General features: G+C 46.7%; 3 protein-coding genes across 3 annotated transcripts; 2 read left to right on the top strand and 1 right to left on the bottom strand.

The window, feature by feature from the left end:
• Window positions 1-12,753: 12,753 nt before the first annotated feature.
• Window positions 12,754-14,409, bottom strand: LOC128057758 (elongation factor 1-alpha 1-like). The gene has a single exon (XM_052650257.1). It carries the CDS (start codon window positions 14,407-14,409, stop codon window positions 13,021-13,023), a length of 1,389 nt encoding a protein of 462 aa, XP_052506217.1. The 3' UTR covers window positions 12,754-13,020.
• Window positions 14,410-24,904: 10,495 nt separating this feature from the next.
• On the top strand, window positions 24,905-26,147 carry LOC128054958 (C-C chemokine receptor type 1-like). Its single transcript, XM_052647424.1, is given in 2 exon segments — window positions 24,905-25,235; window positions 25,238-26,147. Coding segments are annotated over 2 exon segments (1,128 nt in total). The 3' UTR covers window positions 26,035-26,147.
• Window positions 26,148-46,301: 20,154 nt separating this feature from the next.
• On the top strand, window positions 46,302-50,891 carry LOC128051420 (C-C chemokine receptor type 1). The gene is made up of 2 exons (XM_052643994.1): window positions 46,302-46,336; window positions 49,759-50,891. Exon 2 carries the CDS (start codon window positions 49,824-49,826, stop codon window positions 50,889-50,891), a length of 1,068 nt encoding a protein of 355 aa, XP_052499954.1. The 5' UTR covers window positions 46,302-46,336; window positions 49,759-49,823.
• The last annotated feature ends 20,453 nt before the right edge of the window (window positions 50,892-71,344 follow it).

The raw sequence follows: 71,344 nt of genomic DNA, 5'->3' as shown, positions 1-71,344 counted from the left end.
ACCTAGACAGCATACTAAAAAGCAAAGATATTACTTTGCCAACAAAGGTCCATCTAATCAAAGCTATGGTTTTTCTATGAGTCATGTGTGGATATGAGAGTTGGACTATAAGGAAAGCTGAGCACAGAAGAATTGCTGCTTTTGAACTGTGGTGGTGGAGAAGACTCTTGAGAGTCCCTTGGACTGCAAGGAGATCCAACCAGTCCATCCTAAAGGAAATCAGTCCTGAATATTTATTGGAAGGACTGATGTTGAAGCTGAAACTCCAATACTTTGGCCACTTGATGTGAAGAGCTGACTCATTTGAAAAGACCCTGATGCTGGGAAAGATTGAGGGCAGGAGGAGAAGGGGATGACAGAGGATGAGATGGCTGGATGGCATCACCAACTCAATGGACATGGGTTTGGGTAAACTCTGGGCGTTGGTGATGGTCAGGGAGGCCTGGCATGCTGCAGTCCTTGGGATCACAAAGAGTCGGACATGACTGACCAACTGAACTGAACTTAAGGGGCAAGGCAGGGTCATGTTCCTTTCTGTGTACAAAGCCATGCTTGTTATTAAGGAACCGGTAAAGATGAAAGAGAGTTCCTATCCTCAAGGTGCTTTCAAAATAGCAGAAGTGAACAGATGCACAGTCAGTGAGCAGGGAGGCGCCAGTTAATAAGGAAAAGCAAGCGCTGCAAGAAATGGTGCTGAAGGCAAGGGAAGCACATCAGAGGGAGAAATCACTTCTGCCTCTCCATGGGGGTGGGGGAGGGTCAGGTGCTGATTTATCATAAGATTAGACTTTAATTTATATATCTAAGGGAGATTATGATTTTTAATAAGCAAAGATATGAATTCTGGGTGCAGGGAGCATCAGTAAGCATCGCTGTACAGAGTGATGATAAAACTTGGAGTTTGTGCAGGACTCAACCAGCAGGTTGGTGCGGTGGAGCACAAGCCCTGGTGACTCAGAGTGTCCCCTCCGGACCTGCTCCGTCCCTGTTAGCAGGGAGCCCCTAGAAACGCAGGCTGTCAGGTCCCACTCCAGATGGCTTGCAGTCTGCGCAGGTGATTCACGGGCAGAAGGAATAAAGGGAAAAGTAACGCAGAAAGGTAGCTTCTGATCAGATTCATAGAAACTGCAGGATGGACCGATTAGATGAGACCTTGGCATACGACCCAGCAATCCACTGCTGGGCATACACACTGAGGAAACCAGGATTGAAAGAGATACGTGTACCGCCATGTTCATTGCAGCTGCTGCTGCTGCTGCTAAGTCGCTTCAGTCGTGTCCGACTCTGTGCGACCCCATAGATGGCAGCCCACCAGGCTCCCCTGTCCCTGGGATTCTCCAGGCAAGAACACTGGAGTGGGTTGCCATTTCCTTCTCCAATGCATGAAAGTGAAAAGTGAAAGTGAAGTCGCTCAGTCATGTCCGATTCCTAGTGACCCCATGGACTGCAACCTACCAGGGTCTTCCATCCATGGGATTTTCCAGGCAAGAGTACTGGAGTGGGTGCCATTGTCTTCTCCAGTTCACTGTAGCACTTTTTACAATAGCTAGGACATGGAAACAACCTAGATGTCTATTGGCAGATGAATGGATAAGAAAGTAGTGATACATGTACACAATGGAATATTACTCAGCTATTAAAAAGAACACATTTCAATCAGTTCTAATGAGGTGGATGAAACTGGAGCCCATTATACAGAGTGAAGTAATTTAGAAAGAAAAACACCAACACAGTACATTAACACATATATATGGAATATAGAAAGATGGTAATGACGACCCTATATGCGAGACAGCAAAAGAGACACAGATATAAAGAACAGACTTCTGGACTCTGTGGGAGAAGGTGAGGGTGGGATGTCTTGAGAGAAGAGCATTGAAACATGTATATTACCGTATGCGAAATAGATGACCAGTCCCAGTTTGATGGATGACACAGGGCACTCAAAGCCGGTCCACTGGGAAAACCCAGGGGGGTGGGACGGGGAGGGAGGTGGAGGGGGGGTGCGGGATGGGGAACACATGTGCACCCATGGCTGGTTCCTGTCAATGTATGGCGAAAACCAGCACAATATTGTAAAGTAAGTAGCCTCCAATTAAAATGAATAAATTAATTTAAACAAAAGATGAGGCCTTGGAGTGAGACAGGGACTCCCTGTCTGCTCTGCCTTCAGCTCCATCACTTTCCAGCTGTGGGGCCTCCAGCAAAGTTACTTCAACTATATCTAAGTTACCTGTGGTCTCATAAGATTTTTTTTTTTAATGTACTTTATTTTTTTAGATCCGTTTCCAGTTCACAGCAAAACCCAGGGGAAAGGACCGAGAGTTCCCGTTCACCCACTGCCCCACACACCTTTAGCATCCTCCATTACTGACATCCCCAACTGGAGTGGGGCTGTGTTGTAGCTGATGAACCTACATTGACTCATCATCACCCAAAGTCCATGGTTTGCAGTAGGGTTCACCCTTGGTGTAGTCCAGTCTAATGCGTTTAGATAAGTGTGTAGCAATAGATATCCATCACTATGGTATCACCTTCACAACCCAAAAAATCACCTAAAAATGTGTTGTGCCTTTTCATCTTTTCTCCCGAATCCCTGGCAACTGCTGACCTTTCACTGTCTCTGGAATTCACCTTTTTACAGAAAGTATTATAGTTGGAATCATACAATATATACCCTTGTCAGATTGGCTTATTTCACTTAGTAATATGCATTTTTTAAAACTTCTTTGCATGGCTTGATAGCTCATTTCTTTTCAATGCTGAATAATATGCTTTTAAATTGTGATTCTGGAGAAGACTCTTGAGAGTCCCTTGGACAGCAAGGAGATCAAACCCATGACTCCTAAAGGAAATCAACCCTGAATATTCACTGGAAGGACTGATGCTAAGGCTGAAGCTCCAAACTTTGGCCACCTGATGTGAAGAGCTGCCTCATTGGAAAACACCCTGATACTGGGAAAGATTGAAGGCAAAAGGAGAAGGGGGTGGCAGAGGATGAGATGGTTGGATGGCATCACTGACTCAATGGACATGGATTTGAACAAACTCCAGGAGATAGTGAAGTGCAGAGGAGCCTGGCGTGCTGCAGTCCATGGGGCCACAAAGAGTCGGACAGGACTTAGTGACTAACCAACAGCAATATTCCATTGTCTAGATGTATCACAGTCTGTTTATCCATTCACACCCTGGAGGGTATCTTGGTTACTTCTAGGTTGCTCCAGATATCCAGGTGCCAGTTTTTCCTTAATATGTTTTTTTAGTTTTAATATTTTTTCTTGAAGTATAGTTGATTTACAGTGCCATAGTAATTTCTGCTATACAGCAAAGTGATTCAGTTATACATATTCTTTTTAAAAAAAAATATTCATTTCCAAATATTCAATATGGCTTATCACAGAACATTGAGTAGAGTCCTCTATGCTACAAAGTAGGACCTTGTTTGTCCACTCTGTGTATAAAAGTTTATAGATGCTAACTCCAACCTTCTGCTCTGTCACTCCTCCAAACCCCTCCCCCTCGGCAACTGCCAGTCTATTTTCTATCCATAGTTCTGTTTCTGTGTCATAGATAGGCTCATTGGTGTTGTATTTTAGATTCCACATATAAGTGTTATAATACTTGTCTTTCTCTTTCTGACTTAACTTCGCTTAGTGTGGTAATCCCTAGGTCTGTCCATGTTGCCACAAATGGCATCATTTTGTTCTTATTATGGCTCCGTAATATTCCACTGAATATGTGTAACACATCTTCTTTATCCATTCATCAAAACTAGTGGTAATCTGGACTCAGGCCGATCGAAGAGAATTATATGGAATTAGATGAACTGCTAAGTGTTGTCATAATCTGTGGCTCGTCTCGCGTGTTCCTGGCTCCCTCATTTACTTGTTTTTCACGGCGCTGGGTCTCTGCTGCCGCCTCTGGACTGTCTCTAGCTGCAGTGCACAGGCTTCTCAGTGCGGCTCGCGTCTCTGGTTGCAGAGCGCCGGCTCTAGGGCACGTGGGCTTCAGTAGTTGCAGCGCACTGGCTCAGCAGTGATGCATGGGCTTACTTGCTCTGCAACATGTGAAATCTTCCTGGACCAGGGATTGAACTCTTGCCTTCTGCATTGGCAGGCCGTTTCTTAACCACTTTACCACCAGAGGAATCCGTGGCTGGCTTCTGATCTGTCTTTAAGATATAGAAAAGCCCTCTTCCTCACACTACTCATGGTTTACAACAATTTGGTAATTTACACCTGTGGGTAAAATTAAAATATTTTTCTTTTTCTTCTGTTTGGTTCCTCCAGAAATTGGAGACCCTCGAGTTCTAAACAACCTTATCAGGTGAATGGGAAAGGCTATTGCTTGGCATGTGCAGGAATCTATTAACAGATATTTTGTTGTTATTGTTCAGTCACTAAGTCACGTCCAACTCTTTGAGACCCCATGGACTGCAGTACGCCAGGCTCCTCTGTCCTTCACTGTCTCCTGGAGTTTGCTCATATTCATGTCCACTGAGTCGTGATGCTGTCTAACCCCCCATCCTCTGCCACCCCCTTCTCTTTTTCCCGTCAGTCTTTCCCAGCACCAAGGTCTTTTCCAGTGAGTCAGCTCTTTACATCAGGTGGCCAAAGGATTGGAGCTTCAGCATCAGTCCTTTCAATGAATGTTCAGGGTTGATTTCCTTTAGGATTGACTGGTTTGATCTCCAAGGGACTCCCAAGAGTCTTCTGCAGCACCACAATTTGAAAGCATCAGTTCTTCAGCGCTCAATCTTCTTTGTGGTCTCTCACTACTGGAGAAACTGTCTCTTTGACTGTATGGACTTTTGTCCGCAAAGTGATGCCTCTGCTTTTAGTAAGCTGTCCAGATTTGTCACAGCTTTCCTTGCCAGGACCAAGCGTCTTTCATTTGCATGGCTGCAGTCACCGTCCACAGTGAGTTTAGAGGCCGAGAAAATAAAGTCTGTCACTGCTTCCACTTTTTCCCTTTCTCTTTGCCATGAAGTGATGGGACTAGATGCCATGAATCTTTGTTTTTTGAATGTTGAGTTTCAAGCTAGCTTTTTCACTCTCCCCTTTCACTTTGATCAAGAGGCTCTTTAGTTCCTCTTTACTTTCTGCCATAAGGATAGTGTCATCTGCATATCTGAGGTTGTTGATATTTCTCCCAGCAATCATGATTCCAGCTTGTGATTCATCCAGCCCGGCATTTTACATGATGTACTCTGCATAGAGGTTAAATAAGCAGGGTGACAATATAGAGCCTTGGTGTACTCCTTTCCCTATTTTGAACCAGTCTAGTGTTGCATGTCCAGTTCTAACTGTTGCTTCTTGACCCTCATACAGATTTCTCAGGAGACAGGTAAGGTGGTCTGGCATTCCCATCTCTTGTAAGAATTTTCCACGGTTTATTTTGATCTAGACAGTCAAAGGCTTTAGGGTATTCAGTGAAGCAGAAGTGGATGTTTTTCTGGAATGAAATTATCTAGATTTTTTTTTGCAGGGGGGAGCGGAGACCTGAAGAAGAGATAAATTTACCCAATCTATAGATATCCCAGGCAGAATCTGAAGGCAAGGCAAGCCATTGGCATGGCTTTACTGGCCTTGAGAGATCTTTAAAAAGTTCAATCTGAGATTCCTAGTAAAAAGTTTCCGTGTAGTAAGTTTGGTTGGGCATTAGTCTGATGTGGCCTGCTTTGCCTGGTAAAGCAATAAAAGCTACTCTTTTCTGCTTCACCCAAAACCCTGTCTCTGTATTCGCATTCAGCACCAGTGAAGAGAGGATGAGTTTTGGCGTCACCACCCCAGTCCTCTGCCTGTTTCTCTGATAGACTCCTGCTCATGGTCTGTATCAGATTAAGTCTCTGCAAATGCGATGTCTCTGCAAAACAGTCTGGACCCCGCCTACTTTCCTGAGTGCATCTCTTGAACCCAACCAGATATCTATCCTAACCAGACTGTGACTTTGTAGACAAGAGTGTCTCACACTGTAATGTGTGAAGAAATCCCTGGGGAGAGTGGTAAAAAAAATGCAGATTCTGTAGTTTGCAGTGGGGTGAAAGTCTGCGTTTCTGATAAGCACTCAGGTCTTACCATCACACTTTAAGAGCAAGGATCCAGCACTGATTTTCAGACTCCAGCACCAATAAGAAGCTTGTGGAAAGCTTGTTCAACTATAGCTTCCCAATCCAACACCCCCACATGCTGAGATTCTGCAAGTCACAAGGTGGCGCCTGAGTGTCTTCATTTCCACTAAGCTCCCAAGGTGTTGCTGCTGCTGCTGGCCCACAGACCTGACCTTGAGTTAACATTAGTTTCAGGCCTTGACTAATGCAACTTTGAGACCCCTTAACTGGCAGAGAAAGAGGGCGTTTGATAGGCATGTGCGAAATTAGCTGGATGGGAATCAGTACCAGCATGCGTCAACCATGTAATTAGAGCTTTCAGAGCAGATAGATGAGTCAGTGGGTGCATACGTGCACGTGACAGTCTGCAGCTTGGAACTGCGGTACAGAGGGTCAGAGTCAGCCTCTTCTTTCCTCCCTGCCTTCCCACCAGGCTCCGCCACAAGGAGCCGGTACCTAGTGCTTGCGGGTACTTGGTTCAGGGAGCTGTCATGGTCTGGTTAGCCGCCCTTGGCCCCACCTTTCATGGGCTCAGTGGCCACACCCTGGGCTCTATACCAGCAGGAACCACCCCCAGAGATGCTTGTGTTTATGAGCAGGTTGTGGAGGGGAGGAAAGAGGCCATGAGGAGATACAGCACTCCCCCTTTGTCCATAACCACTCAAAACCTGCCCACAGTGTCTGCTTCCTGCTGAGCAGCTCCTTGAGGCAAAACTGCAGAAAGGAGTACCCCTGCCCCTTGGCACCGTAGCCCAGTCTTGCCCCAGGATGCTGGGTCCACGGACTGTCTCCTGGTTTCACTGCACAGAAACCATCTTTCAAGTTGCTATTTTCTCACAAAACTGCTCTGAGCTTCCTTATTTCTAAGAACCAACGACCGGAAGAGACAGCACTTTTTTGTTAGGTGTCATCATGCCTGGATGAGCTCCACCATCTCATGGCCATGAGCAGAGCTGGTCTGTGTGTGCTAGAAAGATAGAAGTGCCCTGGGTCCTGGATAAGTCATGGAGCTGTTATTAACCAGCTCTGTGGCCATCCTGACTCTATGTTTCTTATGATTTATCCATTCAAAAATGTTTATTGGGGGACTTCCCTGGTGGCCCAGTGGTTAGGACTCCACCCTCCCCAAGCAGGGGGCACAGGTTCCATGCCTGGTGAGGGAACTGAGGTCCCACATGCTGCACACCATGGCCAAAACAATGCTTACTGAGCACCTGCTGTGTGGGGCTACAGCAGTGAACAAAAGAGGGAACATTCCTCAGGAAGCTGTCATTACATTGAGAGAAACAGTGGACAATAACTACATATTAAATATATGTAACCCAGATAGTAATAAGTACATCTGGGAAGGAGGTCATTGATTTCTAAAGTGGGAGAAAAGGAGATTCAATTTTAATAAGAGGGTTAGAGAACACCTCCTGAGAAAGCATTGCACGCGTGTAGAAATGAAAGAGGTGAGAGAGCAGGCTTTCTGGCCATGTGGGGGAGGGGCATCTTGGCAGAGGAAACAGCACGTGCAAAGGCCCTGGGGTGGAAAGGCACCTGGTGTGTTCAGGGGCATCCTGGGAGCCAGTTTGGCTGGAACGGAGTGAGCGAAGGAGACGCTATAGATGAAGTCAGAGAGGGGAGGAGGGCAGGTGGTGAATAGCCTTGCAGGCCAATGTAAGGACTTGGAGGAGGTGTGCCTGACCTGAAGTAACCCTTGAGGAATCACTCCAGCTGCTATTTTGGAAAGAGAATGTGGTCTTAGTTCGTTTGGGTCAAAGTGGGGCCAGTGGATGAAGTAAGAAGGTATTAGAGTCTTTATATATTTGAAAATGGAGTCAACAAATTCTGCAGAAAGATCACAGGTCAGATTCAACAGAGTAGACTCAAGTGTTACTCCAAGGTTTTGGTAGGTTCCATCAGAAGAATGGAGCTGCCATTTACCTCTAGATGTTCATGACAGTGACAAAATTTGGGGAAAAGATCAGGAATTTGATTTGAAATGCTTTTGAGAGACCCAGGTGAAAGCACTGAGCAGAGTGTTGGGTATGAGCCTAGATTTGAGGGGTGGGGTGGGCTGGAGATGAACATTAGGGCGTCCTCAGTGTGAACATGACGTTTGGACCCACGAGAGAGAATGGTGCCACCAAAGGTGTGAATGTAGATCGGAAAGAGGGGAGGATGCAAGGACCATGCCTGGGGCATGCCAAGTTTAGGAAGTTGGAACATGGAGCAGAAAGCTGTGGGTATGGACAAGGAGCTGCCTGCTGCCTGTGAATCATGGGAAAACCAGGGGAAAACTGTGTCGTGCATCCACAGAGGAAGAGTGTCAAGAAAAGGGATCAACTATGGTGTTAAATGTGCTGAGCAGTCAGATCCAGCGAGGCTTGAGAACTGACCATTGCATTTAGCCACCTGGAGGTCACTGGTGAACCTCCCAAAATCATTGGTGGTTAGGGGGAGAGCAGGTTCCAGAAACTTTGAGTGGAGTGGAGCTGGATACAAATAAAGACAACTCTTTTGAGTATTGTAAAGAGCTGTGCAGAAATGGGGCAGTAATCATATGAGACGTCCCTGGTGGTCCAGTGGTTGAGAGTCTCCGCTCCCAGTGCAGGGGGCCCAGGTTCAATCCCTGGTCAGGGAACTAGATCCCACATGCTGCAACTTACAAATCTCACCGTGCAGATCCCATGTGCCACACCTGTGATTCAGCACAGTGGAATAAATAAATAAATTTTTTTTTTTTTTTTAAGAAATGACTCAGTAGTTAAAGACGAAAGTGGAATCAAAGGAGACTTCGCTGGCTTACTTCTTCGTTTGCTTATTTGCTTCAGATCAAGTGAGAGCATGAGTGTATATTGATGAGAATAACCTGACAAAGCAGGAACAATTGGTGATACCAGAGAAGATGACTAGAATGATGTCCTCGTGCTGATGAGAGAGGATGTGATCCTGGGCAGCGTGAACGAGATGAGCTTGGAGCATGGAGAATCCATCCGCGTGGCAGGAGGGAGGCAGGTAGAAGGGCCAGGGAAGGTTAGATGGGAAGAAGGGAGTGGGGTGTGTAAACAGTCTCTTCTGAGCCTTCTGTCTTCTCGCTGATGTGGGGAACAAGGTCATCAGCTAAGACTGAGGATGATGGAGGTGGTGCTGGAGGTTCAGGGAAAAGGCAGAAAGTGTGACATAATGTCTAAGAGGGGGAAAGCCATTGATGGGCATGAGGGGCCCTTTGCATGTGGCCATCAGTAATTTAGGGGGGGTCCCAGTCAGTTCCATGTGTGGTTTCCTTCAGCCACGTTCAACTTCATGGTGCCGGTGGGGATTCGGATCTGATCAGGACTGGGTTTGGGCCAGGGGGACACAACCAGATCAGAAAAGAGTGAAGGCGTTGAGGATGTATGTACAGGAGGGACTGTAACGATGGCCCCTGGACTTTAAGGTGATGGAAGCAAGGGCACGAGGAGGCTGAGGGTCAGGAGAAATTGAAACGTCACTGGTTGCACTGGGGTCAAAGAACCACTGGAGCTGAGATGCTAGAGGCAGTGAGAAGGAAAGGTGAGTGAGAGGTGAGGGGCTGGGATGTCGGGACCCGAGACAAAAAGGACACAGATGTTGATGACGGTAAAATCCCGGGATTAGGGGGGGTCAATGGAGTGAGTGGCTAAGGATGGGGGAATATAGGACCATCAGAGGACAGGAATTCAGGGAATCCCGGGTGAGGGAGCTAGAGGAAGCCTGTGCTTTTGGTAGAAGATGAATATGGCTTCAGAGCCCTTCCATCTCGGTACACCCTGGCTTTTACAGTGTGGCTTTATTTCTTCCCCTGAGAAGGCAGATTCTGTTTCCTGACTGCCTTGTCTGTGGCTTGGCTCTGTGGTGAGTGGTAGACTGCAGCAGAGGTGATCCTCTGTGGCCTCAGAGACTTTTCCTTCAGATGCTTTATAGGTTCTTCTCATGCCTGAGACGTCAAGCATAAAACCAGCCTGGCCGACAGGAAGACGAGAGCCACGTGGAAAACTGAGGCACTCCCGTCAGCAAGCAGCGCCCACCATCAGACATGGGAGTGAGGCTGTGTGGGAACACCCGCCTAGCTCACAGAATCATAGAACAATCTCCTTGTGGTTTTAAGCCCCAAAGGTTTGAGATTGTTTATTAAGCTGCAAAGACAGAGAGGTATATAGATAGTGAAATGAACAATTGTATAAGAGAACTTTATAGAGTGGTACCAAACAAGAGCTACCATCCAAGGTTTTTAGAAAATTCAAGTTTGTTTTTATTCATGTATTCATTGGCCATGCTGGGTCTTCATTGCTGATTGGTCTTTCTCCAGCTGTGGTGAGCAGGGGCTACTCTCTAGGTGCCGTGCACATGTTTCTCATGTACGGGCTTTGCTTGTGGGCTTCAGTTGGGGTAGGGTCAATAGTCGTGGTGCACGGGCTCAGTCGCTCTGTAGCATGTGGGATCCTCCTGGACCAGGAATCAAACCCTCTTCCCTGTGGAACAACCAGAAAAGCCCAGAAAACTATAGGTTGTAGTCGTTCTAATTTTTGAGTTATTTTGAGTGATGCCTTGCTCTTTATTGTCCAAATGTCCAACCTATACAACTAGCTGCGAATAAGAGAAAATATACCACCACCCCAAAAAACTTAAAACTCTCTGAGCTCCAGTGTCTGCCTGTCATTAATGACTTCCTGCTATAGAGGGTCAGAAGGCTTCATGGAGGAGGTGTCCTCTTGGGTAATCCAGGCAAGATGAGAGCCATCATCAGGGACATGTCCAACACCCTCTTTTGCTTTGGGAGCGGACCCAGCACAAGGCGCCAACTGAGCAGAGCAGAGGGACTGTTAGACCTTTCCCTGTAGTTTGTCGGGTTGGGGGTTGTAGAATTCTGGGGGCCCACAAGAGAGCCTGGGAGAGGCCAAGTCGGTAGGGAGAGGCAGAGATTAAGGAGAGAGGAGAAATATGGAGTGAGGAAGGGTGGTGAAGAAGACTAGGGAAGGAAATTAGACAAAGAGAAACAGGGTAGGAGGACATGGGGATGAAATGAGGTGATGTGGAGGGGACAGGGGTGGGTTACGTCTGAGGATCCATTCTTGTGCCCCAGAGGCCCTCCTCTTCATCTGTGGGACACTCACCAGCCTTTGGAGTCTGGATGCGACCTGGGAGCAGAAGCCACCTCCTTTCCCCACATAGACAGAGTACATCCCAGGATTAGACAACAGAGAGCTCTCCAAGGTCATGACACTGTATCCCCTCCCTGGGAAATTAATCTGCTAGTGCAGCATTTGAATCTGAAGTGGGCTCCCTGGAGCCAAGGAGCCTGGCCTCACCCTGTGTTAGTTACACAAAGCATAAGCTTTCTGGGATGTTGTTGTTGTAACAGGAAAGGAGAAGCAGAAACAGGCCTGGGTTAGGACTAGATGTCATGGTGAGACATAAAAAGGAAGTCTGTGGGATCAAACTGGAGGGACCAGTGGGCCAGGATGGGGCTGACACTGGACGGGGTGCTGAATCATGAAATCAGAGTGCTAGACAAAGTCAGAGTCAGAATCGTGTGGTGTGTGCCTTACTGCTACTCTCTCCATTTCCACCACAACAGGACCTTTGCCTAAGTGCAGGGTCCTGTGTGCTGGTCGGGAAGAATCTCTTGGGTATGATGTTCAGTGACAAAAGCAAGATGGAAAAAAATGTGTATCATATGCTCACCTGTGTTTTAAAAACAAAAAGACCGAGTGTGTGTGTGTGTGCAGGTACGTATGTGTGTTTGCACTAAGAAGTTTGCCTCTCAACTTTGAAAGGTCATGGGGCCCTGGATGTAGGTGACAGGAAGAGGAAACAGAATGGGCCACTGAGCATCTTCTTGTTTCAGCCTCAAGTTGAAGGCAAAAGAAGTCTTCTCAACTCACATCAGGGCCAGCCCAGGTCTAGAGAGAGATCATGTGATATGTTGGGCCACATGCCTGGTGGAAAACCAGATCCATGGTTCTCAAACATTCAATCGAGGGCATACTAAAACACAGAATTTCTGATTCAGTAAGTCTGGGGAGGAGCCCAAACCTCACACTACTAGCAAGTTCCCAAGGTGCTGATGCTTATGGTCTAGGGTCCTCACTTTGAGAACCTCTGGTCTGGAGGGCATCCTGCTTGGGACTTGAGCCCACCTGGCTGGGACTCAAACCCAGCCAAAACCCATGGTACCTGATTTCAGGACCTAATAAAGTTCAGGTTCTTGATGTCTCGTCACAGAAAGAATTCATTGAGAGACAAAGTTATAGGTACGAAGTAGATTTATTCAGATTCAGACAGAATCACACTCCACAGACAGAGTGTGGGCCATCATAGAGGGCAAGTGCGGCCCCCAAATTTGGCATGGTTAGTTTTTATTGGCTGGGTAATTTCATATGCTGATGAGTGGGAGGATTATTCCAACTACTTTTGGGAAGGGGTGGAAATTTCCAGGATCTCGCCCACTTCTTGGTCTTTTAACAGTGCCTTGGAACTGTTATGGCACCTCTGGGTGTGTCCTTTCACTTACTGATTGAGGATCAAATTCTAGTCTTGTCTGCCATCTTGGTCCCATTTGATTCTAATTGGTTTGTGTTGTGTCCTTGGCTATGTCATTCTTTCTTTTTTTTTTTTTTTTCTCATTAAACTTTTTTTAATGGGTCTCAAATTCTGTGACAGATTTTTGGTCAAGTTGTTTTCATTAAAAAGTACTGATTTTAAAAACTAATAACTTAAACTGCCACACACAAAACATATGGTCCACAAAAACATTCTCCTTTCCTTCTGAAGGTTTTACGATGCATTGTTATCATTAACCAGTCTTTTACTATTAAACTTAAATGGCCAATTGAGACAAACAGTTCTGAGACCGTTCTTCCACCACTGATTAAGACTGGGGTGGCAGGTATTGGGGATAATATTCATTTAGCCTTCTGAGCTTTCTGGGCAGACTTGGTGACCTTGCCAGCTCCAGCTGCCTTCTTGTCCACTGCTTTGATGACACCCACAGCAACTGTCTGTCTCATGTCACACACAGCAAAACGGCCCAGGGGAGGATAATCAGAAAAGCTCTCGACACACATAGGCTTGCCAGGAACCATATCAACGATGGCAGCGTCACCAGATTTCAAGAATTTAGGGCCATCTTCCAGCTTTTTCCCAGAACGACGATCAATCTTCCCCTTCAGCTCAGCAAACTTGCAAGCAGTGTGAGCTGTGTGACAGTCCAGCACAGGTGCATATCCAGCGCTGATCTGGCCTGGATGGTTCAAAACAATCACCTGAGCTGTGAAGCCAGCAGCTTCCATGGGTGGATCATTTTTGCTGTCACCAGCCACATTGCCACGACGGACATCTTTGGCAGACACGTTCTTGACATTAAAGCCCACAGTGTCCCCAGGAAGGGCTTCACTCAGTGCTTCATGGTGCATTTCTACAGACTTCACCTCAGTTGTTACATTGACTGGAGCAAAGGGGACCACCATGCCAGGTTTGAGAACACCAGTCTCCACACGACCCACAGGGACAGTACCAATACCACCAATTTTATAGACATCCTGGAGAGGCAAACGCAAGGGTTTGTCAGTTGGGCGAGTTGGTGGCAGGATGCAATCCAGAGCTTCAAGCAGGGTGGTTCCACTGGCATTGCCGTCCTTACGGGTGACTTTCCATCCCTTGAACCATGGCATATTAGCACTTGGCTCCAGCATGTGGTCACCATTCCAGCCAGAAATTGGCACAAATGCTACTGTGTCGGGGTTGTAACCAATTTTCTTAATGTAGGTGCTGACTTCCTTAACAATTTCCTCGTATCTCTTCTGGCTATAGGGTGGCTCAGTAGAATCCATTTTGTTAACGCCAACAATTAGTTGTTTCACACCCAGGGTGTAAGCCAGAAGGGCATGCTCACGGGTCTGCCCGTTCTTGGAGATACCGGCTTCAAATTCACCAACACCAGCAGCAACAATCAGGACAGCACAGTCAGCCTGGGATGTGCCTGTAATCATGTTTTTGATGAAGTCTCTGTGTCCTGGGGCATCAATGATGGTAACATAGTACTTGCTGGTCTCAAATTTCCACAGGGAGATATCAATGGTAATACCACGCTCACGTTCAGCTTTCAGTTTGTCCAAGACCCAGGCATATTTGAAGGAGCCCTTTCCCATCTCGGCAGCCTCCTTCTCGAACTTTTCAATTGTTCTCTTGTCGATCCCGCCACATTTGTAGATCAGATGGCCAGTCGTGGTAGACTTCCCTGAATCTACATGCCCAATGACAACGATGTTGATGTGGGTCTTCTCCTTTCCCATTTTGGCTTAGGTTTAAAGGTGGTTTTCACGACACCTGTGTCCTGGCGGCAAACCCGTTGCGAAAAAGCTATGTCATTCTTTCAAAAGTTGTGCCCTGCTCCTTTCCCTCCTGTTACGGTATGACATGAAAATTATCAGAAGCCTTTATTTGTCAAAGGTGGTCCTTCTCATAAAGCGTCTTAAAGATGAATGCAATCGTTGTTTATAAATGACAGAAAGAGTTTAAAAAAGAGGAGGATGCACGCCAGGCCTCCCTGTCCATCACCATCTCCCGGGTTCACTCACACTCAAGTCCATCGAATCAGTGATGCCATCCAGCCATTTCATGCTCTGTTGTCCCCTTCTCCTCCTGCCCCCAATCCCTTCCAGCATCAGAGTCTTTTCCAATGAGTCAACTCTTCGCATGAGGTGGCCAAAGTATTGGACTTTCAGCTTCAGCATGATTCCTTCCAAAGAAATCCCAGGGTTGATCTCCTTCAGAATGGATTGGTTGGATCTCCTTGCAGTCCAAGGGACTCTCAAGAGTCTTCTCCAACACCACAGTTCAGAAGCATCAATTCTTCAGCACTCAGCCTTCTTCACAGTCCAACTCTCACATCCGTACATGACCACAGGAAAAACCATAGCCTTGACTAGACGGACCATACTCGGCAAAGTAATGTCTCTGCTTTTGAATATACTATGTAGGTTGATCATAACTTTTCTCCCAAGGAGTAAGCGTCTTTTAATTTCATGGCTGCCGTCACTATCTGCAGTGATTTTGGAGCCCCCCAAAAAAGAGTCTGACACTGTTTCTACTGTTTCCCCATCTGTTTCCCATGAAGTGATGGGACCAGATGCCATGATCTTCATTTTCTGAATGTTGAGCTTTAAGCCAACTTTTTCACTCTCGTCTTTCACTTTCATCAAGAGGCTCTTTAGTTCCTCTTCACTTTCTGCCATAAGGGTGGTGTCATCTGCATATCTGAGGTTATTGATATTTCTCCCGGCAATCTTGATTCCAGCTTGTGTTTCTTCCAGTCCGGAGTTTCTCATGATGTACTCTGCATAGAAGTTAAATAAGCAGGGTGACAGTATACAGCCTTGACGTCCTCCTTTTCCTATTTGGAACCAGTCTGTTGTTCCATGTCCAGTTCTAACTGTTGCTTCCTGACCTGCATATAGATTTCTCAAGAGGCAGGTTAGGTGGTCTGGTATTCCCATCTCTTTCAGAATTTCCCACAGTTTATTGTGATCCACACAGTCAAAGGCTTTGGCATAGTCAATAAAGCAGAAATAGATATTTTTCTGGAACTCTCTTGCTTTTTCCATGATCCAGTGGATGTTGGCAATTTGACTTCTAGTTCCTCTGCCTTTTCTAAAACCAGCTTGAACATCAGGGAGTTCATGGTTCACGTATTGCTGAAGCCTGGCCTGGAGAATTTTGAGCATTACTTTACTAGCATGTGAGATGAGTGCAATTGTGCAGTCATTTGAGCATTCTTTGTCATTGCCTTTCTTTGCAATTGGAATGAAAACTGACCTTTTCCAGTCCCAGTCCTGTGGCCACTGCTGAGTTTTTCCAAATTTGCTGGCATATTGAGTGCAGCACTTTCACAGCATCATCTTTCAGGATTTGAAACAGCTCAACTGGAATTCCATCACCTCCACTAGCTGTGTTCGTAGTGATGCTTTCTAAGGCCCACTTGACTTCACATTCCAAGATATCTGGCTCTAGATTAGTGATCACATCATCATGATTATCTGGGTCGTGAAGATCTTTTTTGTACAGTTCTTCTGTGTATTCTTGCCACCTCTTCTTAATAGCTTCTGCTTCTGTTAGGTCCATACCATTTCTGTCCTTTATCAAGCCCATCTTTGCATGAAATGTTCCCTTGGTATCTCTCATTTTCTTGAAGAGATCTCTAGTCTTTTCCATTCTGTTGTTTTCCTCTATTTCTTTGCCCTGATCACCTAGGAAGGCTTTCTTATCTCTTCTTGCTATTCTTTGGAACTCTGCATTCAGATGCTTATATCTTTCCTTTTCTCCTTGGCTTTTCGCCTCTCTTCTTTTCACAGCTATTTGTAAGCCCTCCCCAGACAGCCATTTTGCTTTTTTGCATTTCTTTTCCATGGGGATGGTCTTAATCCCTGTCTCCTGTACAGTGTCACGAACCTCATTCCATAGTTCATCAGGCACTCTATCTATCAGATCTAGACCCTTAAATCTATTTCTCACTTCCAGTATATAATCATGAGGGATTTGATTTATGTCATACCTGAATGGTCTAGCGGTTTTCCCTACTTTCTTCAATTTGAGTATGAATTTGGCAATAAGGAGTTCATGATCTGAGCTACAGTCAGCTCCTGGTCTTGTTTTTGTTGACTGTATAGAGCTTCTCCATCTTTGGCTGCAAAGAATATAATCAGTCTGATTTTGGTGTTGACCATCTGGTGATGTCCATGTGTAGAGTGTTCTCTTGTGTTGTTGGAAGAGGGTGTTTGCTATGACCAGTGCATTTTCTTGGCAAAACTCTGTTAGTCTTTGTCCTGCTTCATTCCGTATTCCAAGGCCAAATTTGCCTGTTACTCCAGGTGTTTCTTGACTTCCTATTTTTGCATTCCAGTCCCCTATAATGAAAAGGACATCTTTTTTGGGTGTTAGTTCTAAAAGGTCTTGTAGGTCTTCATAGAACCATTCAACTTCAGTTTCTTCAGCGTTACTGGTTGGAGCATAGACTTGGATAACTGTGATATTGAATGGTTTGCCTTGGAGACGAACAGAAATCATTCTGTCGTTTTTGAGATTGCATCCAAGTACTGCATTTCTGACTCTTTTGTTGACCATGATGGCTACTCCATTTCTTCTGAGGGATTCCTGCCCGCAGTAGTAGATATAATGGTCATCTGGGTTAAATTCACCCATTCCAGTCCATTTTAGCTGTGTTCCCAATCCTGAACCCCCCTCCCACCTCCCTCCCCATACCATCCCGCTGGGTCATCCCAATGCACCAGCCCCAAGCATCCTGTATCCTGCATTGAACGTAGACTGGCAATTTGTTTCTTATATGATAGTATACATGTTTCAATGCCATTCTCCCAAATCATCCCACCCTCTCCCTCTCCCACAGAGTCCAAAAGACTGTTCTATACATCTGTGTCTCTTTTGCTGTCTTGCATACAGGGTTATCTTATATTCTGTATACTATATTGGTGTTTTTCTTTCTGGCTTACTTCACTCTGTATAATCGGCTCCAGTTTCATCCACCTCATTAGAACTGATTCAAATGCATTCTTTCTAATGGCTGAGTGATACTCCATTGTATATGTGTACCACAGCTTTCTTATCCATTCATCTGCTGATGGACATCTAGGTTGCTTCCATGTCCTGGCTGTTATAAATATCTTGATCATGCAAAACTCTAAAAACATGATTTTATTATATCTCAGGGTACCGCCAATATCTTTAATTTCCTAAATACCTATGAGTCTCTCTCTGCCAAAGGAAGGCAGTATTCAGTAATGTTTCAGTATCTTATTTCGTTTAGAAATAACCTAGCTATTTGATAAACTTGTCATTTAACTTAACTCAAATTTTCTAAGCTACCAAATACCTGGGGAGATCATTCTCAAGTACACATTTCTAAAACAACTATTCCTAAAGAGTTTACCCAGAAGCTCTTATCTCACTTGCATTACTTAACATTGATGACTCTGAAGACTGTTTTAGTCAAAGCAGCGAGCCTAATCCACCTTAAATAGCAGATAGCAAGTCAACACTGAATATTTACCAGATCATATAGTTCTAAAATTGATCTTGGTCAGTTTTTTAGATATCTGGATTTAATTTGTAAGAGTTTACTTTTAAGCCAATTAAATATAGATTATATACAAGTTAACTTGTACATAAAGACTGAGCCAGAAACCTCAGTTTTTCTGCTTGAGTTTAAGAAAGCCTCCTTTCCACACTTTTTCCTTCAGTCTCAGGGTCTATAGGTGGAGTAGATAAGTGTTCCAGAGGGCTAGGGCACAGGCAGAAAGAAATAGCAAACCCTTTTCATGGAGACATAGCTGAAGACGTCCCAGTTTAGTAAAAATACCCTGGAAGGCAGGGGCCATTTACAGCTTAGAATAGAGCTCTGGTCACCCCTAACAAGAGGGAAAATTCCAACCAATGTTCTACCACAGGCAAAGCCCAACATGATAGGGAATGGCACCCTGGTATTGTCACAGTCAGTTCAGTCGCTCAGTCATGTCCAACTGTTTCTGACCCCATGGACTGCAGCATGCCAGGCTTCCCTCTCCATCACCAATTCCCAAGCCTGTTCAAACCCATGTCCATTGAGTCAGTGATGCCATCTAGCGATCTCATCCTCTATTGTCCCCTTCTACTCCAGCCTTCAGTCCTGCCCAGCATCAGGGTCTTATCCAGTGAGTCAGTTCTTTGCATCAGGTGGCCAAACTACTGGAGCTTCAGCCTTAGCATCGTCCTTCCAATGAATATTCAGGGTTAATTTCCTTTAAGATTGACTGGTTTGATCTTGCAGTCCAAGGGACTCTCAAGAGCCTTTTCCTAAATATTCAGGGTTAATTTCCTTTAAGATTGACTGGTTTGACCTTGCAGTCCAAGGGACTCTCAAGAGCCTTCTCCTAAATATTCAGGGTTAATTTCCTTTAAGATTAACTGGTTTTACCTTGCAGTCCAAGGGACTCTCAAGAGCCTTCTCCAACACCACAGTTCAAAAGCATCGGTTCTTTGTTGCTCAGCCATCTTCATGGTCCAGCACTCACATCCATACACGACCACTGCAAAAAACTGTAGCTTTGACTAGATGAACCTTTGGTGGCAAAGTAATGTCTCTGCTTTTTAACATGCTGTCTAGGTTGGTCATAGCTTTTTTTCCAAGGAGCAAGTGTCTTTTAATTTCATGGCTGCAGCCACCATCTGCAGTGATTTTGGAGCCCCAAAAAATAAAGTCTGTCACTGTTTCCATTGTTTCCCCATCGATTTGTCATGAAGTGATGGGACCACATGCCATGATCTTAGCTTTTTCAACAGTGAGTTTTATGCCAGCTTTTTCACTCTCATCTTTCACTTTCATCAAAAGGCTGTTTAGCTCTTCTTTGCTTTGTGCCATAAGGGTGGGTGTCATCTGCATATCTGAGGTTATTGATATTTCTCCTGGCAATCTTGATTCCAGCCTGTGCTTCATCCAGCCTGGCATTTTGCATGATGTACTCTGCATATAAGTTAAATAAGCAGGGTGACAGTATAGAGCCTTGACGTACTCCTTTTGCAATTTGGAACCAGTCTGTTGTTCCATGTCCAGTTCTAACTGTTGCTTCTTGACCTGCATACAGGTTTCTCATGAGACAGGTAAGGTGGTGTGGTATTCCCATCTCTAAGAATTTTCCACTGTTTGTTGTGATCCACACAAGCAAAGTCTTTGATGTAATCAATGAAGCAGAAGTAAATGTTTTTCTGGAATTCTCTTGCTTTTTCTGTGATCCAATGGATGTTGGCAATTTGATCTCTGCTTCCTCTGCCTTTTCTAAATCCAGCTTGAACATCTGGAAGTTCTCTGTTCAGATACTATTGAAGCCTAGCTTGTATTGACACACGTGAGCCTTATTATTTGTCTCAACCAGTCAGTGCAAATACTGTTGTACATTCATGCACACAACAAATATGGTCCCACAAACAAAAGATCAGACAAGGTGCAGCTCAAAGATTCCATTTCCACTCCCAAAGTGGCTTTCAGTGAGCGAGTAGAATATCCCATCATACAAAATGCCAGAGTGGTTCATCCCGAAACAATACATAGAAAAATACAAAGGACAGGTAAGCTCTGTCCACACAGACAGAAAATCAGAGGAGGTACAGTTTAAAACTTCCAGAGAAAGGCTTCCAAACAAATTGGCTCAGCTATTGAAAGAAAACAAACCCAGAGATGCGCTATGGGGGTTCAGAGTGACTCAGTTCCCCCACGGGAGTGAGACCAGAGTGCCTGGCACGGATGGAGTGGAGAGTGTTCCCAGCCTTTCCCTTCCTGTGACAAAACAATTCCAGCTGAAGAAGAGTATAATAATTTAGGCCACTTCTCATTACTTTTAAGAATATGCATCGGTCAAACAGAATTACAGTAGAATCTCATTCTTCTAAGTGGTAGATTCATAGCTATAGGTCGCCCAGTGTGCCAGTCATCCCTGGGGGAGTGTCAGATGTGGAAGAAGAAGCAATGGCCACAATGCATAAAACAGCCTTGTGCGCAGAACTGAAAGCAAAACCAAAGTCCTCACCAGACAAACGGAAGCTGCAAGCACACACAAAGAAACAAAGAGCCCTAGGCTCAAACGGACATCCAAGTCCTGCTAGGCTGGTGGTGGCTTTGGTCAAAGTGGCACCTCACAAATGGGATGTTCTTAGTAGAAAATCCCCAGACGGGAATGAAAGGTTCTCCAAATGGACCAGATCTAGTGGCCTTGGTGTGCAAGCCTGGCAGTTTACCACAAGTGCTGGCAGAGGAGTTCCAAAGTCCCAGATGCTACTTTTCTGCTTCCTGACATTAATTCCTTGATCTGGAAGTCCAGGGTGGTCGAGATAGCAGAAGAGAGGAATGTCCTTCAGACACACACCTCATGGACACAGTCCTCTGAAACCAGAGTAAGTGACACTTGTCTTTCCTGTGTTGTTAGTTACTGGTGGGGGTCTTGTTGACACGTGGACAGTGTGGACTGTAGTCCTCCTATTGCAGGACATGACTTGTTTATCTGTCTGTCTCGTCAGAGGTGGGGAATTCTTCAAAGGCCAGTCAGGTGTCTAAGGACCCAGCGATGTTCTGAAAGGCAACGAATTGCATAGCAATACTGAGGATGCATGGATTTATACAACTAGGTGCTCAGACGTAAACTAAAGTGTTCTTATTGTTTTGGGGGAGATTATCTTTCTGCTAAAAATAGGATGCTTTCTTTTACAAAGGTTTCTGGTGAGTGATTAAGAAAGTCATCCCAGTATTAAGGTACTTTCTGCAGACAGTTATTCAAGACACTCACAACAGTCAAATTTCTCCATGGAAACAAAGCCCAAATATGCCATAAGAAGCAATTTTAGCAAAAAGAGTAATATTAATCAGAGAAACAATTACAGATGCAAAGATGATTTGATACTGAGACAGTTTCTGAAGAGGACTAGACACAAGGATCCTCAGAATTAGAACTGTGTGCTGTTTTAGGAGGAGGTAGGCTCTAACCCGCCGGAAGGCAGGCAGCCATCCACGTGACCTCCTGGGGGAGCATCCGTTCTGTTCTTAAGAGGAAGGTCAGAGTTCCATTCTGAAGATGCAGGAACGTGGGGGCTACTTGGAAGTATCTACTTCAGCCTTTCCTCCAGTAGGTCTGGAGGGTCCTAGACTTTCAGGATTAGAAATCCCCAGAAGTCTGTACAGCCGACCACCAGGCTCTGTGCCCCTCACTGACCCTTAAGTCCCCACTCTGGCTCCAGGACAGCTCTAGGCTATTCAGACTGAAGGGCATGGATGCACTGGTAAGTGTTTATCAGCTAATTCTCCTGAGAAAAGTGCCCTGATTCCTAGTGCTGGCCAATTCCCATGTGTAAATATTCCCATTCTGGTTGACTTTGAGTCACCAGCATGCTGGATGCAGAACAGCTGCACACGGCTGGCTCTTCTGAACCAGTAGAAGCCAGCTCCTGCACCCCACCAGGCCTGGGCATCTTCCACCACCACAGACGGCCCTTTGTCTGTCCAGAGGCTTCACCAGCTCCCAGGATAAAGGGTGCTGGCGCTGGACCACTGGGGCAACGGCCTGGGGCAGACGTTGGTAGCAGGCTGCAGACGGACTGGCGCATGACATGGCAACATGCTCCTTGGGTCTCGCCTCCAGGGCCTCACTCCAGTCCATCTCCCTCTAGGGACAACATGCCCAGGAGCTGATTCTGGTGCCCAACAAGTGGGAAAGTAGTGATCTGGCTTGAAGGTGGGAGTGGGTGTGAGGGTGACTCTGTTCAGATGGCCCCTGACAGTGCTGACGCGGTTTGCCTCCACCTTTGCCAAAATTCCCCAAGAACTGGGCTCACGGGCTCAGCCTTGCACCCCTTGCTGTCTGTGCTGCCCGCTGCTAACACAGTAAGCCTGAGAACCCACCCAGAAGTGCTGACTGCCACATGGAGCTGTGTGCACTGGCAGTGGCAACAGAAACCAGAAACTGCCAGCACAGCTTGTTTAGTGAGTGGCAGCCTGGGCTTCTCCAGAAAGAGGCTTGACTGGCTGTATGCAAGTTCAGAGATGGAGGAGAGCGCCCTAAGGATGGATTGGATGGGAAAGGACCGCCCCCCAGCCTGGGGGCCTAGCAGCACCTCACCCGCCTGAGCCTTAATTTCCAAATGCCACTGCAGAAATGTGAATTTTGTGAGCAGGAAACATTCATTAAGCTCTGTGGAAGGAGGAGCACTGGACTCTCAAGATTTTATATGGGAGTTATGCTGCAGGTACCACTCACTTTCCTGATCAATGTTTAGATCAGATCAATTAGATTGATGGCAGCGTTTTGGTAATTTCACAGCACAGTGCAGATGGAAAGGACTGTCAAAATCCATCACTCTCAAGCAGAATTCATTTTCCAGTTTAACTATAGACAGACCTGTAGGGAGAGGGGTACATTGGCAAGAATACATTGAAACCTGGGACGTTCCTGGTGGTGCTAGGCCTCAGAGCACCTGCAGGGAAGGAGGTCCCCTCATATTTACTGAGGACCTGATAATATCCAGGGGAAGGCTCAGACATTCCCATACATCAGCCTTGGAAGGTAAGGGTGCTTTCCCACGTTATAGGTGAGGAATGAGGCTCGGGGGTAGGTTACTTTATGCGAGGTCACAGAGCTGATAGGTTATACAAAAGCGTGTGCTCTTTAGGGGAGGAGTCTTCAATAAGTGATTGGAAAGGATAGAAAGGAACGCTGAAAAGCAGGGGCTGGGGATTTTCTACAAAGGCAGGCTATCTAGTGGGTTTTTTGTTTGTTTTGCTTTTTGGCAGCCCTCGTTACAAATTTCCTAAAATTTATTTTAGGAGAATTCCGGCCTCTGCCTGGTCACTGTGTGACACTTACTATCTTGAGGCTGTTCTGAGCCTTTCTTTCCTTGGAGCCTCCTCTTCTCCTTAGCAGGTCACCCCACTCCTCCCAGTCTGGGGTTCCCTTTGACTTCTCCTCACAGCTGTCATGAGAGGTCTACAGAGTCACCTGGGTGACTACAGAGGACTGTGTAACATGGGCCCGGCTGGTGGGGCAGGTCAGCCATCCCATATTTCAGTACCACAGCACTGTTGGTGAACTTTCCGTTGCAGGATATCCTTGGCCCTTCCTACCTAATGACAGTAGTGTCCCCCAGTCTTGGTGACAGGCAAACGCACATTGTCCTGTGCCCTCAGGGCGCTGTATCCCTTCTAGCTGAGATTCTTTTTCACCTCAAAAGCAAGAAAGATACCTTGCATCTGATGCAGTTCATGGTACAGGTAGTTTAACTCCAACAGTAGTGTTTCTATTTAACTTTTTCTATAAAATAGGGTTTATCTAAAAGATTCTTTAGAAGTTACAGCTACGACACCAATTCATGTGTTGCAAATGACACTTTTTTTTTCCTTGCCTAGGTAGTAACAGCCTCATCTAGTGCAGTACCGAAGAAATTCTCCAATCATGATGAGTAAGATAGTGAGGGTAAACTTGTCCTTCATATTGAGTGCTAGGAGGAATTATTTTGAATGAGGAATGTAAGTGATCCTTAAGAAAAAACTTTTTGTTGTTATACTGTTTGATTCCTGTAATACAATGTATTAGGTGTGCCCTGAAAGGAAATAAAATGTTTCAAATCCAAAAACAAAAGTTTTTGACTCTCAGGCAGGACTGTTTTCCTTCCCAGCCTCCTCTGGGGACGCCACAGTGCACAGTTACTGCCCTGATTGGGGGCAGGAAAGCCAGGGGGCTTCAGGAATGGGCCTGAGAGTGGCACGCACCAGGGTTTGAGCTCCAGCTCTTGCTCTCACCAGCTTTGTGTCCTGACTGCTCCCAGCTTGTGTGCCTTCCCCTCTAAAGTGGGGAATGACCATGGGACCCCCTCAAGGCTGTTTAACACTGAGCCCAATGTCGAGTCCATGGAAGCTCTCAGGAAGCCTTGGTCGTGAACATGCGTGAGGCCCCCCTTGTCCTCCCGTGTCTGCGCTCTCCATCCTCTGGACGTCTCCTTCAGGGCACTCAGGGCCAGAGCACTTGAGTCAGTGATGTGTGCACGCCCTGTTTGTCAGTGTGGTAGACTGCAGATTGCATGAGGGCAGAGGACCTGGGTCTCCCTTGCTGCACAGGGCGTGGTACACAGTGGGCACTAGTAAACAGCTGTCCAGGGGCTAAGGACGCATACTCACTGCCTTGTTTTTGTTGTCCAGAGCCCAGTGCCTTTAACAGCAAATACATACAGAAACATTTCCCTTGACCCGTGGCAGAAGCCAGGATGGAAACTTCAACCAGCGCAAAGGACCATGACGTGGCCACAGAATACGACTATGGGGACACGATCCTGCATGACCCGGTAGAAGAGAGGGCCTTTGGGGCCCAGCTGCTGCCCCCGTTGTACTCGGTGGTGTTTGTCATCGGCCTGGTCGGCAACATCCTAGTGATCCTGGTCCTCATGAAATACAAGAGGCTCAGAAAGATATCTTTGAGAAGGGAATGGCAACCCGCTCGAGAACTCTTGTCTGGAAAATCCTATAGATGGAGGATATCTAACATCTACCTTCTCAACCTGGCCATTTCTGACCTCATCTTCCTCTTCACGCTGCCCTTCTGAAGGATGACTGGATTTTCGGTGATGCCGTGTGTAAGTTGCTCTCTGGGTTCTTTTTCCTGGGCTTGTACAGCAAGATCTTCTTCATCATCCTGCTGACCATTGACAGGTACCTGATTATCGTCCACCCCCTGTCTAAACTTTGGTGTTGGTACATTACCTCTGGTACTATCACCTGCATTGTCACCTGGGTCCTGGCCGTCTTGGCTTCTGTCCCCGGCTTGTACTTTTCCAAGACCCAGTGGTGGTTCACCCACTACACCTGCAGTCTTCATTTTCCTCCTGAAAGCCATGGAAGAAAGTGGAAGCAGTTCCTGGCTCTGAAACTGAACATCTTGGGGCTGATATTGCCTCTGTTGGTCATCATTGTCTGCTATAGTCAGATTGTAAAGATTATGCTCAGAATATCAAATAAGAAGAGGGTCAAAGCCATGCATCTGATTTTTGTCATCATGATCACCTTCTTTCTCTTTTGGATGCCCTACAATCTGACTGTGTTTGTTTCTGCTTTCCAAGATTCCCTGTGTGAGCACTGCAGCCAGCTGGACTTGGCCATTGAAGTGACAGAGGCGATTGCCTATGTGCACTGCTGCATCAACCCCATGGTCTATGTCTTTTTCCGCGGGGGGTACCGCAGGGTTCTATGGGACTTGCTCTATCAGCTGACTAAGTGTCGCTGCTTCCTCTACAAGAGGCAGGAGAGGGTCAACTCCATGTCCGTTACACAGGCAAGGAAGAGCGCTGTTCTGTGCTCAGACTCAGGCCCCTCACTTCCATCGAGGCCCCAAGAAGCATAAGCTGCTAGCATGCTGACTGGGGAGGAGGCAGCTTGGGTCTCCCAGCCAGATTCTGACACCTGACCTGGAACTGTAGCCACATGGGGTTGAGGGAGCTCCAAGGTGTTCTACAAAATCACCATTAAGGTTTGATTTTTCTCCATGAACTTCTCTTTGGTGGAAAATGAGATGAAAAGATGAGATGGTGGAAATGAATAAATGAACTGGGACATCCCAGAAGACTGGGTCAAAGGATGACAGAGAAGGGCTTGGTACCAAAGAGAAGTTCAGAGTGTTGAACAGTAGCATTTGTAAACCAGTCACTGAGCATCTGCTACCCTCACCCCCAAGACCAGTGATCTTGCAAATGGGGATTTCCATAGCTGCCTCTACTGCAAGCAGAGAAGCCAAGCAGGAGCTGGCAGCCACCTCTCACCTCCCCACCCCCACTCCCAGAGCAGCGTTTAGGCTCTTGGAAACCCTGAGGAATCTAGAACTCCTGATGGAAGAACTTGACACCTAATAGGAAATAGGATTGGGGAACTGCTGTTGGCAGTGAAGCTAAGAAAGCCCTTGGATGGAATTTTTATAGTCACTAAAATCAACAAATGCAGGCAGTGGGGTAGACACAGACAAAATGTATAAACTGCTGTACTTCTTGAAATTGCCATGGAACAGAGGTAGTCATTACTTCCTTTTACCATTCCTGTCTCCTGAATATTTTTCAGAATCTGCCTTCCCTGTCAGTTGAGGGATGCAGCAGGAATTTCTGACAGCTTTACTGCAGAAATTATTATCAGGCAAAAGGAGACAAGGTTGATTTTCTTCCTCTGGACCTCCACCCAGACCTTACAGTTGTATGGATCAGAGTTCTGGCTGCCACCTTGGACTGATCAGCAGGACAGTGACCTGGTGTGCAGGGTTTGAGGCTGGCAGGGAGGGCAACATCTACCAGGAGGGGTGGGGACTCTGTCAGTGTAGGAAGTCGAGGACCACTTAACTCAAAGAAATTAATTTACCCTAAAGGTCCTTAACATCTCCGCTCTCACCTGAATTGAGATCGGACCTCTTGTGCATCGTGCCTTTCTTCCTTTTTCCCTTAGATGTATATTTCTCTAAAAATGATTTTCCCAGTTACAAAAATTGTTTCCAGAAAAGTTTAAAATCACAAAAGGAGAAAAAACAAACTTCAAAATTATTCATAATCCCCTACCCAGAGGCAGTACTGTACATTCTTTGATGGGTTAATATTTTCGTTTAGTTTTCTTGCTTCTGTACATGTTTATGTTTACAAATAAGATGAACTTCAGCTGTAGTTATTCTTCTGTTGTTTTTTTAAGTAGCAGTATGTGGGGGTCACTTTTCCAGGCAATAAATCATTTCAAAGCATTGGTTTTGGGCCCAGCACTGAGTTCTTCCACCAAAAGATACCATAATTCACTCTGGGTAAATGACCTACCTAGACATACCTACCTTCCAAGAAGACATACAGATTTCCCAGAAATAGATGAGTAGGTGCTCAACATCACTGATCATCCTGGAAATGTAAGTCAGGACCAGAGTAGGATATCAGCTCATACCTGTGAGAGCATCTATTTTTAAATAAACAAGAGATTTCAAGAGTTGTGAGGATTTAGGGAAAAGGGAACCCTCGTGCACTGTCGGTGGGAATGTAAATGGGTGCAGTCACTGTGGAAACCAGTATGGAGGCTCCTTAAGAAGTTGAAAATAGGCCTACTACATGACCTAGCAATTCTACTTCTTTGTATGTAGTATATGCAAACGAAACCAAGTCATCATCTCAGTGAAATGTCTGTTCTCCCATGTTTATTGCAGCATTAGTCTAGGCATGGAAACAACCTAAGTGTCAGTGGACAAACGAATGGGAAAAATTGAATGACCAAGGCAGAAGTCCTCTTCGAAGGTTTTTAATGTGTATTATTTTTTTCATCCCCCTCCCCATTTTTATTGTGGTAGAATACACTCAAAACGTACGCCATTATTGATATTTAAGTTACAGTTAACTGGTATTAAAAATGCATTCTTCTAGTGTCTGTTATTACAGTGTTGACCTTTCCTATGGGCCAGTTGGTCTCTGAGAATCATGCTCACAGAGGATTCTTGTTAGAAATGTGACTTTCAGGGGCCTGTGTGGACTCCAGAAGGGCACTGGTGACTCTGGGAGATCTTGGTCAGATTCATCATGCACATCGGGGATTTCTCCTGGGGTTTTTCTGGTATCAAGAACATTCTGTCCTCCAGGTTGTAACCCCACATTAACGCTTCACTGGTTAAATGAATTCATTTGTCCTTGCAGTCTCCTGTGATCCAAGCATTAATAATCAGAGGTGACACCAAGTCTGACACCTTTGTCCTCCACTCAGGGATCATCGTGTTATCTAATACAGCATTCCAGCAGAGGATGTGGTGTGGGAGCCCTCAGGGCCTCTCAGACACTGTGTGGAGAACACTCATGGAGGTTCACATGACATTACAGTCTCTAAGAAATCCTCGGTGAGAAACAGGTTTAAATATGATTAACCTTGCATTCTGCCAATGTAGTTGTAAAGTAGAAATAACTTTTCTTTTCTCAAATAACACCTGTTATTATCCCTCAAAGATGCTTGCTCCTTGGAAGAAAAGCTATGACCAACCCACACAGCATATTAAAAAGCAGAGACATTACTTTGCTGACAAAGGTCCATCTAGTCAAAGCTATGGTTTTTGCAGTAGTCATGTATGGATGTGAGAACTGGACCATAAATAAAGCTGGATACCAAAGAATTGATGCTTTGAACTGTGGTGTTGGAGAAGACTCCTGAGAGTCCCTTGGACTGTAAGGAGATCAAACCAGTCAGTCCTAAATGAAATCAGTCCTGAATATTCATTGGAAGGACTGATACTGAAGCTGAAACTCCAATACTTTGGCACCTGATGCAAAGAACTGACTCATTTGGAAAGACCCTGATGCTGGGAAAGATTGAAGGCAGGAGGAGAAGGGGACAAGAGAGGATGAGATGGTTGGATGGCATCACCGACTCAATGGACATGAGTTTGGGTAAACTCTGGGAGTTGGGATGGACAGGGAGGCCTGGTGTGCTGCAGTTCATGGGTCTGCAGAGTCGGACACGACTGAGTGACTGAACTGAACTGAACATCCCTCAAGACTAGGGCTGGGTTGGAGAACACCAGGGGTGTTGGTCTGATGATCGGTCAGCACATGGGCAAAGCACAGTACAGTTGCCAGCTGCTCATGGTCCATCCTGTCCTTTTGACAGCAGTCTCCATATCAACCCCTCGAGGTTGGTGGGGATGCTGGTGTTACCCTATGTGATAGATGAGGAAACTGGGATTCACGAAGGGACTTGGCAGACACCACAGAGTGGTCAAAGGGGCTCCACCCCAGAGTTTATTTTTCAAAGTTTTTTTTTTGATGTGGACTGTTTTTTAAATTAATTTTATTTTTTATTGAAGCAGAGTGGATTTACAGCATTGTCTTAGTTTCAGGTGCACAAGAAAGTGATTCAGTTCTTCATATGTATATTTTTTCATATTCTTTTCCATTATAGATTATGACAGGATATTGAATAGAGTTCCCTGTTGCTATACAGTAGGGCTTGTGTACCTACTTTATATGTATTTGTGTGTATCTAATTTTTTGAAGTTACCCTCTAAAGCATTACTTTTCAAATTTGCTTTTAATGGGAGAATAATTGCTCTACAATGTTGTGTTGATTTCTGCTGTATAGCAATGTGAATCACCTATAAGTATACATCTATCCCCTCCCTTTTGAACCTTCCTGCCACCTACCCCCATCTCACCCTTTTAGACGGTCACAGAGCAGTGGGTTGAGGTCTCTGCATCACACAGCAGCTTCCCCTAGCTATCTCTTTTACACATGGTGGCCCGTCTCTTTCAATGCCACTCTCTCAATTTGTCCCACCCTCTCTCCTCCACTCTGTCCACAGTTCTGGTCTGTATTCCTCCCCTGGAAATAGGTTCATCGGTACCATTTCTCTAGATTCCACGTATACGCATTATTATGTGTTGTTGTGGTTGTTTAGTCGCTACATCATGTCTGACTCCTTTGCGACACCATGGATTGTAGCCCGCCAGGTTCCTCTGTCCATGGGATTTCCCAGGCAAGAACACCGGAATGGGTTGTCATTTCCTACTTCAGGGGATCTTCCCGACCCTGGGATGGAACCTATGTCTCCTGTCTCCTGTATTGACAGGCTAATTCTTTACCACTGTGCCACCTGGGAAGCCCTAGTTTTGATATGCATTTCTCTAATAATGAGTGATGCTGAGCATCTTTTCATGTGTCTATTGGCCATCTGTGTGGCTTTGGAGAAACGTGTGTTTAGATCTTTTGCCCATTTTTTGATTGGATTGTTTGTTTTTCTGACTTTGACCTGCATATGCTATTTTTATATTTTGGAGATTAATCCTTTGTTATTTGCTTCAATTGCAATTATTTTCTTTCATTTTGAGGGTTGTCTTTTCATCTTGTTTATAGTTTCCTTTGCTGTGCAAAAGAGTTTAATTAGGTCCCATTTGTTTATTTTTGTTTTTATTTCCATTACTCTAGGAGGTAGGTCAAAGAGGATCTTACTGCAATTTATGTCAATGAGTATTCTGTCTGTATTTTCCTCTGATAGTTTTATAGTTTCTGGCCTTAAATTTAGGTATTTGATCCATTTCATCTGTAATCAGTGAGAGTTTTACTTCTTCTTTTCAAATCTTGATTCCTTTTATTTCTTTTTCTGTATGATATGAAGAGGTGTTCCAATTTCATTACTTACATGAAGCTATCCAGTGTTGCTGGCAAAATACTTATTAAAGAGGTTGTCTTTTCTCCACTGTATATTCTTGCCTCCTTTGTCAAAGATAAGGTGCCCATAGGTGCACAGCTTTATCTCTGGGCTTTCTATCTTGTTCCATTGATCTGTATTTTTTGTTTTTCATGCTAGTGCCATACTGTCTTGACTACTGTAGTTTTGTAGTACAGTCTGAAGTCAGGAAGGCTGATTCCTCCAGCTCCTTTTTTCTTTCTGAAGATTAGCTTTGACTAATAGCTTTGGCTATTCAGGGACTTTTGTGTTTCCATCCAAATTATAAAGTTTTTTATTCTAGCTCTGTGAAAAATGCCACTGGTAGTTGGATAGGGATTGCATTGAATCTGTAGAGTTTTTGGAGTAGTATAGTCATGTTCACAATGTTGATTCTCCCAGTTGAGGAGCATGATATTAGCTGCTTTTGTTTGCATTGTCTTTGAGTTCTTTCATCAGTGTCTTATAATTTTCTGCATACAGGTCTTTTGTCTCCTTAAGTAGATTTATTCCCAGGTATTTTATTCTTTTTATTGCAATGGTGAATGGGATTGTTTCCTTAATTTCTCTTTCTGATTTTTTGTTGTTACTGTATAGGAATGCAAAGTATTTCTGTGTATTGATTTTGTATGCTGTTGGTTTGCGAAATTCATTGTTAGCTCTAATAATTTTCTGATGGTATCTTTATGGGTGTTCTATGTATAGTATGTCATCTGCAAACAGTGAGAGTTTAATTTCTTCTTTTCAAATCTGGATTCCTTTTATTTCTTTTTCCTCTCTGATTGTCATGGTTGCTGCTGCTGCTGCTGCTGCTAAGTCGCTTCAGTCGTGTCCGACTCTGTGTGACCCCATAGACGGCAGCCCACCAGGCTCCCCTGTCCCTGGGATTCTCCAGGCAAGAACACTGGAGTGGGTTGCCATTTCCTTCTCCAGTGCATGAAAGTGAAAAGTGAAAGTGAAGTCACTTAGTCATGTCCGACTCCTAGCGACCCCATGGACTGCAGCCCACCAGGCTCCTCCATCCATGGGATTTTCCAGGCAAGAGTACTGCAGTGGGGTGCCATCGCCTTCTCCAGATTGCCATGGCTAGGACTGCCAAAGCTGGTTCTTTGAGATGATAAACAAAATTGACAAACCATTAGGCAGAGTCATCAAGAATAAAAGGAAGAAAAATCAATAAAATTAAAAACAAAAAGGAGAGACTGCAACAGGCAATGCAGAAATACAAAGAATCATAAGAGATTATGAACAACTATATGACAATAAAATGGAAAACCTGGAAGAAATTAGCAAATTCTTAGGAAAGTACAACCTTCCAAGACTGAACCAGGAAGAAATAAGAAATTATGAAACAGACCAGTCACAGGCACTGAAATTGAAACTGTGATCCAAAATCTTCCACAGAAACAAAAACCAAGGGCCAGACGGCTTCACAGGTGAATTCTGTCAAATGTTTAGAGATGAGCTAACTCCTATCCTTCTCAAACTCTTCCAAAAAATGTCAGAGGAAGGAACAGTCCCAAATTCATTCTACAAAGCCACCATCACCCTGATACCTACACCAGACAAAGATATAAGAAGAAAAGAAAATTACAGGCCAATATCACTAATGAACATAGATGCAAAAATCCTCAACAAAATACTAACAAACAGAATCCAACGACACATTAAAGGAATCATACACCAGGATCAAATAGGGTTTATCCCAGGGATGCAAGGCTTCTTCAATCTGTGCAGTCAGTCAATGTGATACACCATATTAACAAATTGAAAAATAAACATGATATGATAATGTCAATGAAAAAAGTGAAGGTGTTAGTTGCTCTATTGTGTCTGACTGTTTGCAACCTCATGGACTGTATACCCAGCCAGTCTCCTCTGTAGATGCATAAAAAGTTTTTGACAACATTTGACACCCATTTATGATAAAAACTCTTTAGCAAATGGACATACAAGGAACCTGCCTCAACATAATAAAGGTCATATACGACAAACTCACCGCAAACATCATTCTCAGTGGTGAAAAACTGAAAACACTCTTTTCTAAAATCAGGAACAAAAACAAAGTTTCCACTTTTGCCACTATTATTCAACATAGTTTTGGAAGTCCTAGTCATAGCCATCAGTGGATCCTTTTTCGAGTATGCCCAAAGTACATTGAATTGAGGTTGAAAGTTTCCCCTCTGCCCAGTCAAGAGTTATTTCAGAGGGTCCCCAAGTGGGTCCTCACATGTGTCCACAAGTCAGTCTGTTAGATGCTGTTACCACAGCACTTCTGCTGCCGCCTTGGCCAGCCCCAACTCAGTCTGCCTGAGAAGCCTCTTGCTAGCATCATTGAAGCCTTCACTAATGGCCTTTATTGTGAGGATTCCAGCCCTCTGGGTCCCAGGGCTGGGCCAGGTAACTCACAGACAATTCTGAGCCTACAGCCTACAATTCTTCAGACCTGCAAGACTCTCACAGTCCGTAATGAAAGCAGCTTAGTCCTCCAGCATCGGGGCTCAGATGCAATTCAGGGAGCCAGACAGGGAAGAAAGACCACATCACCCTCCAGCCTCCTTTTCTCTCCTCCTCATCACCCCTGAGTCAATTAAGTTTATTCTCTGTCCTCCCTTACAAAATAAAGGCACTGCGATCATAAGCCAACGACAGCAAACATTCGATGAGGCAACCGGAGAGATGATTAAGTATTTCATGTATTAGCAGTATCTGGGTGCAAAGGTCAAACAGCCCAAGTGCCCTGTCCCACAGCTGCTAATGCAGCTCATTAGCCCACGTCCTGTGGACATTGTGACCTTCAGGGCACAGAGATCGTTAGGTCTGGAGTCTCAGTTGAAAGTCACATTGGGTTGTTCCTGGATTATCCACCAAAAGCTAAGAGAGAAAGCCATCCTCCTGGGTGATTTCGCATTCTCCTTGGCAGTCTAGAATAAGGTACCTCCCGGAGCCTCTACATTCCCCATCTTTAGAGAAGGCACGGCCTCTCTGGTATCAGACACAGCTGTGGACTCCTTCCTTCTCCCACTCCTCCAGGCTTCCACCAACAGATTAGTATGGCGGGGTCCCATTTCCTTTGGTGTCCTAGTTCTTCCTTTCCACTGTGATTATAAAAACATTTATTAGAGAGTACTTTATTCCTAAGGTCCCTTAATGAAGTCCAGATTCTGCTTGTTTTATACAGACAGAGACATGTGCCGTTCTTTGTGCTACTTTTGGGTGAACAGTGCGGTTTACAGGGAATTTTCCTGAGTCCACACACTCAGTTTGCATGTCATCTTCAGCTACTTCCATAGAAAAAAGAAAAAGTTTAATAACTGAGCACCCTATGCAGTCCAGAAGACATAATACTGAAGGAATTTGCAAGCCTGCACTGCCAGTCAACGTGCCTACATCAGATAAACCATCTTCTCTTATTCTAAAACAGGGAAGGTGGCTCCAGAAGCAGTCTGCTCTCTGACCTCCTCACATGTGTCTCACGTCTCATACCTGGAGCAGTTGGAACAAAGACCATAAATCTAAGAAGTAATAATAGTAGGCAAAATACTTAATCATTGGTCCTCCCCAAGACTTCTACCTTCCGTATATTCACATAAATTGCCTTTACCCCCAGCTCTGGATTATGCCCAAAGCTATTGCTAATGATTCTTTGCACATGGACAGTTTGCTATGTTTTATAGCACTTATATAAATTGGCAATTTTTGCTCATTTCATGAACTATGCGATGCAGGTAAGGGGATTGATATTAATAGTATCTGCGTTTTATAGATGAAGCAAATGAGAAATCAAGAGTTTGCAAAGGTGTTCCAGTGAGTGGGAATCGCTCTGGTTGGTCATAATTATCTTCTCTTACATGATCATGTTTAATCTGGAAATATTTCCTATTTTTAAATTTGGTTATTTTGAGTTATGTAGACATACCATTACATTATAGATGGGTATTCAATATATTATGTTACTTTACCATTTACCAAGATGTAAGGATACATCAATGCCTTTAATTTGTAAGCCTTATCTGAATTTTAGCCAATGATTTGTGCAAGAAATGTGAACCAGGAAACAGTATTCTAGGTTTCTTCTGTAAATACTGATAAATTTTAGTCACATAAATGACTGGGAGGTACTCACATAACTGAAATAAAGTACACCAGAGCTTGATAGAGTGGAAGAATGATTGAATAAAGGTTGTGTTACCTGGTACTAGGGCCGGGTCTGTCATTAACTCACTTTCATGCCCACCTTTGTTCCTTATTCCGATAATAAAAGAGGAAAATCCAGTTCAATAAGTATTTATCAGGCAGGGGCTTACTGTGGGCATTTAACATATGACATTTAATTTAAACCTCACTGCAGTCCAAACATCCCATTTTACAGAAAAGAGGGCCAGTGTCAGGAAACTAAGAAATGGGCAAGGCACGGTCATGTTCCTTTCTGTATACAAAGCCCTGCTTGCTGTTAAGAAACCTGTAAAGATGAAAGAGATAGAGTTCCTCTCCTCAAAGTGCTTTCAAAATAGCAGAAGTGAACAGATGCACAGTCAGTGAGCAGGGAGGCGCCAGTTAATAAGGAGAAGTAAGCGCTGCAAGAAATGGTGCCGAAGGCAAGGGAAGCACGTCAGAGGGAGAAATCACTTCTGCCTCTCCGTGGGGGTGGGGGAGGGTCAGGTGCTGATTTATCACAAGAGCAGATTTTAATGTGTATGTCTAAGGGAGATTCTGAGTTTCAACAAGCAAAGATGCGGCAGTAGGACATTCTGGATGCAGGTAGCATCAGTAAGACACAGTGATGGTGAAACTCAGGGTGTGTGCAGGACTCAACCAGCAGGTCGGTGCGGTGGAGCACAAGCCCTGGTGACTCAGAGTGTCCCCTCCGGACCTGCTCCGTCCCTGTTAGCAGGGAGCCCCTAGAAACGCAGGCTGTCAGGTCCCACTCCAGATGGCTTGCAGTCTGCGCAGGTGATTCACGGGCAGAAGGAATAAAGAGAAAAGTAACGCAGAAAGGCGGCTTCTGATCAGATGCATAGAAACTGCAGGATGTATTGGTTTGGTGAGGCCTTGGAGCGAGACAGGGGGTCCGTGTCTGCTCTGCCTTCAGCTCCCTCACTCTGCAGCTGTGGGGCCTCTGGCAAAGTTACTTCAGCTTTATTTAAGCTACCTGTGGCCTCATAAGATTTTTTTAACGGACTTTATTTTTTAGAGCAGTTGCAAGTTCACAGCAAAACCCAGGAGAAAGGACAGAGAGTACCCTTCCCGTTCACCCATTGCCCCGAAACACCCGCCCCCTCCCCCAAACAGTGTCACAGCTGATGAACCTACTACAGTGATTCATCCTCACCCAAAGTCCCTAGTTTATAGTAGGGTATACTTTCAGTGTTGTACAGTCTAATGAATTTAGATAAACGAGTAATAACGTGTCCATCACAATGGTATCATTTTCATAACCCTAAAAATCGCCCTTAAAAAGGTGCTCTGCCTTTGCCTTTTATCTCCCTAATCCCTGGCAACCGCTGATGTCTTCACTGCCTCCGTAGTTTCGCCTTTCTCAGAAGGTCATGCTTTGGAATCATGCGATATGTACCCTTGTCAGATTGGCTTCTTTGGCTTGGTAATATGTATTTAAGCTTCTTTTCATGGCCTGGATAGCTCATTTATTTTCAGTGCTGAATAAATATTTCATTGTCTGGATGTATCACAGTCTGTTTATTCATTCACCCACTGAAGAGCATCTCAGTTTCTCCCATGTTTGGCAGTTGTAAATAACACTGCTCTAAAAATCTGGGTACAAGTTTAAAAAAATTTTTTTTTTCAGTTTTCATACTTTTTATTGAAGTATACTTGACTTACAATGTTATGTTAATTTCTACTATGCAGCAAAGTGATTCCATTATATACACATTCTTTTTTTTAAATACTCTTTTCCATTATGGTTTGTCACAGAATATTGAGTATAGTTCTCAGTGGTATAGAGTGAAAGTTGAAAGTCACCCAGTTGTGTCCGACTCTTTGTGGACTATACAGTCCATGGAATTCTCCAGGCCAGAATACTGGAGTGGGTAGCTTTTCCCTTCTCCAGGGGATCTTCCCAACCCAGGAATCGAACTGGGGTCTCCTGCACTGCAGGCAGTTCTTTACCAACTGAGCTATCAGGGAAGCCCTGTGCTGCAGAGTAGTACCTTGTGCATGCGCTCTCTATATAAAAGCTTATGTCTGCCAACCCAGCCTTCCACGGCATCCCTCTTTCAAACCCCCTTGGCAACCACCAGTCTGTTCTCTGTCTGTGATTCTGTTTCTGTTTCATAGATAGGCTCATTTGTATTGTATTTTAGGTTACACATCTAACATGTAATTGAACTAGGGACAGAACCCAGGTTCCTTGCATTGTCTTCAGATTCTTAACCACTGGACCACCAGCAAGTCCACTACTGGCCTTTTCATCTTTGCTTTTAATATACAGAAAATCCTTCTTACTCAAGCTACTTATGATTTACAACAGTTTGCTATTTATATCTGTGGATAAACTTATAGTATTTTTCTTTTCTCTCTGTCTGGTTCCTCTAGAAATCAGAGACCCTTTGGTTCTAAGCAACTTTATCAGGGGAATGGGAAAGACTATCTCTTGGCATGTGCAGCAATTTAAATATTCATAAACCTGCAAAAGAGACAAATTTACCCAATCCATAAATATCACAGGAAGAATTTGAAGGCAGGCCACTGGCATGGCTATTCTGGCCTTTAGAGGCATTTTAAAAGTTCAGTCTGAGATTCCTATTAAGTTCCAGTGCAGTCAATTTGAAAGAGTTTATATGGGCAGTTACACTCAAGTGAATAATTTGGTCATGTTTATTGAAAACAAACCTATTTTAAGTGAATCAGTCTTAATTTTGCTATATTTCATAGAAATAAAGATAATCTAGAGAAGAAATTTACATTTCAGTATTAAACTCTTGTGATCATGAAGTTTTGTATGTACTGAGACTTTGTATTTCTTATCTCTGTCCCGGATGGCTCCTTGTTGCTGTGTTACATTATTATAAAGTTTAATTGAATTAGTAAAAGAATATTCTAAGCTTGTTTCTAAGTCTGATCTTGGATAAAGATCAAATGTCTTCTGACCTGCAGCTAGGAGATTATGTACACTGGAAAAGATATCAATTAACAAACTATCTCCAAGCTAAATAAAAGGACCTTATAGGTACTCTTAACTAGCATATGTGCAACGAAACTGAAGGGAATTGCCTCTTAATTCCATATTTCCCATTTAATAAGGGCATCCACATAGGGTTGTCTGTAGAAAAGACTGTTAACCCCAAAGGATACCCACACCAGATGAAGAGGCGACAACAGCAGTGGAAGACAGTTGACATGTAAGTCTGGACCAGGACTGTAAGAATTAGCCAACCGGTTCAGTTGCTCTGTTTACTGAATGTTTGTCTTCCTGTCATCATGGAAAGTTATTGTACTTAAAGTGGAGAGTGAAAAAGTTGGCTTAAAGCTCAGCATTCAGAAAATGAAGATCATGGCATCTGGTCCCACCACTTCATGGGAAATAGATGGGGAAACAGTGGAAACAGTGTCAGGCTTTATTTTGGGGGGCTCCAAAATCACTGCAGATGGTGATTGCAGCCATGAAATTAAAAGACGCTTACTCCTTGGAAGAAAAGTTATGACCAACCTAGATAGCATATTGAAAAGCAGAGACATTACTTTGCCAACAAAGGTCCATCTAGTCAAGGCTATGGTTTTTCCAGTGGTCATGTGTGGATGTGAGAGTTGGACTGTGAAGAAAGCTGAGCGCCAAAGAATTGATGCTTTTGAACTGTGGTGTTGGAGAAGACTCTTGAGAGTCCCTTAGACTGCAAGGAGATCCAACCAGTCCATCCTTAAGCAGATCAGTCCTGGGTGTTCATTGGAAGGACTGATGTTGAAGCTGAAAGTCTAGTACTTTGGCTACTCAATGCGAGGAGCTGACTCATTTGAAAAGACCTTGATAATGGGAAAGTTTGAAGGTGGGAGGAGAAGGGGATGACAGAGGATAAAATAGTTGGATGGCATCACCAACTCAATGGAGATGAGTCTGAGTAGACTCCGGGAGTTGGTGATGAACAGGGAAGCCTGGCATGCTGTGGTCCATGGGGTCGCAAAGAGTCGGACATGACTCAGTGATTGAACTGAACTGAAAGAGTTAATGATCAGCATTAATGATCAACAGAGAGTTAATGATCTTCAATGTGAAGATGTAGAAATGAAAAATGACTGTTGAACTGGGGAACTGGTAACAGTTTAGACTATCATTCTACAACATAGCAGATCACCAAACTCACAGTTCCCTGGCAAGAGCGTGGACCTTAGACTGGCTGAAACCAGAAGGTTGAGGATGCTTGAAACTTCACCTTGTGGCCAGCCACTAGTCATCCACGAGCTGCTTACTCCCTGCTCCTTGAACACTGTACAAATTCTCACTACCCCCTCCAGAAGCTTCCCACAGTCTTGAGGGCATTAGCATGTTGTGACCTGCTTTGCCTGGCAAAGCAATAAAATCTCTTTTCTGCTTCACCCAAAACTCTATCTCTGTGTTTCCCTTCAGCACCAGTGAATAGAGGCCATTTTGGCAACACAACCCCTGGTCCTCTGCCTACTTCTCTGATAGACTCCAACTCCCTGTCTATAGTCTCAGATTAAGTGTAGCTGTCTCTGCAGAGCACTTTGGACCCCTCCTACCTTCCTCTGGTGCATCTCTTGAACCCAAGGAGATGTCTCCACCACTAGACTGTGCCTTTCTGGACAAGAGTGTCTCACACTGGGATGTGCGAAGCAATCCTTGGGGAGGCTAGCAACAAATACAGATTCTCCTCTGTAGGCCTGGGGCGACGCTTGAGAGTCTGTATTTCTGATAAGCACTGAGGTTTTACCATCACACTTTAAAGGGCAAGGGTCCAGCCATGATTCTCAGACTCCAGGGCCAGTAAGAAGCATGTGGAAGACTTGTTCAGCCACAGCTTCTGGATTCAACACCCCCACATCCTGAGATTCTGCAGGTCAGAGGATGGCGTCTGATAATCTTCATTACCACCAAGCTCCCAGGCAGTGTCTGCTGTAGCCAGCCCACAGATCTGACCTTGAGTTAACACTAGATCCAGGCATTGCCTAACTCATATTTGAGATCCCTTAACAGGCGAGGGGGCATCCCAGATGGCGCTAGTGGTAAAGAACCCACCTGCCTGCAGGAGACAAGAAATGTGGGTTCCATCCTGTGGTGCAATGGCAACCCACTCCAGTATTCTTACCTGGAGAATCCCCATGGACAGCGGAGGCTGGTAGGCTACAGATCATAGTGTCGCAAAGAGTTGGACACAACTGAAGCAACTTAGCACACACAACAGGCAAGGAAAGAAGGCATTTGGTAGACGTGTGAGAAATGAGATGGAAGGGAATGAATCCCATCATGCAGCAACCATGAATTAGAGCTCTCAGAGCAGATAGAGTCAGTGGGTGCAGGTGTGTACATGTGACGGTCTGCAGCTGAGATCTGAGGTACGAAGAAAGGATCACACTCACCGTCTTCATTCCTTCCTGAGTTCCCGCCTAGCAGTGAGCCAGCACCCAGTGCTTGTAGGTACTGTTTCAGGGAACTGTCACCATGTGGTTAGCAGCCCTTGGCATCCAGTTTCGTGGGCTCAGTGGCCATGCTCTGGGCTCTATGGACAGGAACCACCCCCAGAGGCCCCTGTACTGAAGTAGGTTGTGGAGGGGAGGAAAGAGGCTGGGAGGAGATACAGTGGTCCCCCTTTGTTCATAGCCTCTCAAATCCTGCCCCCCAGTGTCTGCTTCCTGCTGAGCAGCTCCCTGAGGCAGAAGAACTGCAGAGCGGCTGATTCCTCCCCTCAGTCACTGCTGCCTAGCCCTACCCGAGGAGGCCAGGTGGAGGGACTGTCTCCTGGTTTCGCTGCAGAGAATCCAGCTCCCAAGTGGATGTTTTCTTACAAAATGGCTGCGAGCTTCCTCGTTTCTAAGAACCGACAGCAGGAAGAGAGAGCACTTTTTGTTAGATGTCATCATGCCTGGATGAGCTCAGCCATCTCGTGGCCGTGAGCAGTGCTGATCCGTGTGTGTTAGAAAGATGGAAGTGCGCTGGGTCCTGGATAAACTGCAGAGCTGTTGCTAGTGTGCTCTCTGAGTATCCTGACTGTAAATTTCTTGCAATTTAGCCATTCAGAAATGCTTACTGTGGGACTCCTGGCAGTCCAGTGTTTGAGAGTCTGCCCTCCCCATGCAGGAGGCACAGGTTCCATCCCTGGTGAGGGAACTAAGATCCCACATGCTGAAGACCATGGCCAAAAAATGCTTCTTGAGCACCTGCTGTGTGGGGCTATAGCAGTGAACAAAAGAGGGAACATTCCTCAGGAAGCTGTCATTACATTGAGAGAAACTGGACAATAACTACATATTAAATATATGTAACCCAGGTTCAGTTCAGTTCAGTCGCTCACTCGTGTCCGACTCTTTGCAACCCCATGAATCGCAGCATGCCAGGACTCCCTGTCCATCACCAACTCCCGGAGTTCACTCAGATTCACATCCATCGAGTCGGTGATGCCATCCAGCCATCTCATCCTCTGTCGTCCCCTTCTCCTCCTGCCCCCAATCCCTCCCAGCATGAAAGTCTTTTCCAATGAGTCAACTCTTCGCATGAGGTAGCCAAAGTAACCCAGGTGGTAATAAGTAAATCTGGGAAGGGGGTCATTGATTTCTGAGGTGGGAGAAGAGGAGATTCAATTTTAATAAGATGGTTAGAGAACACCTCCTGAGAAAGCATTGCACGCGTGTAGGAATGAAGGAGGTCAGGGAGCAGGCTTTCCGGGCATGTGGCGGGCGGGGGCGGGTGAGGCATCTTGGCAGAGGAAACAGCATGTGCAAAGGCCCTGGGGTGGAAAGGCACCTGGCAGGTTCAGGGGCATCCTGGGAGCCAGTTTGGCTGGGACGGAGTGAGCGAAGGAGATGCTAATAGATGAAGTCAGAGAGGGGAGGAGGGCATGTGGTGAACAGCCTTGCAGGCCAATGTAAGGACTGAAGTAACTGAAGTAACTCTTGAGGAATCCCTCCAGCTGCTGTATTGGAAAGAGACTGTGGTCTTAGTTGGTTTGGACCAAACTGGGGCCAGTGGGTGAAGCAAGAAGGGACTGAAGTCTTTGTATGTTGAAAATGGAGTCAATAGATTCTGCCAAAAAATCACAGGCCAGGTTCCAAAGAGTCGATTCAAGTGTTACTCCAAGGTTTTGGTAGCTTCCGTGGGAAGAACGGAGCTGCCATTTACCTCTAGGTGTGGATGACAGTGTCAATAACATTTGGAGAGAAGATCAGGAATTCTACTTGAAAAGCTTCTCAGAAAGTCAGGTGGAGACATGGAGCAGAGTGTTGGGCGTGAGCCCAGATTTGAGGGAGCTGGGCAGGCTGCAGATGTAAGTTTGGGCCTCTTCAGAGTGGATATGACATTTTCAGCCATGAGAGAGAATAGAGCAATCAAAGGTGTGACTGTAGATTGGGAGGACAGGGGTTCAAGGACCATGGCCTGGTGCCTGCCAGGAAAGAAGCGGGAGAACTGAGCAGAAACCAGCCGTGGGAACTGACAAGGGGCTGCCTGTGAGACGAGGGCAAAGCCAATAGGCTGGGATCCTGCACACACAGAGGAGGAGCATCAAGAAGAGGGAGCAACAGCGGTGTCAAATGTGCTGAGCCGTCAGGCCCGGCGCAGCCTGAGATCTGACCGTTGGATTTAGCCACATGAAGGTCACTGATGACCCTGACCAAAGCACTGGGGGCTAGGGGAGAGCAGGTCCTAGAATCGGGTGAAGTGGAATTGGATGCAAATAAAGACGGCTCTTTTGAGTACTGCAAAGAGCTGTGCAGAAATGAATCAGTGATTAGATGAACTTCCCTGGTGGTCCAGTGGCTGAGACTATTTGCTCCCAACGCAGAAGGCCCAGGTTTGATCCCTGGCGAGTGAACTAGATTACGTATGTCACAACTTACAGATCCCGCAATGAAGATCCCATGTGCCACAACTGTGAATCAGCACAGCCAAATAAATAAAATATTTTTAAAAAGAAATGAATCAGTAAATAGAATTGAAAGTGGAATCAAGGGAGACTTTGCTTGCTAACTTGTTTGTTTCTTATTTGTTTCAGATCAAATAAGAGCAGTGTGTGTATACTGATGGGAATATCTGGCAGACAGAAAAAAAACTGGTGATACCGGAGAAGATGACTAGAATGATGTCCTCGTGCTGATGAGAGAGGATGTGATCCCAGGCAGCGTGAACGAGATGGGCTTGGAGCATGGAGAATCCATCCGCGTGGCAGGAGGGAGGCAGATAGAAGGGCCAGGGAAGGGTGGATGGGAAGGAGGGAGGTGGGGTGTGTAAACAGTCTCTTCTGAGCCTTCTGTCTTCTCGCTGATGTGGGGAACAAGGTCATCAGCTAAGACTGAGGATGATGGAGGTGGTGCTGGAGGTTCAGGGAAAAGGCAGAAAGTGTGACATAATGTCTAAGAGGGGGAAAGCCGTTGATGAGCATGAGGGGCCCTTTGCATGTGGCCATCAGTAATTTAGGGGGGGTCCCAGTCAGTTCCATGTGTGGTTTCCTCCAGCCACGTTCAACTTCATGGTGCCGGTGGGGATTCGGATCTGATCAGGACTGGGTTTGTGCCAGGGGGACACAACCAGGTCAGAAGAGAGTGAAGGCGTTGAGGATGTATGTACAGGAGGGACTAACGATGGCCCCTGGACTTTAAGGTGATGGAAGCAAGGGCACGAGGAGGCTGAGGGTCAGGAGAAATTGAAACGTCACTGGTTGCACTGGGGTCAAAGAACCACTGGAGCTGAGATGCTAGAGGCAGTGAGAAGGAAAGGTGAGTGAGAGGTGAGGGGCTGGGATGTCGGGACCCGAGACAAAAAGGACACAGATGTTGATGACGGTAAAATCCCGGGATTAGGGAGGGTCAATGGAGTGAGTGGCTAAGGATGGGGGAAGACAGGACCATCAGAGGACAGGAATTCAGGGAATCCCGGGTAAGGGAGCTAGAGGAAGCCTGTGCTTTTGGTAGAAGATGAATATGGCTTCAGAGCCCTTCCATCTCAGTACACCCTGGCTTTTACAGTGTGGCTTTATTTCTTCCCCTGAGAAGGCAGATTCTGTTTCCTGACTGCCTTGTCTGTGGCTTGGCTCTGTGGTGAGTGGTAGACTGCAGCAGAGGTGATCCTCTGTGGCCTCAGAGACTTTTCCTTCAGATGCTTTATAGGTTCTTCTCATGCCTGAGACGTCAAGCATAAAACCAGCCTGGCCGACAGGAAGACGAGAGCCACGTGGAAAACTGAGGCACTCCCGTCAGCAAGCAGCGCCCACCATCAGACGTGGGAGTGAGGCTGTGTGGGAACACCCGCCTAGCTCACAGAATCATAGAACAATCTCCTTGTGGTTTTAAGCCCCAAAGGTTTGAGATTGTTTATTAGGCTGTGAAAAAAGAGATGCATGTGAAAAGTGAAATCAAGGATTATTACAAGAGAGCATTAGAGAGTAGTACCCAACCTGAGCTAACATCCAAGGTGTCTTTTTAGAAAATTATAGTTTCTATTTATGTATTTATTGGCTGTGCTGGGTCTTCACTGCTGCTCGGGCTTTCCCTTGTGGCCAGTGGGGGCTACTCTGTTGCAGTGCCTGTCTCATTGCGACGACCTTGCTCGTTCCAGAGCACAGGCTCCGGGGCATGTGGGCTCAGTAGCTGGGGTCCCCAAGGTCTAGAGGACAGGATCAATAGTCGTAGCACACAGGCTTAGTTACTGCGTGGCGTGTGGGATCCTCCTGGACCATGGATTGGACTCATGTCCCCTGCATTGGCAGGCAGATTCCTATCCACCGAGCCACCAGGGAAGCCCAGGAAATTAGGGTTTCTCTTCTTTTTCATTGTTGAGCTATTTTGAGTGGTGCCTTGCTGCTTATTGTCCAGATGTCCAACCTGTACAGCAAAGTGTGATAAGGGAAACTCTACCACCACCACCGCCCCCTCCAAAACCTTAAAACTCTCTGAGCTCCAGCACCTGCCTGTCACGAATGACTTCCTGCTATAGAGAGTAGGAAGGCTTCATGGAGGAAGTGTCTCTTGGGTGATCCGCGCAGGATGAGAGAGATCCGCATGGACAGCAGCACCCTCTTTGACTTTGCAACCTGACCCAGCACAAGGGGGCAGCTGAGCACGGCAGAGGGACTACCGGACCTTTCCCTGTGGTTTGTCAGGTTGGGGGTTGTAGAATTCTGGCTGGAGGGCCATGAGAGCCTATGGCGTGAGAAAGGGTGGTGGAAAGAGAGCCTGGGGAAGGAAATTAAACAAAGGAATGGAGTGGGAGGGTGGGGGAAGAGATGGGGTGATGGGGAGGTGGCAGAGGGCTACTGCCTAGGAGCTACTTGTGCACCCCAAAGGCCCTTCTGTCCATCTGTGGGACACTCACCCATTGGGCTTTGGTGTCTGAATGTGACCTGGGAGCAGAAGCAACCTCCTTGGCCGTGGAGAGAGAGAGTGTGTCCCAGGATTAGGCAAAGAGAGCACTCCAAGGTCAGGAAGCTGCATCCCCTCTCCTGGAAATTAACCTGCTGGTGCAGCTTTTGAAGGTGCACCTCACTGACAGACAGGATCCCTGCAGCTGAGGAGCCTGGCCTCACCCTTCTTGGCTACACAGAGCATAAGCTTTCTAGGATACTGCGACAGGAAGGAGAAGCACAGACGGGACTGGGTCAGAATCAATTGTCATGGATGAAACGCAAAAAGGAAATCTGTGAGATCAAAGAGGAGGGGCCAGACAGCCGACAGACATCCAACAGACCTGTACTCTCTCCAGGCGGGAGGCTCTTCATCATAGAGCCGCTCCCTGAGCTTGTGAGGCAGACTGGGGAGCAGAGAGGGGCGGTGAGCAGTTGCTGGCACAGGTGCATAGGGGGTGCCAAAGAGAAGGGACCTCCTGCCCTTCTAGGGCTGGTAGAGCCAGATTGTTTTGAAGACCCAGAACCCAGATTTTCTGTTTAAATCCTTCCATTTGCAATCTTTAAAAAAAAAAAGAAGAGGAAGACTACTTACTGAGGGCAAGAACTCGATTGCTTCAGAAGCTTCAGAAACATTCATTGGCACCCACCTCACCCTGCTCAACTCCACCCAGCCCCACCACCCAATCCCCTTAAAGCAGAGCCGCCTGAGGAGAAGTGCAGCTGAGTGAGCAGGAAAAAACCTTAGAGTGAACTTGGCATTCAGGAACTGGACACTCCACAGTACAAGAAAGAAGATCTTTGTCCCCTTCTTGTTGTTCTGAAAGCCTGAGACCCAGAGTTCTATCTCCATCATCACACAGGAAACTGAGAACTTCCGACTCACTCAGGACCTTGGCCTTGAATTCATAAAGCATCTAAAAGCTTCAGAAACAAACACTTCGTGGACACAGTGCCCTGAAGCCAGAGTAAGTGGAACTTGTCTCTTCGGGCTTGTCAGTTACTTTTGAAAGCGCCGTTGTTTGCATGTGGCCAGATTGGACGATAGTTCTCCTGTTGCAGGACATGACTTGTTTATCAGTCCGTCTCCACAGAGATGGGGAGGTCTTTGAGGGCTAGTCAAATGCCTAAGTAACCCAGCAATGCATCTGAAAGGCAGTGCTTTGTATAGCAATACTGAGGATGGATGGATTTATATGAGTGCTCAGATGTAAAATAGGGTGTTCTTTTTATTTTGAGCTGATTCTTGTTCTTTCTAAAAACAGGATACTTTCTGGTGTGATTGCTTGTTGATGACTGATTAAAAAGTCAGCCCACTGTTAACATACTTTCTGTGGAAAGCTATTCAAGACACTGACAATTGTCAAATTTCCCCATGTACTCAAAGACCAAACATGGTATAAGAGGAGATTGCAGCGAAAGGATAATACTAGTTAGTAAAAGCTTTGCACATGCAAAGATGATTTGATACTGAGACAGTTTCTTAAGAAGGCTAGACTCAAGGAGCCCCAAAATCAGGACTGTGGGCTGTCTTTGAAGGAAGTAAGATCTCACCCCCCAGAAGGTAGGCAGCCGGCCAGGTGACCTCCTTCTGGGGGGGGGGGGTGGGGCGGCAGGGGAGGGCAAGGGGCATCCATTCTGTTCTAAAGAAGAGGAAGGTCAGAATTTTGTTCTGAAGAGAAGCGACATGGGGGGGCTACTTGGAGATATCTACTTAGCCTTTCTTCCAGTAGGTCTGGAGGGTCCTAGACTTTCAGGATTAGAAATCCCCAGAAGTCTGTACAGCCGACCACCAGGCTCTGTGCCCCTCACTGACCCTTAAGTCCCCACTCTGGCTCCAGGACAGCTCTAGGCTATTCAGACTGAAGGGCATGGATGCACTGGTAAGTGTTTATCAGCTAATTCTCCTGAGAAAAGTGCCCTGATTCCTAGTGCTGGCCGATTCCCATGTGTAAATATTCCCATTCTGGTTGACTTTGAGTCACCAGCATGCTGGATGCAGAACAGCTGCACACGGCTGGCTCTTCTGAACCAGTAGAAGCCAGCTCCTGCACCCCACCAGGCCTGGGCATCTTCCACCACCACAGACGGCCCTTTGTCTGTCCAGAGGCTTCACCAGCTCCCAGGATAAAGGGTGCTGGCGCTGGACCACTGGGGCAACGGCCTGGGGCAGACGTTGGTAGCAGGCTGCAGACGGACTGGCGCATGACATGGCAACATGCTCCTTGGGTCTCGCCTCCAGGGCCTCACTCCAGTCCATCTCCCTCTAGGGACAACATGCCCAGGAGCTGATTCTGGTGCCCAACAAGTGGGAAAGTAGTGATCTGGCTTGAAGGTGGGAGTGGGTGTGAGGGTGACTCTGTTCAGATGGCCCCTGACAGTGCTGACGCGGTTTGCCTCCACCTTTGCCAAAATTCCCCAAGAACTGGGCTCACGGGCTCAGCCTTGCACCCCTTGCTGTCTGTGCTGCCCGCTGCTAACACAGTAAGCCTGAGAACCCACCCAGAAGTGCTGACTGCCACATGGAGCTGTGTGCACTGGCAGTGGCAACAGAAACCAGAAACTGCCAGCACAGCTTGTTTAGTGAGTGGCAGCCTGGGCTTCTCCAGAAAGAGGCTTGACTGGCTGTATGCAAGTTCAGAGATGGAGGAGAGCGCCCTAACGATGGATTGGATGGGAAAGGACCGCCCCCCAGCCTGGGGGCCCAGCAGCACCTCACCCCCCTGAGCTTTAATCTCCGAATGCCACTGCAGAAATGTGAATTTTGTGAGCAGGAAACATTCATTAAGCTCTGTGGAAGGAGGAGCACTGGAGTCTGAAGAATTTTAGATGGAAATTATGCTGCAGGTACCACTCACTTTACTGGTCCATGTTTAGGTCAAATCAGTTAGATTGATGGCAGCGTCTTGGAAATTTCACAGTGCAGTGCAGTGCAGATGGAAAGGACTGTCAATATCCATCACTCTCAAGCAGAATTCATTTTCCAGATTAACTACAGGGAGACTTATAGGGAGTGGGGTGCATCCTGGTGGCCCCAGGCCTCAGAGCAGGGCACCTACAGGGAAGGAGGTCCCCCAGTATTTACTGAGAACCTGATAATTTCCAGAGGAAGGCTCAGACATTGCCTTACATTAGCCCTGCAAGGTAAGGGTACTTTCCCACGTTACAGATGAGGAACTGAGGCTCAGGGAGGTAGGTTAACTTATATGAGGTCACAGAGCTGGTAGGTTACACAAAACCCTGTGCTCCCTTTGGGGAGGAGTCTTCAATAAGTGGTTGGAAAGGTTGGGAGGGAGAGCTGAAAAGCAGGGGCTGGGGATTTTCTACAAAGGCAGGCTATCTAGTGGTTTTTGTTTTGTTTTGAGGCAACCCCGGTTAGAAAATATCTAAAGATAGTTTTTTTAGGAGAATTCCGCCCTATGTCTGGTCACTGTGTGACACTTCCTGCCTTGAGGCTGTTCTGAGCCTTTCTCTCCCCAGGGCCCCCTCTCCTTACCAAATCACCCCACTCCTCCCAGACTGTTACTGACTCCTACTCACGGCTATCTCAGGAGGTCTTCAGAGAACCTGGGTGACTACAAAGGACCGTGTGACGTGGGTCAGGCTGGCGGATGGGTTGGCCTCCTAGGATCTCACTATGGTAGCACTGTCGGTGTTTGCTGTAGGGTAATTTTTACATCGCAGTACATCCTCGGCCCTGGCTACCAAATGACAGTAGTGTCCCCCAGTGTTTGTGACAACCGAAAAAACAGTCACATTTACCTGTGCCCCACGGCACTGTATCACCCCTGGCTGAGAATCTTTTTAGCCTCCAAAGCCAGAAAGATCTGTTGGTAAGTTTTGGAATTTCGGCCAGAACTGATTTCCTTCCCAGCCTCCTCTGGGGACGCCACAGTGCAGTCACTGCCCTGTGACTGGGGAGGAGAGCCAGGGGGCTTCAGGAATGGGCCTGAGAGTGGCACGCACCAGGGTTTGAGCTCCAGCTCTTGCTCTCACCAGCTTTGTGTCCTGACTGCTCCCAGCTTGTGTGCCTTCCCCTCTAAAGTGGGGAATGACCATGGGACCCCTCAAGGCTGTTTAACACTGAGCCCAATGTCGAGTCCATGGAAGCTCTCAGGAAGCCTTGGTCTTGAACATGCGTGAGGCCCCCCTTGTCCTCCCGTGTCTGCGCTCTCCATCCTCTGGACGTCTCCTTCAGGGCACTCAGGGCCAGAGCACTTGAGTCAGTGACGTGTGCACGCCCTGTTTGTCAGTGTGGTAGACTGCAGGTTGCATGAGGGCAGAGGACCTGGGTCTCCCTTGCTGCACAGGGCGTGGTACACAGTGGGCACTAGTAAACAGCTGTCCGGGGCTAAGGACGCATACTCACTGCCTTGTTTTTGTTGTCCAGAGCCCAGTGCCTTTAACAGCAAATACATACAGAAACATTTCCCTTGACCTGTGGCAGAAGCCGGGATGGAAACTTCAACCAGCGCAAAGGACCATGACATGACCACAGAATACGACTATGGGGACACGACCCCATGCCAGAAGGTTCAGGAGAGGGCTTTTGGGGCCCAGCTGCTGCCCCCCTTGTACTCGGTGGTGTTTGTCATCGGCCTGGTCGGCAACATCCTAGTGGTCCTGGTCCTCATGCAATACAAGAGGCTCAGAAGCATGACCAGCATCTACCTCCTCAACCTGGCCATTTCTGACCTTATCTTCCTCTTCACGCTGCCCTTCTGGATCGACTACAAGGTGAAGGACGACTGGGTTTTTGGTGACGCCATGTGTAAGTTGCTCTCTGGGTTCTATTTCATGGGCTTGTACAGCGAGATCTTCTTCATCGTCCTGCTGACCATCGACAGGTACCTGGCCATCGTCCATGCCGTGTTTGCTCTGCGGGCTCGGACTGTCACCTTTGGTATCGTCACCAGCATTGTCATCTGGGTCCTGGCCATCTTGGCTTCTGTCCCCGGCTTGTACTTTTCCAAGACCCAGTGGGAGTTCACCCACTACACCTGCAGTCTTCATTTTCCTCCTGAAAGCTTCACAAAGTGGAAGCAGTTTCAGGCTCTGAAACTGAACATCTTGGGGCTGATATTGCCTCTGTTGGTCATGATTGTCTGCTACACAGGGATTATAAAGATTCTGCTCAGAAGACCAAATGAGAAGAAGGCCAAAGCCGTGCGTCTGATTTTTGTCATCATGATCATCTTCTTTCTCTTTTGGACGCCCTACAATCTGAGTGTGTTTGTTTCCGCTTTCCAAGATTCCCTGTTCACCTATAAGTGTGAGCAGAGCAGACAGCTGGACCTGGCCATTCAAGTGACAGAGGTGATCGCCTACACTCACTGCTGTGTCAACCCTGTGATCTACGTCTTTGTCGGTGAGAGGTTCCGCAAATATCTGCGGCAGTTGTTCCACCGGCTGGTGGCTGTGCACCTGGCCAAGTGGCTCCCCTTCCTCTCCACAGAGAGGCTGGAGAGGGTCAGCTCCATGTCCCCCTCCACAGGCGAGCATGAGCTCTCTGCTGGGTTCTGACTCAGGCCCCTGGAGGCCAATGCAGGACCCAGCAAAAGCGACCTGCGGGGCATGCTGGCTGGGGAGGAGGCAGCTTGGTCTCCCAGCAACTCTGTTACCTGATGTAGAATTCTAACCGCATGGGATTGAGGGAATTCCAAGCTGCTCAGGACAAAATCACTTCTGGCATTTGAATTTTCTCCATGAACTTCTTTTTTGTGGAAAGGAGATGAATAAATGAAATGGGACATTGCAGAAGACTGGAACAAAGGTTGGCAAAGAAGGGCTTAGTCCCAAACAGTTCAGACGTGTGAACCACCCGCTGAGCATCCACCGCCTTCAACACCGGTAACCTCGGAAACTGATTTCCATAGCTGCCTCTGCTCTGAGCTGAGAGCCAAGCAGGCATCTGTGGCCTCCTACACCCACTCCATCCAACCCCCATGGCAGGGTTAGGTGCTTGGAAACCATGAGGAACCTCCAGCTCCTGATGGAAGAACTTGACACCTATTGGGAAATAGGATTGGGGAACTGCTGTTGGCAGTGGAGCTAAGAAAGCCCTTGGGTAGAATTTTTATAGATACTGAACTGGAAGAATTCAGGCAGTGGGCTAGACAGAGACAAAATGTGTAAGATGCTGTACTTCTGTCTTTCTGAATATTTTTCAGAATCTCTCTTCCCTGTCAGTTGAGCGGTGCAGCAGTAATTTCTGAGAGCTTGATTGAGGAAATGGTTACGAGGCAACAGGAGACAGGGCTGCTTTTCTTCCTCTGGACCTCCATCCAGGCCTTGTAGTTTATGGATCAGAGTTCTGGCTGCCACCTTAGACCCAGCACCAGAACAGTGACCTGGTGTGCAAGTGGACAGGGTTTGAGGCTGGCAGGGAGGGCAATGTCTACCAGGAGGGGTGGGGACTCTGTCTGTGTAGGAAGTCGAGGAGCCCTTAACTCAAAGAAATTCATTTACCGTAAAGGTCCTTAACACCTCAGCTCTCACCTGAAGTGAGACATGTCTTTATTCCCTTTTCCCTCAGTTGTACATTTCTCTAAAAAATAATTTTTCCAATAACATAAATTGTTTACTAGGAAAGCTTAAAAATACAAACAGAAAAAAGACAAATGTCAAAATCAGTCATAATCCCCTGCCAGAAACAGCACTGTACATTCTTTGATACATCTTTTAGTTTTATCTTCCCTCTGTACATTTATGTTTATAAGCAAGATGAACTTTGACTGTGGCTACTCTTCCACTGCTGTTGTCTTTAAGCAGCAGCAGGCTGGGATCACTTTCCCAGGCAATAAATCATTTCTAAGCTTCGGCGTTTGGACCTGCGCTGAATTCTACCGCTGGAATGAACCCCAGTTCATTCGCCAGTGTCCTCACGATTGTTTGTGCTAATCAATTCAGTCCGGCAACAGTGACCAAGGACCTGTTTTGTTTAAACCCAGCGCTCTGAGCCCCAGGAGACACGGGTGCAGAAGGGCCGTCTGCCCTCCCTGAGCCATCAGCACAGTGAAGTGGACAGGTGCATGGATGTCAGCCCAGCCCCGGCGGGCAGAGGGGCGGGACCTGCCTCCGAGCCCACGGGGCCAGGACAGCAAAGGTGGGGGAGGACCCCCTCAGTCAGAAAGCACCCGAAGTGAATGGGGGTCCCACCTACCAACACAGTGACACCACTGAGCGGCCTCTCTCTGGTGGACGCTAGAGTCTGGGGGGTCTTACCAAATCGCTCTTTCACTCAGGGACCTACCGTGTTTTCCTCTTTATGCAAAGAAGATGATGTTATGAAGCGGTAGGGAGCTTGTGTGTGAGGAGGAAGGGGTCAGTCTGCACTGGGCTTATGCTTCCACACAGGAAATGTGGGCGAATACAGGCCTCAGGGGTAAGGTCGGGGTCAGCTCTCCACATGAAACCCTGCCAGCCTTTTCTGCAGTGTGAAGAGGAGGTTTAATGGAATTAAGAAACATTTGCCTACTACTTTGGTAAAATAGGACTTCCCTGGTGGCTCAGATGGTAAAGTGTCTGTCTACAGTGCAAGAGACCCGGGTTCAATCCCTGGGTTGGGAAGATCCCCTGGAGAAGGAAATGGCAATCCACTCCAGTACTATTGCCTGGAAAATCCCATGGACAGAGGAGCCTGGAAGGCTACAGTCCATGGGGTCGCAAAGAGTCGGACACGACTGAGCGACTTCACTTGGTAAAATAACACTGAATCAAAGTATAATATTTGATCCACTACAGTATCATAATGAGAACTATTTCACAACACCCTCCAATTCAAGTTTTGAAATAATACTTATTTTTTAAACTTATTACAACGGCAGTCTATGTTCTTTGTAGAAAGCTGGAAACAGGCAAAAAGCCCAAAGAAGGAAATGGAAGCACCTGTTATTCCACTGTTCAAATGCACCCTCTTAGCATATTAGTAATTTAGTGCATCACCTTCCAGTATTGTTTTCTAAATGCATGTGCGCACATGAGCGTGCACACACATACACACAACCAATCACACTTAACATTTGTTTTGTGTAAACTCAGTGAAGTTTAACACATAGCAAGCTCGGTAACTGCTGGTTGAACAGATGACTGTTTCATTATAAAATAAGGATTACAATAGTATATACACTGAGGTGATCACCTACACCTCAGGCTATTCTGAGGATTAAATGAAATAAAGGAAGGAAAGTGGGGGTGATCTTTCTCCAGCTGCATCAGATGAGAGATCTGACTGCTCCTGCCAGACACCTCCTTGGTCACGCAGGACACCTCCAGCCCTTCCCAGCTGCCTGTCTCCCATTCCCTCCCCTCCCCGCTCCTGTGTGATCAGAGCCCCGCCTCATTATATTGTTGTTCTTAACTCTTTTCTCCATTTCATCCTAGACACAAAGATACTGGTTTTTCTCCAGAACTCTTTGAGAGCAAGTTGCAAATAGGATCCTCATCCCCTGTTAGCATAGTACTTTGAGATGATTTTATTTAGACAAGGATGCAGTAAAATCTAGAAAACTGCCCAGTAAAATCTAGAAACTAACATAGGTACAGTGTCACCGTGTACTTCGCAGCCCTGTTTCTGATTTTGTCCACTTTACAAGCAACGTCCTTTAGTGTCCCAGGATCTGGAACCTCTTGTTCCGTGTAGTCACCTTGTCTTTCTAGTTTCCTTCATTCAAGAATATGGGCCTTTTGTGACTTCATTGCTTTGTAACACAAAAAACTACACTTTCACTTTTTTTCTTTTTTCAACCTGACAGGTGGTTCCTTGTTTGGAATTTACTGATGTTTTCTTGATGATTAGATTCACATTATTCAGAAAATCAGGAAAATCACAGCAGTGATGCTGTGTTCTTCTCAATATCAGAAGGCATATGGTGGCAACTCGCCTCATGACTAAAGATGTTAAACTTCATCAGTTGTTTTATAAGGTGTTTACCAAATTTCCCCACTGTAAAGTATTTTGTACATGTTAATTCATAAGTGATTATTATTAGCTGACACTCTACTATAAAATAAATCTTTTCTATCCCACTTATGTGTGTATTTATTTATATTATTGCTACCTCCTGGATTCCCTTTTTTATCCAGTGGCATACCATCTAATATTGTGTTTCTTTTGATGCACAGATTGTCCCAGATCTATCTAGTGAGATTCCCTTTAAGTTGGGTCTTCTATCCTTTTGCCATCCCTCCCCCCGCCACCAGGGGTCTCAGTGCATTCACGAGAGTGCCGTGGAACTATTTCAGTTTTCGAGGGCTGTAAATTGACACCTGACATTTCTTGGACACCACAGGGACTACTAGTTTGAGGTAGCTGACAATTTCAATATGAGCTTGTAGTGCATGCCTTTCGAAGTTGTCACGTCTCTTGCAGAGCGGGGTTTCCAGTGGGTGAGATAAGCAGTGAGAAGCAGGAAATGAGGATGGCAGTGCCCCGTGGGATGCCAAGGTTTGAGAAGCTGGGCCACGCCCAGCAGCTGTACATATCCCACTGGTACTGACTGTTTCAAAATACAGTCAGGGAATTCCCTGGTGGTCCACTGGTTGGAACTTTGTGCTGTCATTGCTGAGGGCCTGGGTTCACTTCCTCGGTGGCCCCCCCAAAAGATCGAATATTATTTTTTTCAACTCTTATGGACTATCTTTTCAAGCATACTTCAGTTGTTTGGATCTAACCACATAAGAAGTGGAATTGTTGGGTATTTTGGTCCAGGACACTGAGGACGAAAAGTATGAAGATAATAAGGGCACCATGAACTGAGAAAGCTTGGGAGCCTTTGGAGGCAGGGGTTTGTTTGGGAGTTGGAGTGTATCCCACTGTGGGAGCTAGTCGGTGAGTCTGTGCAGGCTGTTGACTCCGCATCCATTGTTGAGTCATCACTGCGGAGGAGGGCTCCAGAGGGCACCACTAGACCCCATAGGACACACTCTGACCCGCAGGGCCACCTGCACTTTCAGCCTGGTGATGCCTCGGCACCCCAGGACGCAGGAGCAGTGGACTCTGGGTGCAGACACTCCCTTACACACATCCGGGGAGCCTGTAAGCCAGCACACCGGCCCCTGCTACCACCTTCAGAGCACAGCACTGTGCCTGTTGCTTCACTCTTGAAACTCACATGGCAGGCGTCTCCTGCAGGTGCTCACCTGGACCCTGCAGGGGATTCTGGGCAGTGGCCTTTCAGTGTGACTCTGAGGATGCCATGCAAAGCACCACCTTGGGGGTTTACGTTCTTCTGTACCTTCTTTCAGCGCTCTCCAGCGTTTCAAATGAGCACACCATAAGAATAACTATTCTTTGTGAAAAGAATTGGTGAAGGAGAAGAGAGAGGGAAGAGAAGAGAAGAAAGAAGAATAGGGAAAGAGACAGAGGAAAGAAAATGAGTGATGCTGCTTCCGAGAACATCCAGCATCAGCATTCCTGAGGCAGGAGGTAGTGCTGGGCGGGGATGGAGGCTGGAGCGGGAGCCAGGAGAAAATACTGAGTTTGAGTTTTCTATTCAGGAGGGGGCCCCTTGCACACAGTGAGCACAGTTTTAAAACACAGGTATCTAAATACCAGAGGATGCCAGTAAGTGCTTTATCATCTCCCTGAGCCTTGCTTTTCCTATTAACCAAAAAGAGTAGCTTATAATAGTTATAAGTTATAATGACTTGGTAGTTATAAAGACTTGGGATGAAGCTTTGTGGGGTAGTGGTAATTGCCCAGAACCTTCTTGGTACCACACTGTTCAGTGCCCAGTGTCCCCTGTCCCTCTCATCTCTCACCCTCCCCAGCCTCCCAGGTCTCTGCCCCTTCCTGCTTTGTAACAATGTGCATAGAGCTGTGTAATTGCACAGAGCTCCAAACAGGGATTCAATAACGACTATATGAAGAGTATCTACCCCAGAGGGGCCCCCTCATTTTATTTTCACTTCTTACAAGGTTTTCCTCAAAAGGAAGTTTGGGTGCATTTTCTTTGAAATCGTGTCACACTCCAGTAATTTCCTCACATTACTCAGAAGCCCAGATGCCTTCAGGAAGCTGACACATTGTGGCCATTCACGATTGACATCACCTCGGTGCCCGTGAAGACCAATATTTGACTCTACTGCATTTGCTTAATTGGATACTTGGTTCCTACGAGGGAGAAAAAGAGAAGTCAACCCCATAATTTAAATGTTGAAATGTGTGTCTTTGCAAAATTGCAGAAGTTCAAGCAGCTTTGTACTTCTGTTTAGTCAAAACTGAGTTTTCTTTATCTTTCTCAGGAAGCAAGGTGGGGAGTTGTCCTGAAGGTAAATATGATGGGCATTATTAAATATGGCCACAGGAAGGTTATTGCCCATAGTTGTGCTCATTATGAGAGAGAAGTAAAACTCTCTGGAGGGCCAGCATTCTTTTAGAGCAGAGAATAAAATAGACTGCTGCTTCCTGCTTTGAGGGACATCTTTTATATACTGAAAAAAAACAGGAAGCAAACAAAACTCCTGAAATGGCCCTGCTGCTGCTGCTGCAGTGCTTCAGTCGTGTCCGACTCTGTGCGACCCCATAGACAGCAGCCCACCAGGCTCCCCCGTCTCTGGGATTCTCCAGACAAGAACACTGGAGTGGGTTGCCATTTCCTTCTCCAGTGCATGAAAGTGAAAAGTGAAAGTGAAGCTGCTCAGTCGTGTCCGGCTCTTAGCGACGCCATGGACTGCAGCCTACCAGGCTCCTTCATCCATGGTATTGATTAAATAGATTCAGTAATGTGCTGCAGCCAACTTGTAGCAGTTCATAACAGCCAGTTGTGAGAACTCTCCCCAGCTCCATGATATTATGTAACATTGGTAACCTGAAATTGGAAATGTTTGGATTATATACCCCAGGGGAATTCGTAAATGCTACTTATTAGGGCTGTTGGGGTTTGTTTTTTTTGTTTGTTTGTTTTTGTTTCCTTTTAGAGACAGTTGTTAAGCATTTATCAGGATCTTGCTATTTAAAATATGTTCATGAGATGGAATAAGTTTCTGTCAACATTAATGTTATAGAAAACTATTTCATAATAAGACAGTTGTGTTTGCACAAAAATGAACTTAGACCCTCACCTCACACTGTATGCAAAATCTAAGTCATACACTTAAATGTAAGAGAGAAAACAAGTAAACTTTTAGAAGAAAACACAAAAAATCTTTAGACTTTGATCTAGGCAAAAGATTTCCTATGTGCAATACCAAAAACATAGTTCTTAAATGGGGAAAAAAATGGATAAAACGGACCTCTTTAAAAATCAGAACTTTTGCACTTCAAAAGACAACATTAAGAACATGTAAAGACGGATTTCCCTAGCGTTTCAGTGGTTGGTGCTCCAAGCTTCCACTGCGGGAAGCACGGATTCCATCCCCGGTTTGAAAACTAGGATTTTGTGTACCGCATGGCACAGCCAAAAAACAAAAACAAAAAAACACCTGTAAGACAGGAGATAGACTGATAGACTAGGAGGAAATATTTGCAAAACATATATCTGATACAACATGTATCCAGAATTTACGAAGAACTCATACAACTCAATAATAAGAAAACAATGGACCCAAGCAAACAATAGGCAAAACATGTGAACCGATATTCCACCAGGAACATTTATGAATGGCTAATAAAGCATGAAAAGATGCTCAACATCTTTAGTCATTCAGTTCAGTTCAGTTCAGTCGCTCATTTGTGTCCAACTCTTTGCGACCCCATGAATCGAAGCACACCAGGCCTCCCTGTCCATCACCAACTCCCGGAGTTCACTCAGAATCACGTCCATCGAGTCAGTGATGCCATCCAGCCATCTCATCCTCGGTCGTCCCCTTCTCCTCCTGCCCCCAATCCCTCCCAGCATCAGAGTCTTTTCCAATGAGTCAACTCTTCACATGAGGTGGCCAAAGTACTGGAGTTTCAGCTTTAGCATCATTCCTTCCAAAGAAATCCCAGGACCAATCTCCTTTAGAATGGACTGGTTGGATCTCCTTGCAGTCCAAGGGACTCTCAAGAGTCTTCTCCAACACCACAGTCCAAAAGCATCAATTCTTCAGTGCTCAGCTTTCTTCACAGTCCAACTCTCACGTCCATACATGACCACTGGAGAAACCATAGCCTTGATTAGACGGACCTTTGTTGGCAAAGTAATGTCTCTGCTTTTGAATATGCTATCTAGGTTGGTCATAACTTTCCTTCCAAGGAGTAAGCGTCTTTTAATTTCATGGCTGCAATCACCATCTGCAGTGATTTTGGAGCCCCCAAAAATAAAGTCTGTCACTGTTTCCATTGTTTCCCCATCGATTTCCCATGAAGTGGTGGGACCAGATGCCATGATCTTCGTTTTCTGAATGTTGAGCTTTAAGCCAACTTTTTCACTCTTTAGTCATTAAGTAAATGCAAATTGCAAATTAAAAACCACAATGAGATACCAATTCACACCCATACCCAACCAAGGTCACAGCTCCCATCCTTCTTAGAACTGGTCATACAGTCAATTAGGAGTTAATCCTGTACTCTTCTTTTCCCACCCAGACACTTGATCCCTAGATGTCCTCATGGCATAGATTATTTTTAACATTTAATGATTTATTGACAACTATTGAGATAAATGTTTCAAAACTAGGGTGAGAATTCACACTCATGACTTTCAGTTCCATGTTTGACTCTTTTGGAGGTTGAAGGATTCCTTGGAAGGTCATTTCCATTGTGGGAATACTCTGCAGTAAGCCAGCAGAAGGCCATCCACCCCTTTTGTGTTTTTCCACTGACTGAGAACTTGTTTTCTTCCATGCATTCATAAAGAGAGGGTGCCCTTGGTCAGAGTCAGTCAATATTTGAGCAGCCTGAGATCAAGAGCTGGACAACAGATGTTGAGAACAGAAGAGCATCTGGAAAAAGACCAGGATCAACACTAAGGCCTAATCTCTAACCACGCACATCGAGAGGAGCTACCTAGTGTGAAGCGGCTGCTGGTTCTCCTGCCAGTCGTTGGATGCTTTCCCACGCTCGCTCTTAATTTAACCCAGAGGCGATTTATCCAGAGTAGCCCTTTGTTTTCCCCCAGGTGTTGACTGGGGTGGGAGACTGGGAGAAGATAATCAGATCTTTGCGGTGAGTTTTCTAGCAAATGTCATCCAGTTGCTTCTTATTGACCTAGTTGTAAGGTAAGACCTTGCCACTCATGGCCTGATCACAAGATAACTGATTTTCCTGAAGCGCCATCTATCTCTGATCTTACCACCTGGTTCTTGCGCCTGACAAGTGTTTTAAGTATCAGAGCATGAATTTACTTTCTTTCCTCTTAAATCTCATCTTGTTGGTTTGAGTTCAGTGACCCAATGTGTCAAGATCTATTGTACTCTTCATCTTTGCATTGATTTCCTAATTTGTATTCTCACCCTCAAAATTGGCAAACAGGAAATGCCACGTGGAACATGAAATCTGTAAACTATTATAAAATAATCCCTATAAGAAAACTAAAAATTTGACGGGCATTGTTGAGCTGTATTCACTTCCTCTGCCTTGAGGAAGCCAAAGATCAATGCTGCGGAGATGGAAGTAGCACAGAGTAAGTTCACTGGGCACCGTGGCATAGGAGTGGTGGGTACAGGGTAGAGGGAGAAGTGAATCCTGGCATGTGCTCACATGTGTGTACGTGGGTGTGCAAAGGGCAAGAAGCTGAGGCTTCTGTGAGACTCGGTGAGAAGGACGGAAGGAAGGAGGCCTAGGGGAGCAGCACTAGCGCGTTTGGATGAAGACGAGGAACAGTGAGCGCAAGACTCTTGGAGGTGTCTCGCCACGATGTCCACAGTGTTCATTTTGCTATCTGTCTGCTCAGTTTCTCTGTTTCGACGTGTGCTGTTACTTGGAAATGCAGCTGTGCTTTTTCAGTTCCTGCGCAGTGAGAGGGTGGGGGAGCCTCGGCAACTCCAAGGCCCCTTTGCAGACAGATCAGCTCAGGGAGAAGGGGAAACAGGTGATATGGGCCAAACCCAAAGCAGTGGAGGGAGGAAGGGAGGGCGGCTTGGAGGCAAGCTCACACCCTTTGGCAGAGCCGTCCCTGTGGCACACAGGTGGGGTGTTTTCTCCTCCGAAGGGGAGGCAGAAGGATGGAACAGGAAGCAGGGGTCTCCGCACTCCTGACTGCAGGCTGCTGACAGTCACAGCGCCGAGCAGGTACCTCCAACACGCGAGTCTTTATTCGTTGCCATGTCTGCGCTCTACTACACTGGCATATTAGGTTAGAATAACACCAAAGAAGACCAAAGTATGATATAAAAATAAATATAAAGAGCAGTTCTGTTTTCTCCCCACCTCCCAGTGGAAGGCCTTATACCCCCTTGCCCACGTCTACCCCTCCAGGCATCTGCCTTTTTTTATACGGGGAATTATGCGGCATGTGATTTACATATCAGCACAGCTGTTAGGTGAAAGAAAGGTAGAACACCAGCTGGCAGGAGATGGGGCCATCTGGGAAGGCTTTATAACTCTAAGATGAGGCACAAGGAAGAATTTGTCAGCTTGTGTGTGGGGTGCAGTGAAGGCTGTGCCAGGGCAGCTGATGCAAAGACCTGGAAGTGAGAGGGGGCTTTCCTTGATTCAGGAACTGAGAGTAACCCACAGAGACAGGCGCAGGATGGGGCGCGGCGAGCGAGGAGGGGCCAGACCCCCAGAAGCCTTGTAAGTCAACCGAAGCTTAGAGAATGAGTGTTAAACCTGAGTGACGCGCCCAGGTTTGCATCTTAGAACCATCATCCTGGCTGCAGAAAATGTGGAAAAAGGATAAGACGGGGACTGTCTTATCAGAAGGAGGTTGTCCTCAAGGGGTGAAATGGTGGGGACCCAGCACGGGGAGGGGCACTGAGGACAGAGCCAAGTGGGCAGGGTGTGAGGGCAGGCCCCCAGGTGTCTGTCTCAAGCAGTCCACTCAAGGGCATTGCCACTTGCTGAAATTGTGAGCCCAACCTGGGCAGGGAGCCTGCTAATGAACTGAGTTCTGGGGTTACCATGTGTGGCTACAAGACGCTCGATGGGTACCTGGAGGCAGTGCTGCCAGAGATCACCTAAATGCAGGCGTTTAATAACTAAAAGATCTCAAACAAAAATCCAGCTTTCTGGCTTCTCTGTGAAACCTGACACGGGGATATCTGGCCACTCTGGGTTTGTATTCACTCTTGTGCACAGATCAGCAAACTACAGTCTGAACTGGCACCACACCCAGCCCTGGGCCTGTGTGACCCTAGACCTAAGGTTTCTTTGTTTTACATTTTTAGAAAGTTGTTCAGTTCAGGTCAGGTGCTCAGTCATGTCCGACTCTTTGCAACCCCATGGACTGCAGCACGCCAGGCTTCCCTGTCCATCACCAACTCCCGCAGTTCACCCAAACTCATGTCCATCCAGTCGGTGATGCCATCCAACCATCTCATCCTCTGTCATTCCCTTCTCCTCCTGCCTTCAATCTTTCCCAGCATCAGGGTCTTTTCCAAGGAGTCAGTTCTTTGTATCAGGTGGCCAAAGTATTGGAGTTTCAGCTTCAGCATCAGTCCTTCCAATGAATATTCAGGACTGAAGAATATATGGCAGAGATCGTGGCCCACAAAGTCTATAGTATTTGCTCTCTGGCCCTTTTTAAAAAAAAACGTTTTTTGCCGACCCTGCTCCTGGCAGGTGTCTGCTGGAACTGAGTTGCTGCTGCCACCTTCCCACGGGGGCAAGGCCCCTGGTTGCCTCACTCCCCAGGCTCTGCTCCTGCCCAGCCCGACTCACTTGTGTGCAGTTTCTCCTTGGCTCCCCGCCAGGTCTTGGGGTCCTGAGAACGTGTGACCAGAGGAAAGGGCAAGAAACCAAGGTAAGGACAACCTTTAAGAGACAAGCAAAGAAAAGGCTGAAAGGAACAGAGAGGTAGGAGGGAAGCTAAGATAGGGATGCTTTCCAGGTCAGAAAATAGAGCTTTTCAAGAAATATGTGTGGTCAGGTTCTCTGGTGCAGCTGAGCAGCCTGGCAGGGGAAGCCTTTAGAACCCCCAGTAGGTTTAACAAGTGACAGCGAGGTGATGAGCTTTAGTGGAGTGGGGAGTGCAGATGCCAGATGTGAGTGGTTGAGGAGCAGCTGGCTTCCAGGTTAGCTACGGAAGGAGGGGGAGACTGGGCAGCCACTGGCGGGACTTTATCAAGACTTGATCAAATGGGAAAGGCTTGAGCTACAGAGAGGGAGAGATGGAAGATGGGGGCAAAGCTGATGGAGTCATGTCTGCAGAGGGAGTCAGGATTTGCCTTGAAAGTGCAGGTAGAGAGGGAGGTTTTCTAGCAGGAAGTTAGTGCTTTGTCCTATGGCTTCTGTTTTCTTGCTGAAAAAGTGGTGGGTCACCTGCTGATCAGAATTCTAGAGTGAGAGGGTCTGAGCTACACATGGCACAGAATAGGGAAACTTGACTGTGTTGCTGGGCAGCTCAGGAGCCTGTGAGTCACAGAGGTGTGACCATCTTCCCCTCCCTGCTCTCAGGGACCCTGTAGGTGTCAACTGGTGGCCCCAGGCACAGGACTGGGCAGATGCAAGCGCGTCAGTCCACGCACTCCAGCCAGGGCTTCCAGCCGCACAGGAAGAGTTCTATTTACAATTTAAAAAAAAAAAAAAAACAAGAAAAGAAGAGCAGAAGGAGCCCTTTCATAAAACTTTGCTTTAAAACCAATACAGTTCAACATGAATTACGATTTAGCATCTGCAGAGTATCTCATCGTTTTAATGAGCAGTCACATTGAATTCCGCTCACGTGAACTACACAGCAGTGACAGTGTGCTGAGCAGGGAAGGGCCGAGGGAGGCGTGCTTCATTTTCGCAAGTGAAAGGAGCGAAGTTCACATACTGTATAAATGCCACGTCCAGGAGTGTTAGGCTTTGGATAAGCCTAACTTATCCAAAGGTACAACTACAGCCAGAATTCTGAACTCATCCCGTGACAAAGGGGAAGGCACTGGGGCCCATTTAGTTAAGCTCGAGTTCAAATTCCAGCTCCAGTTTCCTTAGCCTTGCGACCGTGGGCAATGCTTCACCTCCTCTCAGTGTTGTTTCCTCGTCGGGGATGGGTATTGACCACAGTCTTGACAGCAGAGGGTGCAGAGCCTCAGTGGGGTTTCAGAGAGAGAGCCCCAGGGAGCAAGCACAGGGCACAGGGGAATCCATCAATAAGGGCTCAGGTTTCTAATTGTCACAGTAACCTGTCTTCCTGCACAGAAGGGAGAAGAGTTCAGAAGACCTGGCCCTCAGTCTTGTTTCCACTGCCAGCTTTGTGCCCTGAGCAGGTCACTTTCCTTTCTGGGGACGTGACCTCGCCAGCTAGGCCTCAGTATATTTCCTGTCTCACTCACTTGACCAGCTTAGATGATGTGCTGTCATTTGCTGCATTAAAAGAAAAACCTAAAACTTCATGGCTTAACAGTAACAAAACCGTTTACTCTCTGTTAGGTGTCTGTGGGTGACCGAGCGGTTCTTCCGCTTCGTGTGGCATTCACCAGGGTGCTGGGATGGCTAGAAGTTCCAAATTGGTCTCTCCATCACCAAGTGGGCAAGTTGGTGCTGGCCATTTATCAGAGTTCAGTTTTCCATGAGGCCTCTCTGTGCGGCTGCACTGGGCATCTCGCTGCAGGACACTGGATTTCAAGAGGCAGTGAGCAGCAACCGAGAGTGAACGTGCAAGAGGAAGAGAGCAGGAGCTGCCAGGCCTGAAGACCTGAGCCAGGAGAGTTCCAAAACATTAGGTCAAAGCAGCCACAGGCCAGCCTCAGTACGAGGCAAAGGAAATGCAGTCCACCCACCCACCCAGGTCCAAAGACAGAACTGACATGACCTCTTTGGAGATTACCCACCACCCGGGTAGAAACACTTTTCTTCACCAGTTAATAGTTCAGGAAGATTTAGCTTTCCTCTCTGAAGCCCCACCCTTCTCAAATTGTAGAAGAACCTTGGGGACTTAAAAAGCCTTAGTCCTTCTTCCAAACGCAGGCTGGGAGAGAACTTGAATGGGGCTATGGTGCAAACTGTGTTAGCACACCCATCACTGTCCAAGCCTGAGCGGGCTCAGCCTCAAGGACACTTGCCTGTTCAGGAGGTGATGTCCTCGCTGCTCTGACTCCATCCAGACCCTTTACGGGTGTCATACACTGGCCCCCAACACTGTTGCTTCTCAGCTCACACGTGCTCAGCCATCGTTCACAAGGTGTGGCACCATGCCGGTCCAGGGCTGCTGGTCTAAGCTGGCAGCTATTCCAGAATCACTGCTATGCACGCATGCACACATGCACGCACACACAGACACACATACCTCAAAGCCTTGGGCCCAGGAATCAAGCTCAGACGCCTTTCCCCACAGTGAGTTTACCTTTGCCCATAGAGCCGTCGTCCTTTCCGGTCACCCTGGACCCGTCAGCCAGGTTCTCTCAACTTTTAATGTGTGCAGTCCTTTCCCTCCCAAGGCTTTTGGCTCCTCATGTGAAATGATTTTTCCCTCCCTAAAGCTCCAGGTCGCAAGGAGACCCAGGAGGGGCAGCTTTCATCACACTGCACAAAGCACATGGATGTTGCACCCTCTTCAAAGAGGAATCCAGTTCTTGTTGCCATTAAGTTTAATCAACTAAATGCAACATTCAGGAAATACTGCTCCCAGGTGACCTTCAGTCCAGAAGCCTCTGGTCAGAAATTAATAACATAGAGAGTTTACTCTGTAAACTCTGTGGGAATCTTAGCAGAAGCTGGTCATTGCCAGAGGGGAGGGAGTGAGGGATTATGCAAAATAGGCGGAAGGGATTAAGAGGTACAGACTTCCAGTTATAAAATAAGTGCTGCTGCTGCTGAGTTGCTTCAGTCATGTTCAACTCTGTGCAACCCCCTAGTCGGCAGCCCACCAGGCTCCCCCGTCTCTGGGATTCTCCAGGCAAGAACTCTGGGGTGGGTTCCCATTGCCTTCTCCATTGCATGCATGCATGCTAAGTCGCTTCAGTTGTGCCCTACTCTATGCGACCCCATGGACAGCAGCCCACCAGGCTCCACTGTCCACAGAACTCTCCAGGCAAGAATACTGGAGTGGGTTGCCATTTCCTTCTCCAAGGGATCTTCCCAACCCAGGAATCAAACCCAGGTCTCCTGCATTGCAGGCAGATTCTTTACCAATTGAACTACAAGGGAAGCTCAATGGTCGATAATTGTTATTAATAATATTTGAAGAACACATTTAAGTCAGTCTTTTGCAAAGAATGATTCTAAAGAAAGCAAAAAACCCAACTTCATTTCAGTTGCTCCCTTCACAAAGTTGAGCTTATTCTCACCATGAGTTTAGATTCTAGCCCTAAGCAGAATCCAACCCTCACCCCTGCCTTTGCTTCTTTGTAAGTTTTAAATTTGATATAATTTCAAATTTATAACAGACATTTCACAAATGCATCAAAGGACCCAAGTTCAGAGAACATTTTGTCCATATTCGCCAGCTGTTAGTGTTTGCCACCTTCTGTACTACTGTTCCCCTCTTCCTCTGTATTTAATACGTATGTTGTTTTCCCATGTTATTTGAGAGTAAGTTGCAGATACCATGTTCCTGCAGACCTCCTAAGTACTTCAGTGTGTATTTTCTAGGAACAGGGACGTTCTCCTACGTAGCCACGGATCAGTGATCAAAGTCAGGAAACGTAACACTCATCCAGTGCTGTTTTCCAGTCCGCGGTCCATATTCAAGTGTTGCCAGTTGCCCGGTGAGCTGGGTCTCCCTGTGATTCAGATCCAGTCTGGGTTCTTGCTTTGTGTCAAGTTGCCAAGTCTCCCCAGCTGCCCTTCATCTGGAAGAGCCCTCAGCCTTTCTTAGCCCGTGTCTCCTCTTCAGGCAGGTGCATTTCTGTGCAAGAATTAGGAGTGTGGAACCCTTCGCCTCTTCACAGTCGGGCCTGCCGCTTCCCCTCTTTGCCCCCAGTCCTTCTTGGAACTGCATTTCTTCTGTCGATTAGGAAGCCTCACTGAGCAGCCTTGCCTCGGGGCAGAGAAGAGACAGAGAATGGTGGGGTAAGCATCTCTATCGTTTCTTGTGACTTCTCTCCAGTCCGGAAAAAGTGATTCTGGTAACTCCGTGCTTGTTCCCTTTTGGTTTAACCATGTTCTGTTGTAAAGACAGGGTGCTGATCATAACAAAGGAAACTTATTGAAGCAGAAAGAGAATGTAATCCTGCTTTAAGAACCTGCTTACACTTACCTGTGCAGTCTACTCATAATCCTGCGCTAAGAACCTGCTTATACTTACAGGTACAGTCTACTACTGTATTTTATATAGTTGAAGTCATTGGGCTCTTTTTTTTTGGTCATCCGCTTTGTCACATTTTTAAAAAAATGTAAATTGTTCTCGACCACTCTCCTCCACCTAGGACATTGAGGCCAAGTTTCAGGCAGGATCTAAGATAGTTTGTGAAGCCCCCACCTGGCCTCATCATGCCCAGTACGCTCCGCAGGCCAGGCCCTCGGAGGCCTCTGAACCCCCCAGGCTCTCTCTCTGCACTGTCCTTCACTCCCACTGTTGATGCTGAGCCATGGTCCCCACCAGGCAAAGGTCCCTGTGATCTTGGGTGGCCTCGGCCTGCAGGGGCTTGAAGCAGGGTTGTGATTCCCCGGCCAGAGATTGAAGTCAGGCCACAGAAGTGAGAGTGCTAAATCCTAGCCACTGAACCACCAGGGACAGCAGCCACTGACAGCGCCCTGGCCCATCAGCTGTGTAGGAATGAATTTCCACATAGAGATGGAAGGTAGTAGAACAAGTGAAATGTTTATTACGAGGAAAGGAGTCCGTGTGGATGGGCACACCGGTGGGCTCAGAGAGGGAGTACCCTCGTGGTAGGGTGGATCGCTTATATGGGGCATTTCTTCTGGGTTTCTTTTGGCCAGTCACCTTGTTCTGCCTGGCTTTGAGTCCATAGTTGGTTTATCTCAGGTTCCTTCCATGTGGGCGCACATACACACCCCTTAGCCAAGATGGATTCTACCAAAGAGGCCTATGGAGCGACGCCCCTCCCTTTTGACCTTCACGGAGCATTTCTGCGCATGTGTAGATGGTAAGATCTTGACTTCGAGAATGTGGAATACATGGTCTGTTTATCTCTTACTTGAGCAAATCTCAGCTTCTGTCTGGTTCCTGTATTTTGGAGTATCTGTCCACAGAGGGCAAGCTCCAGCTGCTGAGCCTGGGGCTGATCTCTCTCTCACCTGCCCCGGAGGCAGCCTGAGCATCACTTCCTTGTTGCAGGTGCTCCTGACGCTGATCTTGCCACCCCAGCCCTCCCTGCAGCCCAAGACAGTCACTCGCTGCTGGTTCCAAATAGCAGTTAGCGGTTATCGGTCTGTTTTGTACGTGTGCTCCGTGAGTTTCCTGTGGGCAGCACCTGCTCCCTGTATTCAGTGTTTCCCAGTACCAAGCACAGCCCATAGTCTGGGAGCAAACCCTGCAGATGTGAGCTTCAGTAGCAGTATCCTTTTTTCACCCTGATTTCGCTCTAACCGACACTTGTGTCCACTGAAAAGAAAGGCAAAACCTAAAATTTGAGAATTCTGTTTTACTCAGGGAATTTCTGTGGACTTAAGCCTGGAAGACAGATAGCTCTGAGGGATGATTCCAAAGAAGTAAGGGGGAGCCCAGGATATATAGGAGTTTTGCAACAAAAACCAAGTAGTCAGAACATCAAAAGATTGCTGTCAATTAAGGAAAAACCAGACATCTCCAGTTAATGAATTCAGCACTTTTCTGTGTATGGGACAAGGCAAGAGTCTAGACCCACTGAAATCATTCCTTTGATATGCACCTTCGCCGCCTAGGGCAAGTATCCGGCTTTTCTCCATCCTGAACCCCCTCCAGGTGCACAGCGGGGGTGGCTGCCATGGCCGCTGCAGCAGCACCCTTTGTTTCCTAATGGGATGGGTATATTTTTCATCCACCCTGGTAAAGACCCCTGTCTTTGGAGACTAATGGCATCTGCCTGGGCCCTCCCTCCCTCACTGTTCCCATTGTTCCTCATCCCCTCACTTGTCAGCTCCTCCTCTCCGGGTTTTGAGTCTACTTCAGATCCGACCAAGATTATTGGCTTGACCAAACTTTAGTCAGCCTGCTGAATCTTCTCCTAGGCCTATCTCTGCACTTCCTTGTAAAATCCAGTTTTAGCCAGAACCCTGCTAAATTGGTTTAGTAAGAACCTCCATCCTCCATACCTGATCAGATTCCTCATCCTCCACCAGCCCCAGGTGGTGTCTGATCACCCTGGCCTGCCTACAGAGTTTACCTGTTTACCTCTGGCGTTCCCGTTTAGTAATCTTCATCCACTGCCCCCTCACTCTCTGTTCCTTGGCTATACATTTCCATTTGCTCACCCTGCTGTTTGGAGTTGAGCCCCCAATCCCTGCCCTACTGCAGAATTTCATTCCAGTAGGCCCTACACTGGTTTGTACAGCCTCCTCTTAAATATCCTTGAGTTTTTTTAAAAAAACAAACCCCATCTCTCTTAGTGGTAGCTGCATGATCTTGGGCAAGTGAACTTCTCCACTCTTGAGTTTCTTGACCTCAAATCCTTTGCCCTCCCCATCCCTCAGCCACCCACACTCTGAATTTTGTCACCTCCAGGATATGCTTTACCAGGAAATCTTTAACACCTCCCTCACTAACCACAGCTTCCTTTATTTCCTACTCTTCATGCCCTCGTTACTATCACTTCCACCTCCCTTCAACCCCATCAAGACCTCTGACACCTCGGACCTGGCATTTCCCTGGCTGTCTCGACTTAATCATTGATCCAAGCAGGGCTCATGGTTACCGTCTCTGTCCATTGCTTCCCAATACATTCTCCACACTGTCTCTGCCACCTCAGCCTGGAAGGCCCCAGCCCTGCTACTGTGTAGCAGTTCCACCTCTGTTTTTATGCCCAACTCCCTAGAGAAATTCACCCATATGTGAGGACTTCACAAGTTCATGGGCAGTCATTTCAGCCAGACCCTCAGCACCCAAGAGAGCTGTATCAATAATTAGACACCATGAGGACAAATCCTAGCTGTACTATTTCAGGCCCGGAAATGTTTGTCTCTTCATCTCCGTAAGGCTTGGTTTCCTCATCAGTAATTGGGAATCCCAAAAGTGTATGCCTGTCCTAAGGTTTTGAAAGGGTCAGAGCCTGGCAAGTAGCATACCCTCAGTAATTGTTAGCATAACCGATTGCTGTTGCTGTTGATGGCTGCTATTTACAGATGAACACGAGGAGACTCTTCCAGAGTTCCCCAGGGCTATTCCACGCCTTCATCCTCCACCAGCCCCTCACCCTACACTTACATCATCACCTACCACCCACCCTTGCCTTCCTGAAGGAGACAGAAACCACTGGAACAGTCATTCTGCCTCATTAGCATTTACCTGTACCCTTGACCGTTTCTTACCTCCATTTTCAGGATCTATACTTCCCTTGCCCAAGGCTGATCCTCCCAACTTCCAAAACTGCACAACTTGTCTCAGGACTTAAAGAAACTCAGGCTCTTTCTTTCTCAGCACAGAAGGAATTCGTGAGAGACCAAGTGCTAAGTAAGAGGTGGATTTATTGAGAGATTCATCTTCCAGGGACTTCCCTGGTGGCTCAGATGGTAAAGCGTCTGTCTACAATGTGGGAGACCCGGGTTCGATCCCTGGGTTGGGAAGATCCCCTGGAGAAGGAAATGGCAGTCCACTCCAGGACTATTGCCTGGAAAATCCCATGGACAGAGGAGCCTGGTAGGCTACAGTCCATGGGGTCGCAAAGAGTCGGACACAACTGAGCGATTTCACTCACTCACTCACATCTTCCATAGGTAGAGTGCAGCTTGTCTCACATGGTGAGAGTGGCCCTGAAGTATGAGGTGCTTGGTATTTGTGGACTCAGTAATCTCATAGGTTGACGAGTGAAAGGACTACTTCACCTGTTTCAGGGAAAGGTGGCGGTGTCCAGGAATTGGCCCACTTTTGACCTTTTACGGTTGGCCTTGGCACTGTCTTGGTGCCCGTGGCTGTGTCTTGGAGCTTAGGGTAATATATGACAATGAGCATGTAGTGAGGCTCAAGGTCTACCAGAAGGCAAATCTTCCACCATCTTGGTTGAACCAGTTTCTGCTGTCTCCAGTTTTCCTCACCAACCGTGTCATTCTTTAAGGGCATGCACTGCCTGCTTCCCTCCTGCCTCAGAGAGCAGACGGCAGACTGACCAGGCACCCCAGGCCCGAGAAGCAACATGGCGGTGAGCTGCCTGGGTTCTCTTTTGGCCTCACGTATGCCGACATAGGAGCTGAAGAGGCCGGCAAACAGGAGACACCAGCGGGCACGGAGGGAGAGAGCTCCCACCAGACCCTGTGCTCCTCGGCTTTCCTGCTGGGGTGGCATCAGCGGATGCCCAGGAGGGAGGGGGGCTCTCATCTGCACTGGGCTATAATGAGATCCCCCCTCTTTAGAAGTCAGAGGGGACCATGTGGGGAGCCTTTACCTCCACCCCTTCTGACAGGAGCCAGCTGCCCTCACCCATCCTGACAAAGGAGGCTTCTTGGGGAGTGAGGGCTTTCACCATTGCAAGGGGTAAAAAGGCCATCACCCCATCCACCTTGTAGTGAGTGGGAGCCACTTGGAGGCAATAACGAGGCACTCCTACCCCTACTTGGCCAGCAGGTACCAGTGGAATTCCTGGAGGCAGCTGGGACCCCCACCTCTGCAGGCAGAAATAAGGAGTCTGCCCACCCTGGGTGTCAACAGAGGCCTCACTTCAATGGTAGCCTGACAGGAACCAGGTGGTATCCTCCTCGCTCCTGCCAGAGCCAGCTCAAACAGAAAGTTTAAGTAAGTTCCAAAGTTTCGTAACATATTGCCCCAAATGTCCAGGTTTTGAAGATTGTCTTTCACCATTTTTAAGTGTGCAGGTCAGCGACATGAAGTACAATCACATGTTTGTGCTACCGTCATCACCAACCATCTCCAGAACGG

This window comes from Budorcas taxicolor, chromosome 1 (assembly GCF_023091745.1).
Source record: "Budorcas taxicolor isolate Tak-1 chromosome 1, Takin1.1, whole genome shotgun sequence".
Taxonomy (NCBI): Eukaryota; Metazoa; Chordata; class Mammalia; order Artiodactyla; family Bovidae; genus Budorcas; species Budorcas taxicolor.
This window is presented reverse-complemented; position numbering and strand designations above follow the sequence as displayed.

Excerpts from the sequence above, each read along its gene's own strand:
- LOC128057758 (XM_052650257.1), bottom strand. The coding sequence starts at position 14,409 with ATGGGAAAGGAGAAGACCCACATCAACATCGTTGTCATTGGGCATGTA.
- LOC128051420 (XM_052643994.1), top strand. The coding sequence starts at position 49,824 with ATGGAAACTTCAACCAGCGCAAAGGACCATGACATGACCACAGAATAC.